This window comes from Mustela putorius, unplaced genomic scaffold, assembly GCF_011764305.1.
Source record: "Mustela putorius furo isolate JIRA1106 unplaced genomic scaffold, ASM1176430v1.1 tig00003987_pilon_pilon_pilon, whole genome shotgun sequence".
NCBI classification, from domain to species: domain Eukaryota; kingdom Metazoa; phylum Chordata; class Mammalia; order Carnivora; family Mustelidae; genus Mustela; species Mustela putorius.
In genome coordinates this window covers 1,306,430-1,378,518 of record NW_025422126.1, presented here as the reverse complement: position 1 = coordinate 1,378,518, position 72,089 = coordinate 1,306,430, and the positions used below count along the sequence as shown (strand labels likewise).

The window sequence follows — 72,089 nt, the reverse complement described above, 5'->3', positions numbered from 1 at the left end:
GATGAACTGATCTGGCTCTATGGGAGGCCTGGAGTGGCCTTATCAGACAAGGGAGAGGGATCTCAGAAGCTGTCCACTTGTAACTGCTCATGAAGATGAAGTGTGTGGCACCCAGGACCTACAAGGACCTGGTGATGGCCTGCCTGTGCAGTATTGAGACAGCCTCCTCATATCATGAGCCAGGTCTGGCTGACTCTGGCCTTGGGCTGACAATAGGCCCTTTGGGTGGGACCATGCCCAGGCACTTCTCACAGGTTTGGTCTTAGGGCTAGGTCAGCAGCACTTGCTAGTGTTTTGGTCTCTCTGAGGTTCTGGCCAATTGGAGTCCATGCTTTAGAAGTTACAGCAACCTAGTTACCTTGCTCACACAAAGAGAAAGGCCTCTGTTCTGACTTGGGAAAGGAGGGGCAAGGCATCTGGAATTCATTCCCACTCCTCTTCTGCTCTGCAAATGATCAGACACTCAGGGAAGAACATAGGGTACCATGTGCAGTCCTGCCTGTCTTCTAGAGGAGCCAGGACACTGTGTAACATGACTGAGGACAAGGTCACAGCTGACTAATGGGAAGCAAAAAGATCAGCTGTCTGAGGGTCTTTCTTTTCTGTTAAAGCACACCACTGAAGGCAGGGCCTGGGTACCAGCAGTGAAAGGGTGAGTGTGGCACACAGGCTCTGAGGTGCCTGCTGGAATCCTCCTTCTCTTTGTCACCTTGGGGCAGAGGCTTTGGAGTTGATGCAGAGCAGTAGCTCATGGTGGTCCTCAAAGACCCTCCCCTTCCTCTTTCATACTCATCTGCTATGTCATCTGTAATTTACTTTTCTCAGGCCCACCCGTTTCTAATCATCTCCACCCCCAATTTTTCTCCTCCAAAGTAGTTTCTTAAAAGGTCAAGTGCTTCCTTCTTCCTCAAAGAACACCTTATCTCTTCTGAGATAAATCATTTCTCAGGTATTAGCCATAGGAGACCCTCTATGGGATGTTGCTGACAGGTTCCAACCATGGCCACAACCCCACTGCAGCCCAGGTTTTTGGGAGGTAGGGTCTGGGATAATTTATGGCCCCTCCCCCAAGGCTGTCCTGAGGCCATTTTGGTTTCCTGAGGAGGCTACTCCCTGGATAGTAAGTTGATCCTGGAGGCACAGGGCTGTGTACATACAGATAACTGTGGCTCCTGGGTAACTCAGTCAATTGAGCATCAGACTCTTGGCTTTGGCTCATTGGGTGAGATCTGGGTTGTGACATCAAGCCCCAGGTCAAACTTGTGATGGATTCTGCACTCAGCAAAGAGTATGCTTGAGATTCTCTCTCTCTATCTCTCTGATCACACTCTCTCTTTTTCTCTCAAAATTAAATAAATCTTAAAAAAATGAAAGAAAATAGTCTGGAGGCTGCAATAAATTAAAAATAGAGCTACCATTTGAATGACAGGGGTTGTGTTATTGTACTAGAAGGAGTAGACGATTGATGAGACTTGATTCCGTGGAAACTGAGCTAGACTAACTAAATAGATAAAACGACCCATAGACAGATTGCTATGGAAACTGAGAGGAAAAAGGAAAAGAATGAAGATGACAACTGACTCTGTCTGAAAGTGTTTTCTTCTCAAATAGATTTTTGCACAAATACTTGGGCTGGATGAATGATTCTGAAGCTGGACAATTGCTCACAGCTTAACAACACTGAAAGTAACAGAGGAAAAAATATCTACGTGGGAATCATGCTCACATTTTGGTCATTATGATTTACAGTTCTGTTATCTGGGACTCCGCTAGAGGAAAGCAGTTTGCCAGCCTCGTATTACAACCAGTGAATTACTGGCTTTCTATGGTAAATGAGTGAACTACTGAAAATCTTGAAGTTAGAAGGACAGACTACATTTAAAATATCTCCAGACTGGGGGTGCCTGGGGTGGCTCAGTTGGTTAAGCATCTGCCTTCGACTCAGGTTGTGGTTCTGGGGTACTGGGATTGGGCTCTGTCGAAGACTCTTTGCTTGGTGCTGAGCCTGCTTCTCCCTCTTCCCCTGCTCCTCCCCATGCTTGTACTCTCTCTTTCTCTCCTTCTCTCTTGAGCAAATGAAATCTTAGCATGTGTGAGTGTGTGTGTGTATGTATATGTGTGTGCATAATATAAATTATAATTTTATATTTAATTATAAATATTTTATATTTAATTATAAATATTTATAAATTATATATAATTTTATATAAAATAAATATTTCATATATATGTGTGTGTGTGTGTGTGTGTGTGTGTATTCCCAGACTGCTGGAAGGAAAAACATATTATGGCTAATATTCTATGCAATTTATTATCTGGAAATTTTGAGTAGCTCTCTAATGCCAGTGGATAAGCATTGTCATTGTAATTAATCTCAACTGCTATCAAGAGATAGAGGTGATAATAGTAACTTATCTAATATGTCAGTTAATGGAGGAAACTTGAAAAATTTTGTTCCTGAAAAAATGTATTCAATTTTCATTCAAATCTGAAAGTTACTATAAAATTTTTGGGAACAGGTGACTGACATTCATTAAAGTAGTAGTAGTAACAGTGTTGGCATAACGGTATTTGTAAGCACAATGTAATTGTATTATAGAATTCCTCATGAACTTAGAGCCAATTTGATCTAAATGTGATCCAAGACCAGATATTATCCAGTTCTCATTCTTGGGAGACTCCTTTCTCTAGAAACCAGAGCACCTCCTGGCTAACCAGGATGGCCAACTGGGATGAGAATAATCATACTCTAGGGAGATCAGAAGGATAATGATGCTCCGTGATCAACCCAGGCATTCAAGAATATCCCACTACTCTTCCATTCATATGTACCGGAAATTTTGATGGAAACAGACTGATGCAACCATCCCATTTACATGCCAGCCAACCTTTGGCTCATTCCAGGTAAGTTTTTGTCCCTACAAATTGGGAACTGGTAGCTGATAAGGGGTTGTAATGGCAGTTTCTTTTAGTAAACATTGACAGTATAGGGGTTTTAAATCTTGTTTTTTTTTTTTCCCCCTCTGTCGACATTGTCTCTGTGTTTAAAATATTTTATTAGAAAAAGATGAGGGGCTGCATTAATGTAATTTAGAGTTGAAAGATTTTCATAGGTAATCAAGTCACAGTTTGTATTTCTGAATCCCAAGAAACCAAAGGTCATTCCCAAGCTTTCTGGGTTCTGATTAACTAGCTCCTTATTAATTCTCATGTTTCCTGGTTTATTGAAAATGAAAAAGGATTATTTTGAAGTAACCTGCAATGTAGTAGGTATTTGAAAAATGTAGAAAGTAGAGGAAAGATAGGAGAAACATATGCATTAAAAATATTTAGTATCTGATTCCAGCAACTGTTTTCCCTAAGGCAAAGGATAAAGGACACCACAATCTCCTTTTTACCTTCTTTCTTCCTGGAGATCAAATATTATCACCTTTTCTTCTTCTTCCTCTAAGTAGGTAGGAATGTGACAGCTCCTTATATGATGTAAGTTACAGTACTTTCTAACAGCTACGAGTGATCAAGCTTATGCCCTTTTGTCTTTCATAGAAATTGGATTTAATGAAATCTAGATGTATTCATTTTTCCTGCTTTTGTTCTATGTACTCAAACAAATCATATGAGTTTTTTTAATTGCAGAAAAAGTCTGTAAACTAGTTAGGATATCATTTTATTTTTTCACTTGTGACCATTTGATGACTACTTGAAGGAATAGCCAATATTATATAACAGATGATGGAGGAAAGTTCTTAGGCTCTAGAAATTCCTCTTTCAATGGAGTTTTCATTTCTTTCCTTTTTTTTTTTTAAGATTTTATTTATTTATTTGTCAGACAGAGAGAGAGTGAGCACACACATGGGTAATAGCAGGCAGAGGGAGAAGCAGGCTACCTGGCTTAGCAGGGAGCCCAATGCAGCACTCTATTCTAGGACCCTGGGATCATGACCTGAGCTGAAGACGGATGATTAACTGACTGAGCCACCCAGGCATCCCTTAGTTTTCATTTTTATCATGAAAAAATTTTCACTTCTCTGTGTTTTGTTTTATTTCTCTTTAATATCCTATAGCCTGTTTCTGTCTTGACAAAAACACCAGGCTTTTTATAACCTACCATATTTTGTGTATTTGAATGTTCCAGACACTCATCTCTTCTGTATATTAACTCATTTAACGTTGAGCCAAATGAGGACAGTATCCTTAATTTCTAGATGAGTAAACTGTGAGTAGTAGGTATGGCTCTTTCAGCAAGAGTCCATAAATGATGAGGGATCCAAAATTAGTATACAGGTCATCTTTCTGATTTCCAGCCCTTGGTTTTAACTAGTTGCTGAATACTGGGTGAAAGGAAAAATAACACATTATTTTTCTCTACATTAACTCCAGCACTTCTCACACTAGATGTACCTGTATGTGGTGGTCATGATAAGGGGCTCCACATAAGCAATTCTCCAATTTTTCTGCAGACACCAACTGTGTGTCCTATATATTTAATTCAATTATGACACTATCTACTTGAAATTAGGGGGCGCCTGGGTGGCTCAATGGGTTAAAGCCTCTGCCTTTGGCTCGGGTCATGATCCCAGGGTCCTGGGATCAAGCCCCACATGGGGCTCTCTGCTCAGCGGTGAGCCTGCTTCCCTCTCTCTCTCTGCCTGCCTCTCTGCCTACTTGTGATATCTGCCTGTCAAATAAGTAAATAAAAAAAAAAAAGAAAAAAATTAGCTTTGGATTTCTCAGGTAAAGGGCTCAGTCCTGTAAGACCATCCCTGTCTGACAGGCTAACCTTAGTTTATCCAAAAGTAGTGGATTCCTTAACTACCCAGAACTTATGTCGAGTTTGGCTACAAAATCAGGGGTTCCCACAACCTCCTTCCAGAGTTCAATAATTTGTTAGAATAAATGGCTACAGAACTCAGGAAAACAGTTTACTTACTTCAGCCAGATGTAAGAGTTGCATAGTGTACAATATGGGAAGGGGTATGGAGCTTGCCTAACTTCTGCAGGTGTACCATGCTCTCATCAACTCTACCTGTTCAGTAAACCAGAAGGTCCCAGACCCTGTATTTTATTGACTTTCCTGGAAGCTTCAAAACATAAGTGAGGTTGATTAAACCATTGGTCATAGGTGATTAAGTCAACCTCCAGCCCTTCTCTTTCTGCAGAAGTTGGGGATAGGATTGAAAGTCCCAACACAGGAGTCACAAGTTTCATTCCCTTGACAACCAGCCCCATTCTGTAGTTAATCTAGGGGCTTTCCAAAAATCTCATGAACATAAACTCCGCTGTGGTTAAAAGGTATTGGGAATAACAAAAGATACTCCTTTTACCTTTATTGCTCTGGAGCTATTTCAGGAACTGAGGACAAAGGACAAACTATTACAAGAAAAGATGTTCCCATTGCTCTTATCACTTAGAAAATGCCAAGAGTTTTAGTAGCCCAGTGCCAGGAAAGGGGTTGAAGACCAACTGTGTATTTCTAATTATAAATCACTACATCACACTAGGCAAGTAATATGATAATATGATAAATAATAAGTAATATGATAAAGTCATTATCATCAAGTAGGTGGAGTTAAGTAGAATATTTATATTTGCCTTTTATCAACTACTGAATGATTTTTTTAAAGTTTTCTTTAAACTTTAACAGCTAACATACAGGGTAATGCTAGTTTCAGGTCTACAATATAGTCATTCAACATTTCCATATATCATCTCGTGCTCATCATAAGTGCACTCCTTAATCCCCATCACCTATTTAACCCATTTCCCCACTCATCTCCCCTCTGGTAACCATCAGTTTGTTCTCTGTAGTTAAGAGAACTTGGTTTGTCTCTCTCTTTTTTCCCCTATGATCATTCATTTTATTTCTTAAGTGAGTGAAATCATGATATTTTTTTCCAATTTATTTTGCTCCACTTAACACCCTCTAGTTCCATCCACATCATTGCAAATGGCAAAATTTCATTCCTTTGAATGGCTGATATTCCATTGTATATTATACCACCTGTTCTTTATCTATTCTGAATGATTTTTTTAATTTTTTATTTTTTATAAACATATATTTTTATCCCCAGGGGTATTCTGAATGATTTTTAAGAAAATATTGATACATCTAATTTATAAGATCTCTTTCTCTCTCTGTTTCTGTCATTTCTGGCAACTTTTACACATAAGTATTAGCAATAGTGTTCACACATTTCACTATTTCTACCACCACACACCCCTAGATACCACATAGAAATATCAAAGCAATTATTTTCACAATAGTGTTTATGACTTTAATCCATATTTATGACTACTGTGACTATAGTCCACTCATTAGTATTGTTGCAGAATCACTGGCAAAGAAATAGAAATGTCCTTCTACCATTTTTTTTCTTTCAAATGAGAAGTATTGCACCAAAAAACTCCTTTTTAAACCCCCACACGAGTATTCCATGTGACCATGAAACAGCTACTTATCCAATATTTTTTCAAGAAAATGGCATTCAGAGGAAAACAGAAGTAGAGACTTCTACTACCTCATAAAGGATTTTTTTCCAGCATGTACAAAGATTCAGACCTGAGAAGATCTCTTTGTGGGAGCAACTAGGATCAGTGTTTAGGCATAGAAAGATTGGAACAAAATGTGAAATCATTAAAATATTAGAGAGTGATTAATGAAACTGAGACCAAAGGGAGAAAAAAAGATTTTGTCAAATTGATTTGAATTCCCCAAGAAGAATTCCCCCCAAAAAACTGTAGAACTAGGGAGGTATTAAGAGCTGGGCATTTTACTCAAAGGAGCTTTGGGACAGTTAATCACTCACAGTATAGTGTAAAGTTATTAAAAAGCAAAAGTAGGGAGTTTACCATGCAAAACAGGATATGCAAGCTTATCCAGAGCTCAAGGAGTTAGTGATCTGCTGATCTTTAAACACTGGGAGAAAAAACATAATTCTGGTAACCTAGCTTCAGAGTAGGACCAAACTAGCCAGATTATGCTTTTTGTTATACACTATCCTACATTCTTCTTGAATTTGGTAACTCGACATTCTTTGTTTCTCCTTCTTTCTCTTTTTCTTCTTTGTCTTAAGCCCCCCTAAAAATAGTCTATTTCATATTCCTTATTACAAAAATTATCCTAAATAAGTGAGCATGAATTATTTAGAGAATTAATTTCAGCTGGCTATATTATGAAAGATGACCACCATCTTCAAATTTCCTCATAGGGCCACACCTAGTGCACTGAAAAACAGTAGATTGTTCAATATTTTGATCAGGAATGAGTTAATATAAGGAAGTCAAACCATTCTAACAAATCTCTTTGAGAACAAATGCCAGCACCTCTGAGATAAATAACTCCCTCCCCGGCACCAGGAGTAATGTGGTTAATATTGAAAACTCCCAAAGTGTTATAAACTAATGCACACACAGAAACAAGATTTCTTCTAGGAAATTAGGACCAGGAAAATTTCAAACTGCAATGAAGTTGGGTTGTCATCTAGGTAAAGAAGAAACATCTAATGGTGGTTTTTCAAGCAACCTAGGCTAGAACTCAAGAAAAATGACAAAAATCAGTGTTCTCAGTTCCATGGTTTCCATTTCCACAAAGGCTAAGGCAGGGATCTCAAAATCTTCTCATTTTTTACCCCTGGTTAAGATCTACAGGATTGTTTACTTCTGCCATTACAACATGTATTACAGAATTTCACCAGAATACTCTGGCCAAACTGCCATCCAAAGAACTGAACTCACTTGTTCAATGTTCAATATGGTTGTATGATAATAGCTGAATCATAGTGAGGGATAAAGCCTTTTCACTTCCCATCCAAATTTTCTTCTGCAGGTGTCAGAATCCACAGCAAGAAGACAGAATACCAGTCTCTATGGCATCCATCAATACTTCATATATGAACCCCAGAACTGTAATCTTGATTGGAATTCCTGGACTTGAACATGTGCAGTTTTGGATTGGGTTTCCTTTCTTTGCCTCATGCCTCTTTTGGGAAATATCACTTTACTAATCATCATTCCTACAGAACGCAGCCTGCATCAGCCTGGCAGTGCTGGCAGCCACCGATATAGGACTCTGTGCAGCCATTGCTCCCAAGATGTTGGCCATCTTCTGGTTCAGATCTTGCTCCATGGCCTTTGACACCTGCCTAACTCAGCTGTTCTTCATTCATGCCGTGCAGTGCACGGAGTCTGGCATTCTGTTGGCTATGGCTTTTAACCGCTACATTGCTATCTATGATCCACTAAGACACACATCCATCCTTACCCCTTCCATCTTGGTTCACATGATAGTAATAGTGGCAATCTGAGATACAGTACTGGTTGGTCTGTAACCCATCCTAATCAAAAGATTGCATGTTTTTCATTCCACTGTAATTGCCACTCTTACTGTGAGCACATGGCTGTGGTCAAGTTAGCTGCAGGAGACATCCGAGTCAATAAAACATGTGGCCTTTTTGTGGGTTTTACCATACTGGGCTTTGACATGATTTTTACCCTCATTTCCTATATCCTTATTTTCCAGGCTGTTTTTCATTTACAACAAAAGGAGGCACGGCTCAAAGCATTTAATACATGTACAGCTCATATTTTTGTTTTTCTTGAATTTTATATTCTTGCCTTCTTCTCCTTCTTCAGCCATCATTTTAGACATGTTGCTCCCCCTACCCACATTCTTCTGTCTACCACCTATGTCCTTGTGCCACCTGCACTCAACCCTGTTGTCTATGATGTAAAAAACAAGGTAATCTGTAAGCATGTGGCACAGATTTTTCTTCTGAATCATATATCCCACCAGTGATCTATCAAATGCTTTGGTCATGTAGAGAACACTTTCATTTCTTAGAGATGAAGGGACTTTGGACTCTGTGTGTTCATTGTTGGGAACTCACTTGCTCTATCATAAAGCTTCTATTTTTATGGTCAGGTTGACATAAAAGGTATCGAGATTAACAATGATACTTGTTTTCTATCTGCAATGCATCTGACTTTGAATCTTTATCATTTCCTTCATTTTACTTTCTTTGTGTTTAACTTGCATTTCTTTTTACTTCTTCCTAGGGAAGCTTTGATTGTTTTTCAAACTTTCCCTTTTGGAATGTATGCATTTTCAAGTATGGATTTATTTTTAACTGTTGCTTTTTTGTATACCACACATTTTGGTATTTTATGTTTTCATTTATTCAATTAAAAACAAGACTAATAGTCATTGTGTTTCCGTATTACTTGTAAAATACTGAGATAAAATCATACATATATGGTTGATTTTTGAAGATGTCTAAGCAATGTAATAGGATTTAGAAATTCTCCCTGAAATGGAAAGCTGGAACAACTAAATAATTGTATGAGAAAATGGATTTTGACTTTGATGACTACCTCATATTCCATAGCAAAATTAATTTAAGGTGAATCATATACCTAAGCATTAAAGAAAAAAAATGATAAATCTCAAGTCTGTAAACCAGACCTCATTAGAGAAGGAACAGCCTTGGATCACTGAAAAGTGACCGTGACACTGCTCCAGTGGAACTTGCCAGAAATCCACCTTCAAGGATACCCAAAAGAGCTGTCAGTGGGTTTCTAAGAAACCACTGGCCACTGGGTGCTGCCTGCTTTATTTACTGTAGTATTTGGGCCTTGGAAAAGTTGCAAGAGCTGGAGGAGCCCACTGTAGACTAGAGATGGCCAACAAACTGCACTGAGCCTGTGGACTAACCAAATACGAACCAGGGAGCAAAACCTTCTCCTTTTGTAATGGCTTACCAGTGCCCTCCCACTGACAAAGTTCAGCATTGCTCCAGCTCAGAAAGAAAAAGTACTCAGAGGGCCAATGTACATTTTCACCAAGAAGGCAAAAAGTGAACTTGGAGCTGAGAGGCAATCAGTCTTTAACCAGCACAACCTGCATGGTAAACAATAAAGTTGGGACATGTACTAGGAACACAATATGGAAGCAGGGGCAGTCTGCCATTTCTCTTCAGTGAATGTTAGTGCTCGCAGCCTCCTTCACTTATAGAGCTGACAATTAAATATTCTCTTCGACATCTGCTAAAGAAAAGAATGGTACAAAAGGACAGGATGAACAAATGGAAATTCATCTTATTCTGATACTGTTGTCAGCAATAGGGTAAGAAAGCTCAGACCAAGTGTAAATACTCAGCTCTCTTGAAATCAAAGCTGAAGGTATTTTAAGAGCTGAGGTACAAGGGGCTATAGGCCAGCTATGTTTCCTAATCGGCTTTCCACTATGAAAATGAATCACGTGGGCTGATGTGAGTGATACTTCAATTTTGCTCATGACTGGATTTTTTTTTTTTTTAATGAAAATTGCATATAGAACTTTTAAAAAATTCTTTATCTGCATGTATCAGTATACATTTTTTTTCCTCGTTCAATATCTTAGTGTATGGGGTTCCTATTAAAATATCTTGCCACCTTGGGGTGCCTGGGTGGCTCAGTGGGTCAAGGCCTCTGCCTTCAGCTCAGGTCATGATCCTGGGGTCCTGGGATCGAGCCCCACATCGGGCTCTCTGCTCGCCAGGGAGCCTGTTTCCTCCTCTCTCTCTCTCTGCCTGCCTCTCTGCCTACTTATGATCTCTGTCTGTCAAATAAATAATTAAAAATTTGAAAAAAAATCTTGCCACCTTATTTATTAACTACCTGCTATAAACCATTCATTTGCAGTCACAATGTAGTAGATTGCATTATCAGTTCCTAATAATTACTAAACTCTCCTAATAATGTCATCCATACCAGTCTTCACCCTACGTGAGCATTATTGTTCCATATTAGCCACATCAGTATCAATCAAATGACTTCCATTTGTCAAGGAGATGTAAATGGAGAGAGTTAATCACTTGTGAACTAATGCTTTAAAACTCATCATTCACTTTCATAGTGTCTCTTTCTCCACTGACACAACAGAAGTGGTTCACAAAGGGGCTCCATCTTCAGACTAAGCCCCAGATCAAAGCTGCAAAATGGACATATCAGTGAGAACTATGCCTTTATTATTACGAGTTCTTGAGATTTAGGGAATTTATATTATCAGAACATTATTTAGTCTGTTTTGATTGATACAGATTATTAAATGGCTCCCTGTCTCAGCATTTTCCATTTAGGCAATTACTAAAGGAATAGCCAGGCATCTTACTTAACTACAGTTCAGGACCTTAGCACTCCTTTACCAGAAAACCAACCTAGATTTCCAGATTTCTCTCCCTTTCTCTCTCTGTTTCCTTACCCTTTTTTTTTTTTTTAGTTTTTTAGTGACAGCCTAGTCTTAAAATTACTACAGGACACATATTCTCTGCACCACTCTTATCTCTAAGAAATTATGTTTTGTAAGTGAATCCCTCTTTGCTTATTCCTTTCTAGTTACCCAAGCCCCCTTACAGCAGCTCAAACACGCATAACATGTTCTATTTCTATGTCTTTGCATTTTCTATATTTCTTGATTGCAACTCCACCCTCCCCCAATATCCATGAGGCTCATGTTTACCCTACACTGCAACAGACTATCGCAACCCACCTGCTCTCTAATCCCTGTGTACATTCTTATATATGCATGTGTATACACACAAGCACATTTAGAAAGAGAGTGACTGACAGGAATTGTTCTAGACTTCTAACCCTCCTCCCTAGGGGAAACTAACATACATTTTTAAAATAAATCCACAAACAAAGGAATGGTGAGAGAATTGAAAAGTGAAGCATTTGACAATGTTGGGATAAAATCAACACAGTAAATAATTTCAAAGTTAGGTATTGGTCATGTAAAAAATTATAAATAAGTTAATTCCACAGAAACAAGGAAGTACTTGCTTAGGTTGTTAATTGTAAACATGGGTGCCCTCAACAAAGTGAGGTATAATATTTAATAGAGAGAAAGGAAACAATATAATGGTGTGATGAAAACAAGAGCAACTGGGCAATGAAAGCTTTCCTTTGGGGAAAAAGACTGAGAGATAGTTCTCTGGAGTTCTTTCAGTTTTCAAAAGCTTATTATTTTTTTTTTAAATAAGACTTGAACATGCTTGCTTGTTTAAAGAAGGATCAAATAGAAAGGCAATACTGGAAAATATGGAAGAAAAGGCAGCTGATGGGGAACCTCTGACTTTGAAGTCATTCTCTAAAGAGAAAATGAAAAAAAAAATTAAAGAAAAAGATGTTGTGGGAACAAAATAAAGATCATATTTGCAGAAGAGATTTTAAAAGATGAGTAGAAAGGAAAACAAATGCAATACACTTTAAAGCCAAATTTGTAGAGAAACTCATTGACCACAGGTCTGGTAGGGGAAGAAAAAGAAAAACCAAGGAAGCAAAAGATAAGGAAATATTTCATCCATCCCTTTTACTTACAGTGAATATTGCACATGTAGAATTAATATCTTTTTTCTGATCGTAGAATCAACAACTGAGACAACCTGGTGGTTGGAGTTAGGAACTTGGCTCATTCCTAGTCGAACACCTAAAATAATTTCTTTTTTACACTTTTCCAGCTTTCTTGAGGTATAATTTGCAAATAAAGTTGTAAGTACAATATGATGAACAACATGATGATTTGATATATGTATATGTTGTGAAGGGATTTTGCCCATCAAATTAATGCACACCTATTAACTCATATTTTTACCTTGTTTTTGTTATTGAGAACATTGAAATTCTACTCTCAGCAAATTTCATTTACATGATACAGTGTTACATCAACTTATGTGTAATAAACACATTATTAAACATGCAGACACATGGAAGGAAGACAATTCTTATCTTGACAAGTAAAGATACTTCACATAGGAATTTTATTTACTGCTTTTAAGAAAAAGAGTGAAGATCTCTCCCTGACAGCAACAGCACACTCCATTGCAGCCAAAAAGAAACCATCACAACCTCGGACTCTTGTTCTCCTCCATGAACTTTTGTTCAAAACCACTGTCCCCAATTTTCTCCTAAAAATTAGTAATAGCTGACCTTTCCTTTGCCTCTTAGAACTTTTCAATGGTCTGCCATAGTTTGCTTGTCCTGACTTACAACTTCTCTGGTATTCCTGAATCAACTCATTTTGCTAGTAAAATAACTGGCTATTTTATGTCTAAGTTGACAGAGTAAAGAAGAGGAAACTAAGTTTTCAAACATGATTTTGCATGGTATGAGTTTCAGCTGTAGTAAAATTGTATTTATAAAGATAAGCATCTTCTGTTCCCTTAAGCCACAAGTCTAGCCACAGGCCAGAAAGTAAACTAAATTGCTCTCTTCCCTCTTCAGTTTCCAGATTTTAAATTCCTTAGATTTTTTAAAAAGATTTTATTTATTTGAGAGAGAGTATGCTTGGGGGCGGTGGGGAGGAATAGAGGGACAAGCAGACTTCCCACTAAGTGCAGAGCCACACATGGTGCTGGATCCTAGGACCTTAAGATCATGACCTCTGTTAAAGGCAGACACCCAACCAACTGAGCCAGCCAGGTGCACCCCATTTCTTAGATTTTTTTTTTACCCCTCACATTCCTAATGATCTCAGATTGACCATGATCTGAACAAGACCCATAACTTGAGATTTCCTGGTTATCGTTCCTTGAAAGTAACAGTGCTTTCTGGCTTTGTGTTCAGGCAAGAGATACCTTTCTGCTCCAAAACAGAGCTGAGTTTCAGACATGTCATGAACTCTTTAGGGACAGGTCTGAAAATTGCCCGGGGATCACCTCAGATCCAAAGGCCAAAAAAAGACAGATGATAAAAGACGCTTAGCAAATCCAAATCCTGGCAGACAAAAAACCTGTTCCATCCAACAATTTTATATTTTAGCCGGCTGTCTGTTTCTCTGGGTGAGTTACTCCACCATGAATCGGAACCTGGGTATAGCTCAGTTTTCTAACCATAGCAAATGTTAAAAGGTAATGGAAAGGACAGTGAATTAGATGATCTCAGTCTTGTGTCTCTCAGTAACATACTTTCCTTTGGCATGCCATGTTATTTTCTCTGACCCAAGTGTATTTATCAATAATATGAGGCATGGACTAGATTCATGTCATTTAGAGATGGAAGTAATGCAAAGGTGACCTAGTATCATGTTCTTAATCACATGTGATTTTTTTGAACTGACATCCCAGTTAATTAGTGGCAGGGCAAGAAAAATAAGGTTTTCAGGCTCCTCCTCTAATTTGACTACAAAGTAGTTTTAACATTGCTTGGTTTATCAAAAATAAGAAGGCAGTCTCTGTTTTGGAAAGGAGTGTCTGTCTGTCTGTATGTGTGTGTGTGTTTGCAGTTTGAGCAGGAGAGCTTGTAAGAAATGGAGAGGAGATCGAAGATGGGAGCATATTATTTACTGCCTGTATCTGTTTTGCTATCTGCGTTTGTTACCCTGTAACTTCAGCTCATATCTCATCCCCTGAAATATGGTCTTCTCTTTATCTGCAGTATCAAAATCTTGTATTTTTGTCTCTTCTTCCTTATACTTTATCTTGCCTCGTTTTAAAATGTCTTCCAATCCCTCTGTCCTTTTTTACTCAGGAACCAGGAATGAACATGCAAAATATTACATATATATATATAAAATATTATATATAAAGCATTATGTATAATGTGTATTATAGCATATAAATTTCATTTTTATTTATTTTAATTATATTTATGTTCTTTATATATTTTGTATCTATGTTCTACTTAAATATTCAATACATTTGGAGCACCTGGGTGGCTCAGTGGGTTGAGGCCTCTGCCTTCGGCTTGGGTCATGATCTCAGGGTCCTGGGATCGAGCCCCACATCGGGCTCTCTGCTCAGCGGGGAGCCTGCTTCCCCCTCTCTCTCCGCCTGCTTGTGATCTCTTTCTCTCTGTCAAATGAATAAATAAAATCTTTAAAAAATATATTCAATACATTTGAACATTATATGTTTATATAAAATGCATAGTATAGGGCGCCTGGGTGGCTCAGTGGGATAAGCCGCTGCCTTTGGCTCAGGTCATGATCCCGGGATCCTGGGATCCAGTCCTGCATCGGGCTTTCTGCTCAGCAGGGAGCCTGCTTCCCTCTCTCTCTCTCTCTCTCTGCCTGCCTCTCTGTCTATGTGTGATCTCTATCTGTCAAATAAACAAATAAAATCTTTAAAAAAATGCATAGTATATACAATTGTTTAATAAATATATTTGTAAATTACAAATTTATTAACATGAATATAAAACTTAATAAGATATTTTATTGATTTAATTTATTAATTATATAATTGTATATAAATTATATGTAATTATACATAAATTTTATAGAAATATAAAATTTATATTTTATATTTATAAAATTTAAAATATAAAAATATAAAAATATAAAAAATATAAAAATTTATATTTCTATAAAATTTATTAATACAAATCTGTTTTATATAATATACATTTATATTATCTATATATACATACAATTTTATATTAAATTTGCATTGTTTATATATGCATATAATTTATGTAATACATTTGTATTATTCACATGTACATACAATTTATATATTACATTTATATTTAATGTATTTGTATTATATATATGCATAGTATTGTATTATCTATATTAATATTTAGTATATATTTATATACAATATATTAGTATTTACATATTTGTATTTATAATGTATGTATTATATACTTATATATATCTTTGTATTATATTGTATATATAATATATAGTATAATTATATGTGTCTATACTATATTTACATATATATTTGTATCTATAATTACATCTTTATTTATTTATAAATATACATTATAAATATATAAACAATACAAATATATATTTGTGTTACAATACAATGTAACACAAATATATATTACATGTATATGTATTATAATAGAATATGAATACACATTACTATAAATATATAAATACTTACAAAACTAATATATATTAACATATAATATATATGCTATACTATATGGAATTTTATCCTTACATTATCAGGCATTTCTAAACATATCTAGGATGTATTGCCTTCTCTAGTTCCTTTAGATTTTGCCTTTGTCTACTCATGTCACCTTGACAAGGTATATTCATGTTTATCCCAATGAATTCTAGGGAATCCACAACTTGCTCACCTAAACTCATTTATTTGGGCATCATGGGGAATTGCTTTTCACAAAAATTCCAATTTTAATATATGTCTCTTTATTGCCTTGGTCATAGTCAATGGATATATATATAGCTACAGAAGGTCATACAACCATCTCCTACTCTCAATGAACTAGTAAAGTATTTTAGATTTTACTGCATTAGGGACTTCCTAGTTATACCTACACATATATCCTACTGACTGGGAACCACTATTTTTCCTATAATTTTACAACAGTAATCCTTCTAGTTTCTCTTCAAGGAAAAATACATAAAATCCCATTCAGTATTCCGTATTAAATAATTTGACTGTGACAAAATCATAAGGAAAACAGAATGAAACTTTGGGATGACTTTAAGTTTGTAGAATGATTAATGAAAAAGTAAAAATGAGTACATAAAGTTCTCTTAAGGTTTACTGAACAAATTTCTAAAGAAAGAGAACAGGCAAATTTTTAAAATTTCAGAAGTGTGGTGTGAGTGTGAAATGGCATCATTTGTGTGAATTGTAATCAAAAATAGCAAATTATTTTCTTGGTCAACTAACACCAGTAAAATGAATGAAAGTACCAGGTTTAGGTTGAGCTCCATTATGGACAATAGAGTAACTCAAAACTAATCCTGACTTTTTGCATCTGAAATATATTAATATCAAAATATTTAAGCTACACTCATTTTCTAATAGATCTGTTTTTATATGTTACCATCTTATCCTAATTTGTTGTCTTTATTCCATTAACTTCCTATTTATTTATCTTCCCAACTTTCTGTCTCCTCTAAGATCCAAGAGGACTTACATCATCATCTACCCTATTCTGCTTACACATCCACTCTGAAAGCTAACCGTCCAGAATTATCCCAACGAGTCAAATATGTTCTGCTTCTACTGATAAAACACAGCTCCTTCACATCACTTCCCAAAACTGGATAATGGGTCCGCACACAGTCAACTCAAATAAAATTTGCTGAAAGAACAAAATCTCCTCACTCCCTGATCTGAGAGTCAATTTCTAAGATTTGTAGGGAGATATTTTACTCCCTAAACCAGAGAAAATGAGAAGACTGGGAAAGGCTGCTGCTTTCCAGAGATTCTAAACTTTGAACACAATGGACAGGGCTGTGGGATTGAGAATCTATTCCACAACTTCAAGTGCTACAAAGGGATTTCACTTAATCTAAAGTGTGTCTGGAGTTTGGAGAGGGATATAGACAAAAAAGTTAATGTTGTCATCTGTAGCAGCTTCTGAGGACATTTCAGAACCTAACAACATCAATGCTATTAGAATCATAAATTTCATTTCTACAACTTCCTCATGCACAAATACCCACATTGGCTTTGGGAAAAGATATTGAATAATCCTATATGACACAGCCTTAACTTGATTCCCAAAGATTCAAAGTCATAAAGCCACATTTCTATCCATGTTTTTCGTGTTATAGAAGAAATTATAAGATTTCCCTTGTTCTGTTTCATTCTTGATTTTTCTCTGAATAAGTCTCAGAATCAATGGTTAGAAAAGGATTTATCGACCTGATGGGATCTACAAACATGTCATATCTGAACCCACAAACAGTGATCCTCATTGGGATCCCTGGACTAGAACATGTGCAGTTTTGGATCGGATTTCCCTTCCTTGGAGTGTGCCTGCTGGCTCTGCTGGGGAACATCTTCTTATTAATCATCATCCCTTCAGACCACCGCCTTCACCAACCCATGTACATCTTCCTAGCAGTTTTAGCAGCCACTGACCTAGGTCTCTGTGTAGCCATTGCTCCTAAGATGTTGGCCATATTCTGGTTTGGCTCCTATTCCATGGCTTTCAATGCTTGCCTCACTCAGCTCTTCTTCATCCATGCCTTGCAGGGCATGGAATCTGGTATCCTATTGGCCATGGCCTTTGACCGCTACATTGCCATCTGTAATCCTTTGAGGCACACATCCATCCTTACACCTCTCTTTCTATTTCGAACGGTATTGATGGTGGCCATCCGGGCAACGGTGCTTGTTGGAATTTTACCCATTCTACTTAAACGCTTGCAACTTTTCCAGTCTGTGGTTATTGTTCATTCCTATTGTGAACATATGGCGGTCGTCAAGCTGGCTGCAGAAGATGTTCATCTTAATAGATCATATGGGCTCTTTGTGGCCTTTGCAATTCTAGGTTTTGATATGATCTTTGTTTTTGTCTCCTACATTCTGATTTTTCAGGCTGTTTTTCGTCTTCCCCAGAAGGAGGCAAGACTCAAAGCATTCAATACATGTACTGCCCATATTGCTGTATTCCTGGAGTTTTATATCCTTGCCTTTTTTTCCTTCTTCAGCCACCGTTTTGGACATGTATCACCCTATGTTCATATCCTCTTGTCTACCATCTATCTGCTTGTGCCTCCTGCCCTTAACCCCATTATCTATGGTGTGAAGACCAAAGAGATCCACATGCGTGTTGCTCAGATTTGTATTCTGAAGCCTGGCACTGAACAGTGATCCAAAAATATTATGACACAGGAAAAAGATATATGCAAATATATGCAAAGTCTTTGTACTATGTTTATGTTAGTGAAAATTTATCTGATAAAGATCTTTTTTAAAGGATTTATATTCCTCAAACAAAATAATTCTGAATGTGAGATAAACTTGAGTGAAAAAATAATTATGTATTTATAAGTTCCTATCATCTTTCCACCTCTCTCTCCCTTTCTTCTTTTATCTTCTCTTATTGCCTTCCTTCCATCATTCTTCCTTGTTTTCTCATCTTTCCTTTTTCACACATCTATTGTATCTTTCTGCAATACCAAGAGGCAGTTTAACATTTGATGTGTAACAGTGACAAAGACATATTCCATGATTTCAAAAGCTCACAGCATAGTGATGATATAAAAAACTGAGCAAATATAATTTAATATTATTTAGGCCATGGTAAGAGAATAGAAGAGATTTATTTTCACATGTGAGAAGCAACTAATTTAGATTTTAGAAGAAATCAGAAAAGACCTTATACAAGAAGTCATGGCAAATGTGAAGTTTGAATAATGCATTTTACTTCAGATGGTGAAATGTTATTAACCAAGATTTCAAGTTTTTAAAAGCACTAACTATCATTATAATTTATGTAGATGTGAAGAAGTATATGCAGGTTTGCGTAACTCTAACCTGCTTGAGCGCATGATTTGGGAAAAAGCCAGACTCATCTATGCTTTCATCTGTGATCAAAACACATAAATAATTCTGAAGTAGGGAATAATGTATTAATATAACAGTATTTGATACACGGTTTTATTTAATTTCACAAATATAGTCCTTTTGTTGGGTAAATGAAAAAGTCAACTTTTCAGAATTACCACTAACTAGCTGGCACTGATTGTGATAGCCTTAGAAAGTGTTCATTTTCTGTATTGTGTGGCAACTCATTATGAACTTACTTTTTTTCCCCCCCTAAAATGCCATTGGAGAGATTCTGGGAAGTTTTGAGACACAATCCACCAATCTGAGCAAGCTTTTTGATTAGGAACATAACAGCTTCTTTTCTCCCATCTTTCTTATCCTTACTGCTCAGAAGGTCTTACAAGCTAGTGAAGAAAATCCAAAGACTTTAAGTTTAGCCATATCTCCTTTAGTTCCCTTTTCATATCAGACCTACTTGTCCAGTGTCTCTGTGGCTTGAGAGCACACGATCACCACATGGACACCAATAATTTTAACTCAGCTCGTTTCTCTGTTTACCACAGTGGTTTATCTCCCTCCTCTTGATGGTCAAGCTAATGACTTACATAGTTACTTACAGTAAGAAGAGAAGATTAAAGTTTATCTTCTGATGGTCTCAATCTATAAACAGGTGAATATGATATAGGAATGTCTATCAAGTGTTCCCCCAGAGGCATACTGAAGCAATAATTTTAGGGTATGTGGTATATTTGGGAATTGATTCCAGAATAAATTTTGTAAGGGACTGAGTAAGTAAGACAGTGAAGTGAAGAAAGTCAATAATGTGTGTATGAGTGAGCAGATTACTGCTATAAATTATCAGAGCTTTTTCCTGTTGGATGTGTTGGAAAAAGGTAAAGATCACACTTGATACTGTCCCACTGAAGGTCTCAAAACAGCATATTTATCTAGCAATCTCAATCTCTTATTAGATGGTAATTCTCCATCTCTTATTAGAAGGTGATCACCTTCCCAACACTTCTCGCATGTACCAGTCACAATCAGAGCATGCTCCCCAGGTCAGAGGAAGGGCTCAAACAAAGAGTCATAGGTATCCATTGGAATTAACAGACTATCTACAGGCAATTTATGGAGCAGGATGAGGGTATATGGGCAGTCTTGTTAAGTGTAGCTAAAAAAAAAAAAATGTTTTATTGGGTAAGCATGCAAAAAAAAAAAAAAACCCACAGAAGACATATTCTAAGTTCCTTCATGATTTCACAGAGGTAGACAGAATATGTGACACTGCTGGATGCTTCATAGACTGTACTCCAGACAGATGAGTTACCATGAAATAGACTTGTAGAAGAATTATCACATTGGTGTAAGGCACCAGGCAGTCTGACATTTATGGCAAGAGTTCTAAATTGGAGTATCAGCTATTTAGAAGAGCAACTGGAAACACCGGCTTTCCAGTACATGGAGAATTTCTCCACTATCTGATCTAATGGGATATTGAATTTGGTTAATACGGCCTTTTCTACCGGGAGGGACAGGGCGCCTTTAGTTTCCCAGAAAGACAACATGGTGCTCATTGGATTATTTATTTATTTATTTATTTAGGATAATCTTGCCTGTCCTCACGAGATATACTGAGGCATATTGGATTAAATTATTCTCCTAAAGTAATTTTTATAATATGATTCTACATATATTGTGGGACTATATGGAGCCTTTTAAAAGAAAGAAAAAAAGAAAAATCATTTTAAAAGGATTTTTTTTTAAAGTCTTTTAAAAGAAAGTCTTTTAAACGAAAGATAGGCCAAAAAAAGTGATATTTCCAAAAAAGATAAAGTAAATGTCTTCAGATAAAAGTATGGAATATAGTAATGAAGGAAACTTTAAATCCTCATGCCACTATTTGATCGAGATCCAAAACAGGTATGAGAGCTATTCATCTATTTATCCATTTATTAATTCATTCATTTTGTTTTAACTCAGTATATATATCTTGCACATAGTATGAAAGGCAGTCCCTGTTTTCAAGAAATTCTGTCAAAGAAAACAGTATTACACAAAGATTAAAAGCATAGATATTGTGAACAGATCTAGGCTTGACGTTTGATTCAACTGTCTATTAGTTATGCGTTATAAAAAAAAACAACTAAAATATTTAAATTGAGTGTGGTTTTCCTCATCTTTATAATTGGGATAATGTCAATTGCCTAAAAGAACTGTTGCATGAACATCACAATTTAAAATGTGTTTTGAGCATAGCATACAATGATAGGGTGCTTAAAAGATAGTCATTATCATTATTAAAATTGTTAACAATAATAATGAGGGCAGACATTAAAAATCCAGTATAAAATACAATGGAGTAATTGCTTGGATAGTTACCTGAAATAAGAGAAATAAGAGGGAGTAGGGAAACACTGGATGTGTATTTTTTGTTGCTTCTATTGCAAAATGTTAATATTTTAAAGAAAATCTTACTACATTAAGATTTATATTCTCTTTCTAGTCCTCTTGACATACAGCTTCTTGTTCTGAATTAAAATAAGAATGTCATTTTTTTAAGAATACCTATTTTTAAAAGAAATGCAAATTTATTTATTTATTTATCTATTTATTGTTTGTTTATTTTCTAAGGGAGCAATTAACAAAACTAAAAGGTAACCCATGAAGTGGGAGAAGATATTTGCAAACAACGTGTCTGATAAAGGGTAGTGTCCAAATGTCTATAAAGAACTCACCAAACTCAACATCCAAAAGATAAATATTCCAGTTAAGAAATGGGCAAAAGACTGAATAGATAGCTTTCCAAAGAAGACATTCAGGTGGCTAACAGACACGTGAAAAGATGTTTAACATCACTCATCATCAGCAAAATACAAATCAAAATCATGATGAGATGCAACTTACACAGATCAGAATGGCTAAAATTAGCAACACAAGAAACAGCACATGTTGGCGAGGGTGCAGAGAAAGGGGACCCTCTTGCACTGTTGGTGGGAATACAGACTGCACTAACCACTCTGGAGAATAGATTGGAGGTCCTGCAAAAAAGTAAAAAATAGAATCAATCTACAATCCAGCATTTTACTACTAGGTATTTACCCAAAGGATATAAAAATACAGAGTCAAAGGGGTACATGAACCCTAATGTTTATAGCAGCATTATCAACAATAGCCAAACCATAGAGAGAGCTCAGATGTCTATTGACTGATTAATGGATAAAGAACAGGTGGTACACACACACACACACACACACACACACACAATGGGACATTATTCAGCTATCAAAAAGAATGAAATCTTGCCATTTGCGATGACATGGATGGAGTTAGAATGTATTATGCTAAGTGAAATAAGTCATTCAGGAAAAAAAAAACAGCTTATGATCTCATATGTGGAATTTAAGAAAGAAAACAGATGAACATATGGGAAGGGGGAAAGAAAAAAGGAGAGAAGGAAACAAGCTATAAGTGACTCTTATTGATAAAGAATAAGTTGATAGATGGAGGTGGGGGGGATGGGCTAGAAGGGTGATGGGTATTATAGAGGGCACTTGTGGTGAGCAGTGGACATTGTATATAAATGATGAATTACTGAATTCTAATCCAGAAACCAACATTGCACTGTTTAGCAAAATTTTAAATAAAAGAAAATAGAATAAAAAAGAAATTAAACAATTAAAAATATAAAAAAAGGTAACAAATTTTAAAAATCATAAAATATTTGATACATGGACACTTTATTACTTCTTTTTTTTTTACATTTTATTTATTTGTTTGAGAGAAAGAGAATGAGAGAGCATAAGTCAGGGGCAGAAGGGGAGGGATAAGGGGACTACCCACAGGGAGCCCAATGCAGAGCTCAATCCCAGGACCCTGGGATCATAATCTGAGCTGAAGGCAAAGCTTAACTGACTGAGCCACCCAAGCTCCTTTATTACATATAATTGAAAATAATTTTAGGGAAAACCTGAAGTTAATTTGTATAAAAATTTCAACTGGTGTCCATGCCTTTATGTTCACATACCAATGCCCAAGTGAGATCAATTAGAGAGAAAATTCCTTTGTGTATTCTACTCAAGCACCTCCTTCAAAACCAGAGCAGAATTAATTTAATTCTACATTGTATTTGTTTATTTTCTAGTTTGTGGAGGTATAACTGACATATAACATTATTTAAGATGTACAATATATTGATTTGATACACTTATATATTTCAAAATAATACCACCCTGGTGTTAGCTAACAGAAACATCATGACATATAATTACCATTTCTTTTTTATTGTGAGAACATTTAAAATGTTCTCTTTTAATACCTTTCAAGTATGTAATACGGTATTGCTAACCATAACCACTATAATATGCATTAGACCCCCTGAACTTATTCATCTTATAACCAGAAGTTTATACTATTTGATCAACATCTACCCTTTTCCTCTATCCTCTGTCCTCTAGTCCCTGATAACCACCATTCTACTTCTGTTTCTAGGAGTTTGACTCTTTTAGATTTCACATATAAGTGATATGTATTTGTCTTTGTGTGATTTATATCACTTAACTTAATACCCCCAATGTGCCAGGCATGGCCAGCAACCCCTGTACCAATGGATAAGATGTTACTCTAAACTTTGCTGTGAAAGACGGGAAAACACAATGCAGTCAATACTCAGAAAATAAGACCCTTTGCTCTTCTTTGCTCTTGCTTTTATTGGTCCTTCAGGATAATCACAAATCCTTATCACTGTTTTTCCAGCATGTGACCTGTGATAAGGGGTCTTACTGAAACTAGGAGGACCTGTTGATGGGACAGAAACAAAAGCTAATCAGAGTGTTCTACCAGTGCTGAACACAGTGTGAGGGACAATGCATACAACTCTTAGATCACAGGGCGGCTATTTTGGCTAAGAAAACTTTGGGGACGGCAGCTCCCCTCAGCATTCCAATGGCAGAGTGGTCACACAGGCCTTGGCATTCCAAAAACCTACTCCCTTCTTGAAAATCCTCCATCACCTTCAACAGCCTCCTTGTTACATTTTAGCAAGCCAGGTATTATGACTGATTTCATGCTCTGCATTAACCCCAACACTAATGTCCATCCATGTTGTGGCAAACAACAGGATGTCTTTCTCATAGGTGGATAATCTTCCATTGTGCGTGTGTGTGTGTGTATCCACTCACCCACTAACAGACACTTAGACTATTTCTGTATCATGGCTATTGTGAATAAGCTGTAATAAACATGAGAATAGAGATATGTCTTTGAAATCCTATTGTCATTTCCTCTGACTATATACCCTGAAGTATGATTACTGATTCTATGGTAGTTCTATTTTTAATTTCTTGAGGAACTTCCATACTGTTTTCTATAGGGCTATACCAATTTACATTTCCGCCAACAGTCCATCTTTTCATTTTTATTTTTTAATTTTTTACATTTATTTATTTATTTTAGGTGGGGGGATGGCAGAAGGGCAAGGGCAGAGGGAGAGGGAGAGAGAGAATCTCAAGCAGACTCCCTGCTGAGTGTGAAGCCCAACTCAGGTCTCAATCCCAGGACCCTGACATGACCGAAGTTGAAATCAAGAGTCAGATACTTCACTGACTGAGCCACCCAAGCGTTCTTGCCCCATAATAACAAAAAATGACATCAAATTATACATCAAATTATTTTGGAGAAAAAATGCTTTTTGCCTCTAGTTTTATTTTACATGCTGGCTGTACTTGGTATGAGGGAAACCACAGCTAAATGATAATGCATGTAAGAAAGTCAGCTGGTATAGCCCACAGATCAAAAGTACTGCATATCTGAGATGCATTCAGAGCTCCTTTTATTTTCTTTTAAAGATTTTATTTATTTATTTGACAGAGAGGCAGAGAGATACAAGTAGGCAGAGAGGCAGGCAGAGGGGCGGGGAAGCAGGCTCCCTGCTGAACAGAGAGACCAATATGGGGGCTCAGGCTCAGGACCCTGAGATCATGACCTGAGCTGAAGGCAGAGGCTTAACCCACTGAGCCACCCAGGTACCCCAGCATTCAGAGCTTATTAGATGTAACCTCGAACATGTTGTTTTAAACTTTATGCTTTAATTTCCTCATCTGATGAAAAAATAATAATACAAATCTTGTGATTGTGATAGGACAGTTATATGGAATCATTTAGTTTTGTATCTAAATGATACTAAGAAGTACAAATGTTATTTCTTCTCTATAAGGTGGAAAACTTTGTCAGTCATCTGTAAACTAAACAAACTATACAAACCAGAATTAAAAGCAACCTATGTTATTAAACAACTTAGAATTCTTATCATTCTTTTTTTAAAAATATTTTATATATTTGACAGAGAGAGAGAGATCACAAGTAGGCAGAGAGGCAGACAGAGAGAGAGGGGGATGCAGGCTCCCTGCCGAGCAGAGAGTCTGATGTGAGGCTCAATCCAAGGACCTTGAGATCATGACCTGACCCAAAGGCAGAGGCTTAACCCACTGAGCCACCTAGGTGCCCCAGAATTCTTACCATTCTGAAAGCATAATTTCAAGGCTCTGGCAACTGTCTTTAATTATAAGGAGAATATGTTAGACAAAAATCTATTTCTTCTGTGGCCAACAGAGTTTATATATTTCAAGAGTGGGTGATAAAAAGAAGGTAAATTTTAGTTCATTATTGCTATAAACTCTATGGAAACACATTGCCATAGTGTGAATTATGTAAATTATGCCACATAGTGCCATTGTATGTGTGGGGGGGGCTTCTATTAATGGAGATTTTCCAATAGCAAGTGAATAATCCTCTATAAGGATGGGCATTCTTCATGTGGCAGATGGAATTAGAAGAAAATCACAGCAGCTCTTAGTACCACTGGTTGGGTTGAGTCCAAGCTATGAGGAATTATAATTATTTTCACTTAGTAGAAGTACGAACTGATGGATGGATTGTTGGCATATTTAATTAATGAGGACATCTGAGCGCTTCTTTCTTCTATATGACCTTACATCCCATATCTGTACCCAATCCAACTTTTTCCTCCCCTGGAATTGAGCCTAAGGTTGAGAGTCTTTTTACAGTGGGGCAGGGACCAGAAGAGAAGCTAACCTCTTGAGTTACAGGAGGAAGACTGCTGTGGTGCAGAATAGGGCATGCTGTCTCAACTAGAAACAGATGTATGCTGTTGTGTCTGGGCTTTCATGAATCCCAATACATTTCTGTATACATAACCCAAGCTGTTTTGGCTACCTTGGAATCTCTAGATTCACAAAATTGAGAGTAGACTAATTAGATGTGCATGAGCTAATGAGGGAAGCACTGGCAAATAATCATGAGTGAGAATGATATAAATGTTTGGAGACATAATATAGAACTTTGGAGAGGAGGTAGAAACTAAAGAATCATTTATGATGAAAATGAAAGAAAGCTGAGTGTAGCAAATTCTATTTTTCAAGAATGGCTAATAACCATGTCTTCTGTAACAGACACATTTCTGTTATATGATCTTGCTTCTCCTCATTTAAGAACGGACTCTTGCCTATATCTTTGAATATGCTTGAGACCCTTCAACTGCCATGAATACAACAGAAGTCAATCTGTGCCAGGTCTTGGCAGAGTCCTTAACTGTTATCACAGCTTTTCCTATTTGCATGCCATGTAAGAACCCGTGGGTTCTAATCTGATGGAACAGGAGTCAGTGCAGAGGTAGACTGAGCTGTCTAACCTATGAGTAAAGGAGAAGGCTTCAGTGTCCAGTCATGGATTCCTATCTGCAGCTGCTTGAAGGACTCCAAGTAAGAACTACACAACTGAGTCCAAACCATCAATAGAACCTTGAGAAAAAAAATCATAATATATCATTTAAGTGTTGGGGTGTTTTATTACACAACATTAATTAAAATTTAAGAAAAAAAATAAATTTAAGTGTTGGATTCTAACCTAAAACATTTCTAAACCTAAAACATGCAGCACTGGCGTTGAGTGCATGGACAGAAGCTTGAAGGGTAGTGGTAAGACTGTTAATAGAGACTTTAACTAGAATAACAAAATTGTTGCTGTGTGTTAGAGAAGAAAGCAATCTGTGCTTTGTGATGGTGGAAACAAACCTGTCACCTTCATTAAGGTAGAAAGCAAACAATATACCTAATGAACCGATGTATTTGATGAAGGAAACTTCTGGGTAATGTTGAAAGTGCCACTTATAATACAATATGTACAGATAAAATAATTTAAAGAAATAAGTGTTTAACATTCAAATAGTACTCATAAAAACCATAAAACTTCAGGTATTTCTGAGTTGGAATACATAATTGTTTTTCATTCACTTTTTATCTAGACATTATATACTCAAAGTAAAAAGTGTGCATTTTAAAAATATTTTATTGGTCATAGGAACTGTTTGGTTAGACTGAAAAGGATAAAGATAGCTCATAATGGGTTTCATAATGACAACTACATTCTGATGGAGAGGACATGCCCCAGTTACATTCCCACATGGAATCCTTCTCTTGTTTTGGTTATTCCTGTTCCCATGAACCCTCAAATAGAACCCTCTAGCCTAAGAAGATTTCCAGCTCCATATCATAGGTATCCTATCCACCTCAGATATCAGCCTCAATTTCTATGACAGTGGAAGATCCACAGCACCCGCTCCCGCATTTGCTTAGTCCGAGCCCCATAAATCAGGGGGTTGACCATGGGAGGCACAAGAAAGTAGAGATTGTCAATAATAATCTGTAGATAGGGAGCCATATGGTAGCCTAAAATCTGGGCCAGGACAGAGAAGACAACAGGAGAATAAAAGAGAGCTATAATACAAAGATGGGAGCCACAAGTACTGAGAGCTTTGCCCCGTGCCTCCCAAGAGGGGATCTGAAAGACAGCATGAAGGATCAGCCCATATGACAGAATGATAAAAAACAGATCAAATCCCACAGATGCTACAATAACCATGAGGCCATAGACAATGTGGTTGGACACGTCTCCACAGGCTATCTGCACCACAGCCATGTAGGCACAGTAGGAGTAAGCTATGATGTGAGTTTGGAAGCCTTCCAGTCTTTTCGCCAGGATGGGTGCTGGAGTCAGCACTGCCACTGCCCTTGCCAGGACAGCCAGTGCCATCTTCCCAAGCATGCTGTTAGCAAGGATGGTTGTATATCTCAGAGGGAACCAGATAGCCACAAATCTGTCAAAAGCCATGGCTAAGAGGATCCCAGACTCCATGACGTAAAAAGAAGGGATAAAAAACATCTGTGTGAGGCAGGCCTTGAAGCTGATCTCTTTGGCATTCACCCAGAAGATACTCAGCATGCGAGGCACAGTGACACTGACAAGGGACAGATCAACAATAGATAGCATGGCCAGTAGGAGAAACATGGGCTCGTGAAGACTCTTCTCCACTCGGATGATGCATAAGATGGTGGCATTCCCAATAACTGTAATGACAAATACCAAGAAAAAAGGCACAGAGAACCAGCCATGGGAAGATTCTAGGCCAGGTATTCCAGCCAGGACAAATATCAGGGGTTGAGGAATGGAGCTGTTGCAAGAGGTCATCCCTAACCTGAGCTCCTCAAAGTCTGATTCCTAGGGAGAAAGAAACAAAGGACACTTTGAAACCACTGCATCATTTGACCTAAAATGCTGTGTATTCTAGTTTACAGTGATAATCATAATTATATTATATAAACTAATGATCAAATGAATGCTTTAGCTACTTAAAGTATGGAGGGAGATAATTCTAGACTACTGTCTCTGCAGAAGCAGTCTCAGGGATAAATGCTCAATAAAGAGATATAAACTCCATACTTTAGATTTTCATGTGGCTCTGATCCTACTTAATAACCAATGTGTGCAATCCTATAGGACTTTTTCCCAGATATACAGTCTGATGGGAGACCGCACATTTCCGACATTATAGGCAGGAGGTAGGGTAAGGACAAGCTATGAAGCTTGGTTTTAATATAAAATTGAGGCAGTTGAATTCGTCATCCCAGAGTCTTCAGTTCTTAAGTCTGACTTTGGTACTTTGAAATTCTTCTCTGGACCCTTTGTTTTGATTTTGACAGAGAATCTAAGAATTCTGCCAATTTTATACCTGAAAAGCATGATGTTATTTTGGAGCAATAACTAATATTTTGGATGACAAATGTGGTGCCGAAAAGGCCTCAATTCATAATAATTTAGTATTAAAGTCCCAGATTATTCAATAAGGCATGGTTAGGGAGTGGGCCAAAGTAAAGGCAAATTAATAATCTTTTATGTATATGTGTATTTATGTGGGGAATATGGTTAAGATTAGTGGTAATACATATTTCTATAGAAATTAAGAATATTATATTTGTTAAATATTTTAACCTACAACTATTTTGAATCAAAATGCATATTTACAAATTTATAAGTTATTTCATTAAATTCAAAAAGAGTGTATTTAATGAATACATTAGAAGTAGAAATCAAACAAAAATAACAAAGGAGTAAGACTTTTTTCTTATACTATGAATGAAATTAAATTCCACTATTAAGGTTTAGACTCCATATTTTATTAGAAACACTCTAACTACATATTTATAAAAGATAATCACAGAAGAAAAATTTCTATATAAGCTGAAAATAAAGAGATAGAAAATAAAACACAAAGTTGCTCTAAAAGTAAAAGTATAGTAATCATACTGTGACCTTTTTGTTTCGATTGTCAATGAACTCAGGTTATTTGTATGTTTTTTTTTTTTGCTAATTTATTTATTCTAAATATTTAAAATCCCCAAATAGAGTGGCATATCTGTATCATCTATGCATCATAAAATGAGTTATTCAGATCTAAGAATTTCATATACCAACTGCATTTGGCAAAAAGCGTACCACAGCCAAATGATAGATAGGAAGACTGCCTGGAAAGTAACTTGGAACAGTGAAAATAGCCAAGTTTTTGAGATAATATATGTCTGGAATACAATCTCAGTCCTGTCACTTAAGTGATTTGTCCAAGTTGTTTAAGTCTTTAAGTCTCATTTCCTCATCTCAAAAGTGGGATGAGGTTTACCTTTCGAAGCTTGCAGTGAGGATGAAATCCATCATTAAAGTCCAACATTGTATAAAATATGCATCATGCTTTGGTGTTCTATAAATGCAAATTTTCTTCCTTTTCTATGAAGTAAAAATTTTGAGATATTCAAAAAAAATCCTTTTGGTTTGATTCTTGGAAAGAACTCTAACTAGAATAATAAAGTTGAATTGAGATCCCAAAAAAGAATATTTAATGGTCCTAACATTTTTATCCTCAAATATTTTTAGATTCATTATTTGTTAGAGAACAAAAAATAATATGTAGTGTCACCAGAAATAGCTACCTGGCCAAAAAAAGGATGTTAAAAAATTTTAATAGGTACATTTTAGTTCAATAAGGGAAATGAACCTATCACAAAAACACACAGAAAAGACAACCCTGTGAAACCAGAAGCGCACTACCAGTGGGAGTTTCCATGTAGAAACTGAATGATGATCTATCTATAAGTAATAATGTAGATGAAAATTTCTCCATGTGACGGGGACATCAGGACATTAGTGTGTTAAGCAACATGGTAAAGTTTTGTCTGAGTGATCAGGAACAGTTGCCAGCCAGGAACAAACATATCAACACTAATTATAAGTAGAGACACCATCAATCTGGACATAAAATTTAGAAATGAGCCTATTATTTTTTAGAGAATGTAACTGGGAATTCTAAAGACTGTGGACCCCAATCTTGGCCTTACAAGAATTGGTGATAGTAGTATGTGGTTTAAAAAAAATAAAAAAAATTTGAGAATCTCTTTTTCCTTACACGACTTTGCATCCCAGGATTTTCTACTCTTTCCTCATCCCTTTCTCCCTTTTCCTAGAGTAATACCTGTAGATAGTTGTGAGTCAGGTCACACTGGGACTGGGACCAGCAAAGCATCCATCTGCTTCAAGTATGAAGAAAACCTGTTGATGGCCAGAATAAGATGGAGTGTCTAAGCTGGAGGCAGATTTATGCTGGTTTGTTCTGGTTCTTCTGGGTCCTCAGTGGCCTCTCTGTTGGGCAAAATGCCATACCTAGCTTGGATATGCATCTTAGAGCCAATTACTAAGGATACCACGGGAGGATAAGAGCAGATAATTAAGGAGCACTGTAAATATAACTGTTGGTCTATGTTAGGAACTTGAGGGAGAAAGAGTAAGGATTATGGGAGAATCACTTAGGATGGAAATTAAAGAAATCCTACAGTAACAGAGGGCAGAGCTGCTTACTGCTATAATCACATACAAATCGCTTTAGTTTGCTTCAAAACCAGTAGTTTAAACCATTTTCATTTCCAGTGACTTTGGGGACCCCATAACTAAAACTTAAACTAAAATTAAGAATCTTGATTTCCTAGAAGCAAGTAAAATCCACAAGAAGCTGAAAAAAGGGAGAGATTAAGGGCATACTTACCTTGATGACTGCTGAGAAAGGTGTCATTACTGAATCATTATATTGCACACCTGAAAGTAATATAACACTGTACATTATACTTCAAAAAATGTATGCATTAAGAAATTTTAATTGACTAAATTGAGGCCATAGTTTGGTAAATAAGATATATAAAAAGGAACATAAGGGTAAGATTAAAGTAGAAACAAGAGAGGAACTCTAGAAAAAAAATATTACAAAATGTTAGGTTTTTTTTTTAATATACTTTTTTATTTTTTATAAACATATATTTTTATCCCCAGTGGTACAGGTCTGTGAATCACCATGTTTATACACTTCACAGCTGCTAGGTTTAAGAGACACTGAGTTTCAGAAAGACTTGGCAAAAGTCACAAACTCAATTTGAGAGTAAATAGCAAAGAGGGGAGAAACCGTTAACTATTTTGCAGGTAACCAAGGTAAACATCCTAATAACACTGCCTGGGCCTTGTTTATTTACTATTATTTCCCAGTGCCTGGCAAGTGGTAGGTCTTCAAATATTTTCATATGAATAAATGCATACACTCTGTCCCTACCTCCACAGGTCTTCATCAAGCATCTGCTCTAGACTCTATCTAGGCCAGTAATAACACTGCAAGTGAAAGCAGCAGTCGCACAACCTGTGAGCTGGTCAAAGTCTTCATTAAGCCATGTTCCTCAACCTAAAGTACATTCGGAGTACTCAATTCAATTTAATTCTTCCTATCATGATTGCTACCAACTTGGATCAAATGACTATCACACTGACCTAGAAAACTTTTATAAACCACTAAAAGGTCTTTTTTGCATTCATTTATTACATTCTTTGTCTCAGCCCATTTTCCTCACTGTAGCCACAATGCTCTCTTTACTTAAAAAAAAAAAAAAAGTATTTATTTATTTATTTATTTGAGAGAAAGGGAGAATGTGAGTGGAGGAGGCAGAGGGAGAGAGAGAAGCACACTCCCCCCTGAGCCGGGAGCCCCCTGCAGGACTTGATCCCACCACCCCAGAATCATGACCTGAGCCGAAGACAACTGTTTAACTGACTGAGGCACCAGGGCACTCCCCAATGATCTTTTTAAAACACAAACCTGATACATCACTCCTATGCATAAAACATTCATAGTCTTCTCGCTTTTAGACTAAAATTGAGAATCTTCAGTATGGCTTATCACCCTTGCTGGCTACTGTCTCAGCCTCACACATCTGCTCTTCACCTCACTCTCCATCCTCCGACCTGTGAAATGGACTTTCTCTGGTTCTTCAAGTGTATGACATCACTTCCTATCTTAAGGTCTACACATGTTCATGCATCCTGTTCTCTCTCCCTGTAACATCACCAGTCCCATTTCATGACCTCTTTTCCTTTTCGCAGCTACTTGATGCCCATTCAGCATTCCAGAAGTGTCATTTCAACCTTCCTTGATTGCTCTAGACTATATCAAAACCTCATGTTATACGTGCTTATATAAATCTTTGTTTCTACTTGACAGGACTTAATATCCAGTGGAATTATGCATGTGAGCATCACTTGATCATTTCACCTCCACCAGATTGGAAAGTCCCTGACACATGAACTTTGTTTTGCCTACCTCTCCTCAGAATCCAGCTCAATGTATCCCATTTTAGCCACTCCATCAATAGATTTTTGCTGCATGAATACATGAATAAGTTGCATATCTTCTTTCTCTTGATTAGAATTTAATGTAGAATCTTTGAAGATTTAGTTTTGTGTTTGTTATTGTTGGACATTTCCTATTTGTCATCCTGTACATTTTGTATGTAACTAACTCCTTAGTTCTTATTTCCAGTCATAACATGTAAACAGCTCTGATGCTGGTTAAGGAATACATTATAATTAAATTCCATGATTTATGATGCTCCAAATTAAAAAAAAAATACAGCAATAAGGTTCAGACTTACCAATTTGTCTTCAGGAAACATTCAATGTAATGGCAACAGTCTCAAAGTTTACATTTCCCTAGGCATTCTCTTCTCTTTAGATCTGTCCCTACTGTCATTCTCATTTTTCTGCATTATCTTAGAAAGAGAAAGACATAGAGAGAGCGGGTTACGGGAGAGGGAGGGAGAGAAAGAAGCAGACTCTCTGCTGAACGCAGAGCCCAATGCAGGACTTGATCTCGCACCCTGAGATCGTGACCTGAGCTGAAATCAAGAGCTAGACCCTTAACTGTCTGAACCACCCAAGTGCCCCAGAGATCTATTATTTGAATGAAGGTGAAGTCTTCATGAACAGGACAATGAGTTCAAAGGATATTTAATAATGAGAAGAGAAACAGCAGAAAAGGATTTTGTTAAGCTTTGCTTTGCTATCCTGGTGCTTATAGGGTCCTGACATACAAATTTTGTGTATTCTTTAACTTTTAGGAGGATGACTGATCTCAATGTAGAGATGTGCTAGGCATAGTAATTAAAAACTAATGCCTTGAAAATATCAGTGGCAACTGTTGAAATAGCCCAACTGGGAAATGATAAAACCCTCAACAATGATATTTTAGTAGAGTCTATGGAAGAGAAACAGAGAGAAGCAGCCCTGATATTTACCTCTAAAAAGCTCCTATATTAAATAGAAGGAAATTAAAGAGAAAAAAAAGTATAAATAATACTTCATAAGTAATAAATCACAAATAGAGAGCATCAATTCAATGAAATTTGGCATGTATTTATTACATAACTCTGGGATAATTTCCATTTTGTACAAGCCAAGAAGTGAAGAGTGATATTTTTTGAAGAGAAAATACTCAGATTTTTTTCAGTAAAATATTTACATCTTTTTTTAATGATTTTGTCTTTAGTTATCACCAGTAGCATAATCACAATTTTTTTTAATTCGGTTATTTTACCAATGGACTTCCTCCTTTAGCAAGCACATGTAATATATGAAGACTGGCAAAGCTGAATCTAGCTCAGTGGCTTGTGCCTAAGCTCTGGGTAAATTCCCAAGTATGAAGCATCAAGCATAAAGTTGTTTCTGTTTTCAGGACACTCTGTGATGAAGGCAGAGATTATTTTTAAAGAGACCCAAAATTAGTTCAAGTAACAAAACAATAGCAGGCACAAGTCATTCTTGGTGGAGACACAGTATTCTATGAGCAATACAATGTCTAAACTTCTGTGGGCTTCATTATTACAATATTGAATTTTTCCACATTTCTGTTTGACAACTGTCCTGTGTGTCCATTCTTGGGAATAAAACACAATTATTTATTATATTAAAAGGACATCAATCCTATTACACTGCCTCTTCTGTAGAATATTGACAGCACTCATTAATGTTCCAATTGCAGATGCTTCCTGTGGAATTTTCTGAGGTTCCCGTGGGTTTCTTCACATTTTCAATCACTCCCTATTTTAAAATAAACTACTAGTCTCAGTTACAACACAGAAGATCAGTAGCAGCAAGAAGCTGCTACTTTCCAAAGCAACAAGTTTTGAATAAGCTCCCTAATATCCAGGTGTGCACAAAATATCTCATGTCATCTAGTTTCATTACAGTGAGAGAATTTCAATTATGTGTGGTCAGTCTTTCCCACTAAAATGTTTCAGAGAGGTAATTTTTCATGCCTGTTAAAAAAATGGAATCGATTATTTCCATAATCGATTATTTCCATCATTATTATGATAATATCTTTGCAAACAAGTTCAGGATAGTCAAGTAACTTTTACCTTTAGAGAACTAAGAACATGGTCTCGAATTTTTTTGGTCCTAATACCATAAACAATGGGGTTAAGGAAAGGTGGTACCAGAAGGTACATATTGGCAATAAATATATGAATTTGGGGAGCCACATTGTGGCCAAAGCGGTGAGTGAGGAAGGTAAAGACAGCTGTGGAGTAGAAAACAAGGATGACACAGACATGGGAGCCACAGGTACCTAGAGCTTTAAAACTTGCTTCCCGTGATGGAAGGCGAAAGACCGCACGGAGGATTAGGACATAAGAGACAGCAATGAAAAAGCCGTCACAGGAACCAATGACAGAGGCCACACTGAGGCTGTAACGTTTGGTAACTCCTGTGTCCACACACGCCAGCTTCACCACAGCCATGAACTCACAGTAGGTGTGGGCAATGATTCGAGTCCTGCAGTACGGCAGCTGCCTGAGCAGGATGGGATGTGGAGAAAAGAAGACCACTCCCCGGAGTACCACAGAAGCTCCCATTTTGGCAATGCGAGAATGGGTGAGAATCGTGGTATGGCGCAGTGGGTCACAAATGGCCACGTAACGGTCAAAGGCCATGGCCAGGAAAAAGCCTGATTCCATAGCAGTAAAACTGTGAATGAAGAACATTTGGGTCAGGCAGGCATCAAAGGCAATGTCATGGGCTTCCAGCCAGAAGAGACAGAGCATTCGAGGCAGGGTGGATGTGGAGAGGACCAGGTCGGTGATGGAGAGCATGCAGAGAAAGAGGAACATAGGCTCATGGAGGCTTCGCTCTGCCCTCACCACGGCCAGGATGGTCACATTCCCCACCACAGCCACCACATACATGGAGCAGAAGGGAATCCCAATCCAGACATGCAGGTGCTCTAGTCCTGGGATGCCCATCAGCAGGAAGGTGTCTGGAGATGTTTGAGATTTATTGGCTGGTCCCATAGTGCTGCTGCTCTCTGTCTTTTCTGGAAGGAAGCCTCCTTTTTAGGGCAAAAGTTTTCTGGCAAGATCATCACAAGCAAATCTGGCAACAAATGAGAAAACAAATCTAAAATACCCTAAAACAGCACATTAGAAAACATCAAGGTTGTAATTTAGAGTGAAAACACTTAGTGACACTAGGCAAAGCTACACAACCAGACACAAAGCACTTATTCTCATGAATTTTACAAATTTGTTCCAACTAGAAAAGAAAAAAAAAAAAAAACAGAAAAAAACCAACTTGGTAACATCCGTGTACAAGAAAATTCAATACCACTTTCTAAATTCACCATCTGACCCACTCTTATTTTTCTTCTTTTTAAAATTTAATTTTATTTCAGGGTTCCAAGATTCATTGTTTATGCTCCATGCCCAGTGCTCCATGCAATACATGCCCTCCTTAATAACCACCATCAGGCTCACCTAAACCCCATTCCCTCCCCTCCAAAACCCTCGTTTGTTTCTCAGAGTCCACAGTCTCTTATGGTTTCTCTGCCCCTCCAATTTCCCTACTTAATACCCATCACTGGGATAACCCATCCCTCCACCCCCCTTCCCTCTACAACCCTCAATTTGTTTCCCAGATTCCATAGTCTCTCAGGTTCATGTCCTCCTCTGATCTTCCCCCTCATTTTCCCCTTCCTTCTCCTAATGTCCTCCATACTATTCCTTATGCTCCACAAATAAATGAAACCATATGATAATTGAATTTCTCTACTTGACTTATTTCACTTAGCATAATTTCCTCCAGTTCTGTCCATGTTGATGCAAAAGTTGGGTATTCATCCTTTGTGATGGCTGTGTAATATTCCATTATATGTATGGACCACATCTTCTTTATCCATTCATCTGCTGAAGGACATCTTGGCTCTTTCCACAGTTTGGCTATTAGGACATTGCTGCTGTGAACATTGGGGAACATGTGCCCCTTATTTTCACTACATCTGTATCTTTGGGATAAATACCCAGTAATGCAATTGCTGGGTCATATTATAGCTCTATTTTTAACTTTTTGAGGAACTTCCACACTGTTTTCCAAAGTGGCTGTACCACCTCAAATCACCACCGACAGTGTAAAAGAGGGTTCCTCTTTCTCCCAACACTGTTTAAACTAACAAATTCATTGAGAGAAGACCTACCTACCAGCATTCACATATGCCTAAAAAAGGCAAACAAGCATATTTTTTACATGTGACATTTTCTCTTGTGTTGTCATAAATTATGGTATCCTATATGCAGAGATGCAAGTACAAAGGGACCCTTCAAATTTTTAAATACAACATTAAGCTTCATTCGAGCACACTGCATTAATGCACACATAAGTGTATTCAAATATGCATGGATATATTTAAATAAGCTTATATTTTAAAGCACAAACGAAACACTGTTATACCTATTAAAATACACTCTCCATTTTTTTCTTAGAATTATTAGGCTGGAAACCAAAATCTGAATGAGAGATGGTACACAGAGATGTCAACTCTCTTATTTATATTTTTAAAGGATTTTATTTGTTTGAGAGAGAGAGATAATAGCAAGGGAGCAGCGGAGGGAGAGGGAGAAGCAGACTCCCTGCTGAGCAGGAATCCTGACATGGGGCTTGATCCCAGGACCCTGGGACCACGACCTGAGCTGAAGGCAGATGCTTAACTGACTGAGCCATTAAGGCATCCCTCAACTCTCTTCTTTTAGAAAACCCATTAGGAGGAATGTTTACACCCCACAAAGTTCTACTATGGAAGTCTTTCTGTACTTTGTACTCTCTTATCTGTGCAGATTAATTAGTATGAAGATTAACTACATCAAATATTACAACAGTTAAAGTTACTAAGGAGTGTAGAGGTTGGAAGTATTTTGAAAATAAAGGATGTATAGAGTAAAGACTGGCTATAGCTTGTTTTTTTATCCCTTTTAATAAACAGACACTTTTTTTTTTTTAACCTCACTCCAAAATATTCTTCCTCCCACAAGAATTGTCCTAACTAATGCTGAATGGGAGGAAACTGGCTGTTCTTTGCTCACAGCTGTCTCTGACCTCAAAGCCTGTTCTGGTCAAGCAGCTTTAATGCTATTTTAATCCTAATTTGGAGTATCTATGACCTTATGCTCCCTCTACTTCAGAACTAATCAAGAGTAACTATATATCTGTTGTGAAATAAAAGGTTGATTCCAGTATATTACATGTCTGTGATCTTTATTCTTAACTTTACTAAGTGTATTTGAAGAGGCAAACATTACTTTTTTGAGGATCTGATAATTCTATAAATGCAAATGTATGAATGTAGCCCTTTCCTCTCTTTCTCTGTCCTGTGTCTCTATCTTAACTCACCCAGATTAAAAGCTGAGAGTCATCCAAAGTCAGCTTCTATAGGGAGGAGATGCTAAGATGTGTGCTCAGTGAACGGGAGCTGGAATTACATCAAACTGTAAATCCCACTGGATTTATGGGTGTCAGTTACAGAGAAACCAGTGGTCCTCTGAGATACTGGGCCTCTTCCCAAACTACAAGACCTAAATTACTCTTAGGTTTAGCAATTATTATTTACTATCCCTTAAGATAATAAATAAGGACATTATTATTTCCCAAAGGTCTCTTGAGTGCTAGTTAGCCCACTTCCAGTTTCCATATGTTGACAACCTCCAGTCAGAACATACTTTAAGCCTTCCCTTTTATTCCCTATAAAACTTTCCCACTGTCTGGTGGTCTTTGAATCTCAGAAAAAGGGAAACCATGATAGTCAATACTATTGCTAAAGCAAGTTCCAAATAAAATATATCTGCTTGTTCCCACTTATTTCCACAACTGTATGAATGTTTTAATATTTTTGAAGTAATTATTAGTTGCATGTAAGTTTTAAAAATTTTGGTTGCTTGAAATTTCTTTCATTATTGAACGGCCATTGTTATCTCAACCCAACACTATTTTGTTTATTACTAATGAAAATATGCAACCATTGATTTTTGGATATAGAAAGATTCATACAGTAATTTCATGTCTTGTGTACAGTGAAACACTACATTATATGGTTCTGGAATAACTGTGAAGTGTACCTATCAGGTTGTTAGTGAGCTATGTTGACTGGTATCAATTGGTGTAGCAAATAGTAATGAGAATGCCAACTCTAAGGCAAACAATACTTCACTCAGAAAATATGACTGCAATTTAAAAAGTTCCAACATTTTACTTCTGAAAGATTGGTGTGAATAAGAATTAAAAGCTCCTGTTTAGCACAAGAATGCTATAATATTAATAATTTTTTACTAATTTTCACTGAAAATATGGAAATGCCTATAGTGAGTATCAAGGATGTTTTTCATGAGAACAAAATGTAGGTTCCAAAAAGACAAATACTGAATATCTAACTTATATGTGGATCTAAAAAAAAAAAAAAAAAAGTTTCATAGAAACAAAACAGAATAAATAGAACGCCAGGTTGCAGAAATAACAGGCAAGGGGAAACAGGTTCAGATTTTCAGGTAATAAAAATAGGTTCTGGGAATCTAATGTACAGCTTGGTGAGTATAGTTAATAATACAGTTAATAATATGGTTAATGATATGGTACTGTGAACTGAAAGTTACTGAAAGTAGATCTTAAGACCCACTCAAGAATACTTACACACACACATGCTAATTACGTGAGGTGCTGGATGTGTTAGTTATCTTGATTTTGCTGATCATTGCACATTTTATGTGTATGTAAACCAAAGCATAGTTACAAACTTTAAATATATACAATTTTACTTGTCAATGGCTTCTCAGTAAAGTTAAAAAAATAAAATGGAAGCAGATAATGGTGGTTATCAAGACTGAGGGAAAAGAAACATGGAGAGATGTTGGATAAGGGTACAAAATTTCAGTTATGCAAAATGTATACATCCTGACATCTAATATATAGCATGATGACTATGGATAACAATACTGTCCTGTACACTTGAAATCTGCTGAAAGGATAGATACTAAGTATTTTTACTACATACAAAAGAAAGGTAAATATGTAAAGTAATGAGTATGTTCATTAGCTTGATTGTAGCAATTATTTCACAATATACATGTACATCAAATCACCAAGATGTACATTTTGAAGATATAAAATAAAAAGTGTGTATCATTTAAAACATGGCCATGAATAATAAAAATATATATTATGAAACATTAAAAGTGAAAATTTTTAAATGTCAGATTTCACATATGGGGCCTATTGACATTTGTGACCAAAGACATGTTTTGGAACTTATGCTTCCAAAATAATTTTGGATAAATCTGAGCAAATGCCAATCAAGATCTGTACTGTTATGATCTGAAAAATAACATATTCTTGTTTTTAAAAATTTTGTATAGAATTAGTTTTCCCCATGCATATACTTCAACATCTCTGTATATTCTTTGTACTACTTTTGTACAGAATATGATTATTTTTAACCTGATTTATAGCCATAGTCCTTTATATTGAAAGTAATTGTTTGGATGCTTGGACTTGTTTTTGCTATTTTTATGTTATATTTTAAATTGACAGTGAAATTTTCTGTTCTTTTTTTGCATTTTCTAGATTTATTATTTTCATTATTCCATGTTACCCTCTATTAATTTAGTCACTATATTTTCTAATATTTATTAGTAGTCTCCATGGAAATTAAAGCATACAGATGGCCAGTCTTAAATTTCAGTTAACTTCAGAAGCAGGTAGCAGTGCCTGGATGGCTCAGTGCCTTATGCTTCTGACTCTTGATTTCGGCTCAGGTAATCATCTCAGGGTTGTGAGATAGAGCCCCACATAAGGCTCTGTGCTGGGGGTGAAGCCTGCCTGAGATTCTTTCTCTGCCCCTTCTCCCTAAAAAAAGACTTTAGAAGTAATTAACAAAAATCAAATTTATTTCTCCTAGTCTCATATTATTAAAGTTGGAATATCCTTGAGGGCTTCAGACTAGTTTGCATACTACAGTTGGGACAAAGATTCTTCAAATAAGACAAAGGTAATTTAGAGTCTTTTCTCGGAGGTTAGATTGACTCTGAGATTCAAAGATTTTTATTTATTTATTTGTTGGAGGAGACACAGAGAGTGCTAAAGCAGGGGGAGCAGCCAGCAGAGAGGGAAGCAGGCTCCTCAATGAGCAAGGAGCCAGATCAGGACCAGAGCAGAAGGCAGATGTCTAACCAATTGAGCCACCCAGGTGTCGCAAGAGAAATATCTTCCAAGTATTCAAATAAAGACTCAGAAAATAACCATTGTGGGTTTTGTTTTTGTTTTTGACCAGAATAGTATTTTGACTTTCTTTCTTTTTTTTAATTGCTTAATTTTTGATATAAAATATTTCATTTACTTGTGGAGCATAAGGAATAACACCGAGGACATTGCGTGAAAGAGAGAAGTAGTTGGGGGAAATCAGAGGGGGAGACATGTATGAGAGTCTGTGGACTCTGAGAAACAAACAGGGTTTTGGAAGGGAGGGGGCAGGGGGTTGGGAGGGCCTGGTGGTGGGTATTAAGGAAGGCATGTATTGCATGCAGCATTGGGTGTGGTGTATAAACAATGAATCTTGGAACACTGAAAAAAAAATAAATAAATAAAAATAAAATAAAATAAAATATTTTAATCGTATAAGCAAAAATATAGTCATTATCATTGTGAAAATATTAAAATGATCTATATCATGTAAAGCCAATATAATACCATATGAACCATTTCCCTTTAAATTTAAGACTCGGGGTGCCTGGGTGGCTCAGTGGGTTAAGAATCTGTTTTAGGCTTAAGTCACAATACCAGGGCCCTGGAATTAAGCCCCATATCAGGCTCTCTGCTTAGAATGGAGTCTGTTTCTCCCTCTCCCTCTGCCTGCTGCTCCCCCTGCTTGTGTACTCTCTATCAAATAAAGGAATAAAATATTTTAAAATAAATAAATAAAGTTAATACTCTACTTTTAAATGGTTACTTTGAAAAGAGTATTCCAATAGAATAGAGAATCTGTCAGTAGATTTTCAGCAGATCACCAAAATTTTCTTTCTCTGTTTCTTTCCCTTCATTTTTATAATTTTTCTCCAAACTAAGACTATTCAAAGTTACATTATTCCTGAGGCAAAATATTTCCTAATGTATGTGGCACAAACTGACATACCAAAGTGGTATGTGGAGCACTGGGTGTCATATGCTAACAATGAATCCCGGAACACAGCATCAAAAACTAGCGATGTACTATGTGGTTACTAACATAACAGAATAATAAAGGGGGGGGAGCTATATGTTAATTACACAAAAAGTTCCCAAAAATTAATAAAACTGAAGGCTGTGCCATAAGTAAACCCTCAATCGTGAACCCGGTTTCTTTATCATGGAAAGGTACCACAGAATATTCTTTCTCCTTCCTCTATGTAGTCACGGCATTCTGTTCACAAATTCCCCTTTTCCTGTGATCCTTCCTTCTGTTGATTACAGTTCCTTGTTAATTTTGATCCAAAACCACATTAATTATTAGAAATGTTTCCTAAATAAGAACCTTAACCACCGTGTGATCTGGAAAGCAATTGATGGACACATATTATAAATGTAAAACTTAGGACTCTAAGATTAAAAGTACCTTCTAAGTTTACTTGGAATGTGATTATGTGATCTGTGAAATTATGATCATATTTAAGGGAAGTGGATGTAGGACTTTTGGTATAGAGGGTCCAATCAACTTGTTGCCATTTTATGAAGCCCAGTCTAAGCATCTCCTTTAAGTTATGTTGTTGACACATTTTTTTAGGGCAGCCTCAAGGGCATTTCCTGAGACTACATCCTTACAGGATCTTCCACCTGCTAAAATAATCTTTCCAACCTTTCTACTGGAAGCACTGAATTACCACTACACCCAAGTAAAGCAAATGTGTCTGGGACTTGTACTCCTGCCCATGCACCTGGTTGTTTCCTCTTCCTGGAAAACACTCAGGTCTCAGAGAGCTAAAAAAAAAAAAAAGAAAGAAAGAAAGAAAGAAAGAAAGAAAGAAAGAAAGAAAGATAGATATAGCTAGCTAGCTGCCGGGGTGCCTGGGTGGCTCAGTGGGTTAAAGCCTCTGCCTTCGGCTCAGGTCCTGGGATGGAGCCCCGCATCGGGCTTTCTGCTCAGCAGGGATCCTGCTTCCTCCTCTCTCTCTCTCTGCCTGCCTCTCTGCCTACTTGTAATCTCTGTCAAATAAAATAAATAAAATCTTTTAAAAAAAATAGCTAGCTGTCTGCCCACTTGTTTTCCTGTGGACACAAGGGCTAAAAGGTGGCAGCAAAATAGATAATATCTCATGAGAATACATGGCAACTAACACAGAACTTCTGGTGCCAGTTCCCCTCCAGGGGTTTCTGATCCTCTTAGTTTGGTGTCCAGGTCACTGAATATATCTGACACAATGAAGATCTGGGTTTGGGAATCATGTGGGAAGAATCTGAGCATCAGATTCATGCAAATAATAGTTTCAGGTATGTGCATAAACAAGGACATACAGAAGTTATGGGTATGATCATGGACAATAATCATTGGATAAATCTATTCAGAATCCCTACTGGAAGACTTTCTAACCCATGTACCTACTAAATGCAATAGTCTAAAACCGTTAAAATTGTAACCCAAATCATTGCTGTCCTACTGACAGAAGTAAGACAAATACTCCTATTGTATAAAAAGTATCTCAATGTGGTTTTGATTTGAATCTCCCTGATGGCTAAATCAAAACCACATTGAGATAACACCTTACACCAGTTAGAATGGCCAAAACTAAAAAGACAGTAAACAACACATGTTGGAGAGGATGTCGAGAAAGGGGAACCCTCTTACACTGTCAGTGGGAATGCAAGTTGGTGCAGCCACTTTGGGAAACAACGGGGAGATTTCTTCAGAAATTAAAAAATAGAGCTACCCGATGACCATGCAATTGCACTACTGGGTATTTACCCCAAAGATACAGATGTATTGAAAAGAGGAGCCCTCTGTATCCCAATGTTCATAGCAACATTGGCCACATTCACCAAATTGTGGAAAGAACCAAGATGCCCTTCAATGGACAAATGGGTAAAGAAGATATGGTCCATGAATACAATGGAATATTATTCCTCCATCAGAAAGGATGAATACCCAACTTTTTGTATCAGCATGGATGGGACTGGAGAGATTATGCTGAGTGAAATAAATCAAGCAGAGAGAGTAAATTATCATATGGTTTCACTTACTTGTGGAGCATAGGGGACATTAGGAGAAGGAAAGGAAAAGTGAATTGGGGTAAATCAGAGGGGCAGAAAAACCATTAGAGACTGTGGACTCTGAGAAACAAACTGAAGGTTTTGGATGGGAGAGGGGTGGGGTTTAGGTGAGCCTGATGGTGAGTGTTAAGGAGGGCACATATCACATGGAGCACTGGGTGTGGTGCATAAACAATCTCAGAACACTGAAAAAATAAAATTAAACTAAAAAAAAAGTATACATTTCCCCAATAGTACACTTTCAAAGTAGAAAAGTGGGAGCATTTCTTGGGGGTGGTGGAAATGTCTTATACTATGATTGTGAAGTAGGTTACCTTGGTCATATGTTTGTTCAAGCTTACCTAACTGTCCATTTAAGATCTGTAATTTCACTGTATTTTATTGCACCTCAAAAATACATTCATACATTACACATACAATAGTATAAAACGTGTTAAAAATTTAACAATCATTGGTGACTTGATGACAAAGAGAACACACAATATCTGAGAAAAAAAGAAACGATTGTAAAAGGGCACACTTGGTAATTAACCTGGGACAACAGCTGCAAATGAAGAATACTTCAGACAAATGTAGGTGATGGGCATGGAACAAAAATTTCAGCATTTTTCAGATTGTCTGTTTTCTTCATTAGGCAACTGCTGCTTGAGTGAATTTACTCTTAATAGACTAGATGATCATCACCACTTACATGATCAAAATACGTGAATATTTACCTTAACCAAGACCTTCTCCCTGAGGTTAAATACAATTTAATATTCTACATGACTCTTAAGTCATATCCAAACTAAATTTATTAGTGTAACCCTCAAATTGCTTCAGATCTTAACCCTTTATTTCAAGGGAATCACACCAAATGTATATAGTTTTCCAAAACAGAAAAATTTGTGTTCTACTTATAGTTACATTATGTACTGAGTATTGGTGAATGCAGAGATTATCAGTCTTTGGGTTTAGCTGTGGATTTAAGTTTCTTGGATAAATAAGGAAGGAATGAGGAAAAGTTTCACAGCAATCACACATCCTTTTTCAGATGGCTTCCAGGAAAAGAAATGTCCCATAGTTCTTAGATAATATTTATAAAAGATGAGAAACACATAGCAGGGAAACTAGTGAAAGCTGAGGAAAATGAAAAAAAAAAAGAAGCTAGTCGTAGGTATTGAGGCAATAAAAGGGGGAAATATTTTACTTTGTTAATAAGAGATTTCATATTTTTTGTTTTAAGATTAGGTTTGAGGTCAACTAGTCAATGAGGAAGATTCAATGCACATGGTAGCCTGGTAGTCTGCTAATTTTAACTACTAACTATTAAATTTGAAGGACATGAACTATACTTTAGGAGTCAGTAGAATTGAGGCTGTTGCTTTATTTTATGGAGTACCCCTTGTTTCAATCAAAATTGCTCTAGAAACCATACAAGCTCTAATACCAATGTTGGCACCTTCACACAAACCTGTGTTAAAAGATTTAATTTTAATTTTTATATTTTTGTTTTCCTTGACTGGGTGATCATTTCTTCTTAATTACATTTAAAATCTTCCTGTATTTTTAGTCTACTCATGTACCTTGAGATTTCCATTGATACTACTAGACTAGAGATGCAACATTTCTTACCTTTTTTTAAAAATCACAACCATATATATATATACATATATATATGTGTCAATATTCTTTCAAAGTAACTACTCTATAAAATTCAGCATATAGATCTCAGAGAACACTTCCTTCCCTTCCCTGTTTCTCCATAGGTTTTTTTTTTTTCCTCCTTCAACATACTGTTTATTCCCTATTATAACTCTTCCTGAAAGATACATATTCAAAATGAGATGAACAAATTCATCACCAATATTTACTAAATGAAAAAGTTAAAATAATTTGTCGAGTTAGTATTCTCAGAAATTCTAGACATCTGGTAAAGAACAGCCTTTAGGTGGTAAATCTAATTCAGCTTGTAGGAGTAAGAACAGATAATTATTTTCTCTACATCATATCTTGTATTTCTGTATAGCTTGAGACATTTCTTTTATTGATCTAACTAAAATCAGGTGACTTTGATCCTTAGTGCTCTAAGAACATGCTCCCGTATTTTCTTGGTTCTTACTCCATACACAATGGGGTTGAGGAAAGGGGGCACCAAAAGGTACATATTTGCAATAAAAATATGGATATGTGCAGGCACATTCTTCCCAAAACGGTGAGTGAAAATGGAAAAACCAGCTGTGGAATAGAACACAAGAATAACACAGACATGTGATCCACATGTGCCCAAAGCCTTAAAGCCAGCTTCTCGGGATGGCAGGCGGAATACAGAGTGGAGGATGAAGGCATAGGATACAACAGTGAGAATGGCATCACACGAGCCAATGATAGAAGCCACACTGAGGCTATAGCGTGTGGTGGCTCCTGTGTCCACACACGCCAGCTTCACCACAGCCATGAACTCACAGTAGGTATGGGCAATGATTCGTGTTCTGCAGTAGGGCAGCTGTTTGAGCAGGATGGGATGTGGAGAAAAGAAAGCTATTCCCCGAATCACCACAATCATACCCATTATGGTGATGCGAGCATGAGTGAGAATCGTGGTATGACGCAGTGGGTCACAAATGGCCACGTAACGGTCAAAGGCCATGGCCAGGAAAAAGCCTGATTCCATGGTAGTAAAGCTATGGATGAAGAACATTTGGGTCAGGCAGGCATCAAAGGCAATGTTATGGGCTCCAAGCCAGAAGAGACAGAGCATTCGGGGCAGGGTGGATGTGGAGAGGACCAGGTCGGTGATGGAGAGCATGCAGAGAAAGAGGAACATAGGCTCATGGAGGCTTCGCTCTGCCCTCACCACAGCCAGGATGGTCACATTCCCCACCACAGCCACCACATACATGGAGCAGAAGGGAATTCCAATCCAGACATGCAGGTGCTCTAGTCCCGGAATGCCCATCAACAGGAAGGTGACAGGAGAGGGACGAGAAGTGTTGAGAGGAGGCATGTTGCTTTTCCCTTTGCTTTTTGTCACTACTTCTGAAGAGGAAGCAGCACAACCAGATGCTGAAAATACGGAGATTCAGTTCTAGAAGTCCCTTATGTTAAAAACAATTCAAATAATAAAGTCTATTTAAATTCACTAGGACCAGAGTAATCAAATTTGTAACATTATATAAAATACTGCATTTGAAAATACAAAAAGATAACTCATGTATCATTTCATATTATCACAGGGGCATAGAAGTCCCCTTAACCATTCATTTCCATAAAAAGATTCCCTGTCTATTCAATTGTACTTAATTCAACAACAGTTCAGTAGTTATGAATTAACTAACTGAGTATAGGAATTAACTGAGTATGGGAAGTATTGGACATTAAGTTTAATGTCATTTACATCTTACTGTGTGACGAAACCATGCCCCAGGCACTGGTAGCAAAGAAATGCACAGATCAGATCCTTTTGTGGAGGTTACACTCCATGGGGAAAACATCAGAATACGATAACTGAAGAATGGTATATATGTGGGTAAGAGAATGCCATATTGAGGTTGATGTCTGAATGGTTGGGCTCAAGCCTTCAGATCCTGAGTATCATTACACACTCTGGGAATGAAGACAGCAAGAAAAACTGCTGTGAAACAGGAACAAACAGAAACAGACAAAAATGCCCATGTTTGGGAAACTAAGTCAAAGGAGAAAGTGGTGGGGGGGGCACAAATTCTCTCCAGGAGTAGCTTCCTCATGTCTTCCCTTTTCCTCTGCCTGTTTAAAAAACAAAACAAAACACAACAAAACACAAACATTAAGTGCATAAACAAGTGTCTTGAGAACATTCTAAAATTCCCTGCCTCATTTTCTTCTTTCAGAGCTTTCTGCAAAAGATCTAAGTTCGCCTCAATTATATGCTTTGGATAACCTGACTTGGTATATTTTCATCTATCACTCACTATCATTCTCTTTATCATTTATTACATAGTATTGTGTTTATTTTTCCTTTCTCCTCCTTTCTACTGTTAATACCTGTCTGAAAATTGTATCTCTCACATTTTCATTATTTTATGTGTCAAATCCAGTGTCAAATATGTCAGGGCAGTTAATATTTAACTACTGATAAGTTGAAGAGTCCAAGAAAGAGTATTCTTCAGCTTCTCCAAGGTGAATAATGTAGTATATTACTCCTCAGAATGCAGAAGTACTTTCCAAAGCCATTTTGGGTTTTAACTTCTATGGGTTCCTTCGGAGGATTCCAGAATTTGAAATTTTACTCTTTAATTTCTCAGTCAGTATTTCTCTCTGGTGAATATAAATGGCAAGTGGAAACCTTGTGAAACTTAAAGTTATTGAAGGGATTCTTGTTTTATGCAGAAGATTGCACAACCCACACTCTATATGATGTAGAGAGTAGAAATAAATGATCTCTTATCTCCTGATTTAAGAGAAAGACAGTTATAATTGAGGCAATCAAGCTTTCAGAGTTAGTTATTAAATTTAGACAACAAAAAAATTGTAGGATTGCATGTGATAGGAGTGCAACATCACTTGGAATATTTCTAGATGGTAACATGATGTGTACATTGTTGGGCTTGCTTCTTAAATGAGAATAATGTATTCCATGTCTTCCAGATCTCATCTGCCACACTCCATACGTGACTAACATGGAATGTAGTATATGATGATGTCACTTTTTCATATTTTTTTTCTATCATGTACCCTTTAAATAGAGACATCATCTGTTCTCCTGAGAAATATATCAATAAGGATCACACACACACACACACACACAAACAACGTATTTCTTAAACTTAATGTCACTTACTACCTTCCCATACTCAGTGCTTCAGACTTTATCTGTTCACTGTGGAGATGGACCCTTCTTGTGTTCCCTCATTTATTTATCCAGAAAACTGCATTCTGATACATGCAGAGAAGTCATTTACTGGATTGGTAAATTGGTCTAATGATGTCCAAAATATCAATTAAGCATAATAAAGCATAGTCCTTTATACTTCTCACAGAAATGAGCCTCTTAAGACAGAGAAGCCATGGGGATATCCCCAGATAAAGGGATGAGTGTGGAGGCAGGCGTTGGGAGAGTTAGAGAGGAGAACGGCTCTTAGATTGCTACAAATTATTTGTTTGTAAAGAAACACTCCTTTACTAGTTTTTTGTCCTCCCCCATCCCCCACTGAGTCACAGACACTGAGTAGTACTGCTGTCAGCTCTTGAAGAATCATCTGTTTCTAATATGCCTCAAACAAGTCCTCATAAGTACAATATGCACTCATAAAAAAACATGCATGGTTATCCCTTCATATGCTTACCAGAACCATGAAAACACATTCACATTCTCCAGATATCACTAACTGAAGGATTGTTTTCTGGGTTTGTACATTTACTAATCCTGGGCTTTCCTCTAGCGAAAAACTCTTGAACAGTGGTGATACGGATTTTTTTTTTAAGATATGGATTTTTGATGATTTATGTGATAAATAGACAATGAGGAAGTGATTTATTAGGCAGTGGATTATCATGAGTATGTATGAATTCTATAGAAATGATAACAATAGATTAAGTTTTGTCACTCAGGGTAAGATTCATTTAGAGTGGAATCTAAACAACATATAACATCTGGTCTTGGAAATGTATACATATATATGAGGTAGATAAATAGAGATGAATATATGTAGATATGTATATATCCAAGGAAAAAAGCACAAAGTTCCATTAAGAATGGCAATCATGACATATTGAATTTAAATCTTCTATACTCTGGGCTCAAAGAGTTATAAAATAGCTAAGATTCTATGGATTAAAAAATATATACATACATATGTATACACATTGTATAACTTACAGGGAATTTTATAACCCCGGGTTTAGACCACTGGCTTTGACCTATTAGGTGTTCAATAATACATGTAGGATACCTGAAAACAGTATATAATATTGGAAAAGAAAAAAACTGCACAGAAGGATACATACATTGGTTTCAAAAAATACTTTTTTTTTCCCCCAGAAGCACACATGATATGATCACTATGATAACATCCTCTTGAAAATACCAACCTGTACATGAGTCCAGATACCACAAGGTAGCCTTATTTTTGCTACCCATATTGTATTCCTTCAAGTTCATGGAATATAAAAAGAATTTCAAAAGGAAAGATAATCCTCACTTCTATGATATCCTTAAAAAATATCTTTGCCTCCTAAAATCTGGCCCTTTCATCATTTCTTCCATTGAGAATAAAAAAGAAATGTTTATTTCCTCTGCTTAAAGATTTTTTACTCCTCCATTGAATCTATGATTCAGAAAATAAAAGGGTGGTATTTGGAAGAGATCTCATGTCCTAAAACATTTTACAGAAATCACCTGGGCTAGCCCCTTTTCTCCACCCTTCTCTACTTTGATAACGATACTGATTAGCTCATACAGGATACTGAATCAGAGCCAATAAGCAACCCAAAGAGGTAGCTTCTATATGTAGCAGCTTCACCATGATATTCTCAGAGGATAAGCAAGAATAGCATTTGTCACAAATGGGTCCCTATAGAATCATTGCCAGAAGGGAGAATGGTTTGTATCCTTGGTAGTGATTGATAGTCTACATGATCGGTCCTAGTAATTCGCCTGTGCATATCCTCAGCTTTTAGCTCCAAATGTAGCCATCCCTCAGCAACATGATATCATTTAGTTTGCCAACCACTTAACAGGACCTGAAATCCTGAAGGGGACTGAAAAGGCTAACAAAATATTCTTTATTCCTTTGATTAACTCAATTTAATTCCAATCGGAAACAAGTGACAGTCGTCATTTAGTTTCCTTTGGATGTATGACAAAGGTGGGACTGCTGGATCATATTGTTGTTTGGTTTTGTGTTTTTCATTTTTGAGGGCTCCATACTGGTTTCCATCATGGTTATACTAACTCACCCTCCCACCAACAGCATATAAGAAGTTTCTCTATTCTCCACAGCCTCCCCAACACTTACTTGTCTTTTTTTTTTTTTTTAAAGATTTTACTTATTTATTTGACAGAGAGAGATCACAGTAGGAGAGAGGAAGGGAAGAGATCACAGAGAGAGGAAGGGAAGCAGGCCCCCTGCTGAGCAGAGAGCCTGATGTGGGACTCGATCCCAGGACCCTGAGACCATGACCTGAGCCGAAGGCAGCGGCCTAACCCACTGAGCCACCCAGGTGCCCCTTACTTGTCTTTTTTGATACCAGTCATTCTAAGGGTGTGCAGTGATATTTCACTGAGTGTGTGTGTGTGTGTGTGTGTGTGTTTTAAGATTTTATTTATTTACTTGAGAGAGAGAAAGAGAGAGAGAGAACAAGTGGAGCAGGAAGGGGCCTGAGGCAGAGGGAGAAGCAGGCTCCCCGCAGAGCAGAGAGCCCAATGCAGGCCTCAATCCCAGGGCCCTGAGATCTTTATCTGAGTTTAAGGGACTGAGCCACCCAGACGCCTCCTCACTGTGGTTTTGATTTACATTTTCCTGAGGATGTGTGGAGTTGAGCACCTTTCATATACATGTCAAACCTCTGCCTGCCTCCTTTTGAGAAATGTCTCTTCAGGTCCTTTGTCCATCTTGTGACGGGGATATTTGGGTTTTTTGTTTTGTTCTGTTTTGTTTTTGCTTTTGGTATTGACTAGTATGAATTCCTCAGATATTTTGGATGTTAACCTCTAATGAACTATCTGGCTTGAAAAAACTTTCTCTCCTTTTCCACGGATTGCTTTTTCACTTTCCTGAGTGTTTCTATTTTTGTTTTGTTTTGTTTTGTTTGTCATGCAGAAGCTTTTTAGTTTGATACAAAACTGGGTGTTTTGTTTTTATTTGTTTGTTTGTTTGTTTTTGTCATACAGAAGCTTTTTAGTTTGATGCAAAATGCAGTCTACTTTTTTTTGGTCACCTTTGCTATGTATGATGTCATACCTAAAAAAATCATTGTGGAGGCCAATGGCAAGAAGCTTTTTCCCTATGTTTAACTAAAGAACTTTCAAGTTTTCAGATCTTGCTTTTGAGTCTTTAATCCATTTATCTTCATCTTTGTGAAAGGTGTGACATAAGGATTAAATTTAATTTTTCTGTATGTGAATACCCAGCTTTCCCAACACCTTTTATTGGAGAGACTATTGTTTTCCCTTTGTTTTGCACCCTTGTAGAAGACTAGTTGATTAGAGATGTATGGATTTATTTCTGGGTTGTGGATTCATGGATCTATTTTTCTGCTTCCATGCTAGTACCATACTGTTTTGATTATTACAGCTTTGAAATATATTTTAAAAACAGAAAGTGTCATGCCTTCTGCTTTGTTCTTTTTTTTTTTAATTTTTTTTTATTTTTTATAAACATATATTTTTATCCCCAGGGGTACAGGTCTGTGAATCACCAGGTTTACACACTTCACAGCACTCACCAAATCACATACCCTCCCCAATGTCCATAATCCCACCCCCTTCTCCCAAACCCCCTCCCCCCAGCAATCCTCAGTTTGTTTTGTGAGATTAAGAGTCACTTATGGTTTGTCTCCCTCCCAATCCCATCTTGTTTCATTGATTCTTCTTCTACCCACTTATGCCCCCATGTTGCATCACCACTTTCTCATATCAGGGAGATCATATGATAGTTGTCTTTCTCTGCTTGACTTATCGCTAAGCATGATACGCTCTAGTTCCATCCATGTTGTGGCAAATGGCAAGATTTCATTTCTTTTGATGGCTGCATAGTATTCCATTGTGTATATATACCACATCTTCTTGATCCATTCATCTGTTGATGGACATCTAGGTTCTTTCCATAGATTGTCTATTGTGGACATTGCTGCTATAAACATTCGGGTGCATGTGCCCCTTTGGATCACTACATTTGTATCTTTAGGGTAAATACCCAATAGTGCAATTGCTGGGTCATAGGGCTTTGTTCTTGATCAAGACTGCTTTCACTTTTAGGAAACTTTTATGATTCCATATGAGTTTAAGTGTTTTTTTTTTTTTTTCTGTTTCTGTAATAATGCCACTGAGATTTTGATAAGGATCACATTCAATCTGTAAATCACTTTGGATAGTACAGAAGTTTTAACAATATTAATTCCTCCACTCACTGAATATGACTTTCTTCCAATTTTCTGTGTCATTTTTAATTTCCTTTATCAATGTTTTATAATTTTCAGTGTATAAGTCTTTTGTCTCTTTGGTCAAGTTTATTCCTGAATATTTTATTCTTTCTGTTGTTATTTTGAATGGGATTGTTTCCTTAGTTTCTTTTTCAGATAAATCATTATTTGTATACCAAAACACAAATACCTTGTGTATATTGATTTTGTGTGGTGCAACTATACTAAATTTATTTATTAGTTCTAACAGTTACCATTAATAAATTGGAAAACTTAAAAATATTCACTAGTAACAAGAGTAGTGATGGGTTCTGGGGTTTATTCTTGTCATGTTCATCTTCCGTTGACTCTCTATGAGAGGTCACTAAACTCATTTGTTTGCATTATACTAGAAAGCTCCAACCCACACTGCCCCATATTATTGTTGCTAATTTCCCTTAATGCTAACTTTTTTACATCCTCTAAAAACAGAGATGAATGATTAATATTACACTATATACTGAAGTTGAAGTATTCAGATATATATGTACATACATATGTTTATGTATACTTGTGAATAACACATATAAACTTGCCTCTTTATTTTTTAGTATATACTAAGTAGTATATACTACTTCTTTTTAGTATATACTAAGTAGTAGAACTGTTGGATTATGAAGGGAGATATATATTTCTTTGCAAGAAAAATTCAAATAGAAAGAAAAGAAGATGGGGCACGTGGGTGGCTCAGTCATTAAGCATCTGCCTTAGGCTTGGTCATGATCCCAGGGTCCTGGGATCGAGCCCCACATCCACTCCCTGCTCAGCGGGAAGCTTGCTTCTCCCTCTCCCATTCCCCCTGCTTGTGTTCCTTCTCTCCATGTCTCTCTCTGTGTCAAATAAATAAATAAAATCTTTAAAAATGAAAGAAAGAAAGAAAGATTAAACCATATTAATATAGGACCTGACCAGAAAAAAAAAAATGGACATTAACTATGTTTCAATAATTAAGCTATAAAATATAATGAGAAAAATCTCTAAAATATTTCTTGGCTAAAAATGATTGTATTCTTTTAATGAAAACTTCACATTAATGTAAATGTATTAAAGAAAGGAGGGAGAGGGAAAATACTCCAAAGAGAACAGACAACTGACAGAGATATTTTGAGAAAACTGTGTGAAGTAAGCATAAAAAGAGAGGGAGAGAAAAAAAGAAAAAGAGAAAGAAAAAAAAAAGGAACAAGAATTGAAAGATGAGAGATATGACAGAGAATAAAATATGGGAAATAAAGTGTAGAGAAAAGAAGGTAAGATAAGGTGGTGAGCAGAAAAGAAAGATGTCAGTCCTTAGCATAAATTCCTGAGGAAGCTGAGAATAAGAAAGAAAATGAAAAATCAAAGAAGATGACCCCCCCAAAAATGGCACATATAAGCATTTTCTTCTCTTCACAGACCAAACTGATTTTGTAGGTGAACTGAAGCTAGACTAATAATTCTGAGATGGGACGAATACTGACAACTTAAAGCCAAAAATTAAGTACACAAGGGAATAAAGAAGATGGTATCACATGAAGATACAGAGTATCAGACTATTGAACCTCAGTTAGAAAAAAAAAAAAAATCTAAGTGGAAATCCCTGCTTTTTTGGCTGTTATCTTCCAAAAGCCAGTAACCTACAGGCTTGCTAGAGAAAGACAGTTTGCCACCATCATATTGCCGTCAGTTAACTAATGATTTTCTATGTCAAATGACTAAACGAAAACTCTGGGTCAGAAAGCAGCCAACCTGTAAAATATGTTCCACATTCTGAGAGGAATAACCTATTACTAACAATGACCTACAAAACTTGCCATCTGGGGTTTTAGATACATCACAGTGACACAGTAAAAATGTTGTTACTGGAGTTATGGCCGTTACCTTTCCAAAAAGAGAAGAGAGAATTTTTAAATATCTCAATGACCGTGGGAAGCTTGAAGAATGTGTTCCTTGAGAAAAAAAAAATACTTAAAGTTCATTTGAAGTTGAAAATTACTGTAAAATACTAGGCAAGCGTAACATTCTTTGCAGGAGGATCAGGAAGAAAAGGAGGAGGTGAAGGAGAAATAGGAGTAATGTGTAGTAGTAGTGGGAAAAGGAGAAGCAGGTGGAGCCAGATTACTATAGTATTTATGAGTGCAATAAAAATTACTATACTACTTCACCTCCATTAACAGAGGATGAACAACCTAATTATACTTTACTTCTATGTCTTGAGAAATCTCCATTTCTCACATTCTGGTGTCCTCACTACTCATGAGCTTTTGCTCAAATTTCTCTAAACCTAACCCAAGATCAGAGAGCTCTCATTCCAGGCAGACCCTTTCCTTCTAGAATCGAGGGAACTTTCTAGCCTGATGGTACAAGGCCAGGCCAACTTACTCCTGGGAAGGAAACGTGGGGGTCAGAAGGATAATGACACACTGGGGAATCAGAAAGGTAATGACGCTCTGGGATCCGCCCAGGCACTCAGGAAGGCCGAGAAAGCTTTCCTTTAATATCAACCTCTGCTGGAAATCTTGGTGGAAACAAAGATACTACTAGACGGTTCACATGCCAAATCAGCCCTCAGCTCTATCCAGGTAAAGTTCTGCCCCTACAGTTTTAGAACTAGGAGTTAGTAAGGAGCTGTAATGGGTGCTTATTTTAGGAGAGAATGGAGAGACTAACGTTTTCCAATCCTGTTTTATTCATTAATTTTATTATCCAGTGCCATGTTATTTCCATTCTGTGTGTTTAGAATTTTTCATCCACCAAAGGATAAAGAGGGGGTTAGATCAGTGTAAATCTAATATAATTTAGACTTGAAAGAATTTTGCAGATAATTTGGTCCCATCTTCTATGTATGGCCTTCTAACAATTTATGATACATGCAAAATGTTTTTCATGATTCTGGATTCTAGTCACCTGGATGCCTATTAATTCTAATGTTCACTGAAAATTAAAAAAAAAAAAGATGAGATAACTCACCACTTATATCTGTAGAGATGTGGAGTGTTTGAGTGATACAGAAAGGAAGAAAAATAGAGGAAAATTGTAGGTCATGAAAAGCTTCAGTATCTCATCCGTTTACATGCCATCTTGGTCCTTTTTTGTGATGGAACAAAAGATACCTCAACCTCCTTTCTGATCTCTTGCCTCTGTTGGAGATCATGTATTAAAACCTTTCTTTCTCTTCTGCACAGTAACTAAAAACGAGCCAGTTTCTTTTATGATAGCATTTAGGCCACTTTGAAAGCTAAATCATCAAATTCATGGCCTTGTTGTTTCTCATAGTAATTATATTTAAGTAACTCAGATGAAGGGGGCTCATCTCATTTTATTCCTAATAACTTGCAAAGTCTGCCAAGGAGTAATTGTTACAAAGATTTTGTAAAATTCAAGTGGCATTTTTTAACTGCATGGAAATCTACAAACTAGTTGGGACATCACCTTATTTTGACATCACCTGTTTCTGTCTTAATAAAATACCTTTTCAAAAACTGCTACAGATAAAATGTGAGTTGTACCAACCACTGATGTGTTCTATATATGATCTCATTTAGCACTGGGGTAAGTAAGGATTTGTTGTTAATTTACAGATGGGTAAACTGGGGTGGTGTGTAAGGTAATTTGGCAGGATCCCACAAAATATAAATATGTGTGCGTGGTGGGGGACTCATCTATCAGTTTCATGTCCTTGATTTTAACCACTTGTTGATTCCTAGATAACTGTTCTCTGAAAAAGGCAATATCATCAAGTTAATGCAGCTAAGTACAATATTTCTGCCTTTACAATATCAGCCAGTTATTGAACGATTATTTAGGAGATACCGATTTATTAAGATTTTGAGATTTCTTTCTCTCTTAGCTTCTATCAACTGGAAACTCACATTCATAACTATTAGCAACATTCTCCACATATTCCATCATTTCTACCACCACATACATCCAAATGTAACATGGAGACATCCAAAGGAAACCATTTTACACAATATGGCTTTAATCCATATCTTATGACTACTTTGCCTATTGTCTGCTCATTAGTATTCTTGCAGGAAGACAAGCAAAGAGAACTCAATGTCCCTCCTCCAATTACTTTTCATTCATGTAATAATTATTGTACCAAAAATTCCTTTGATATGTCCACACATGTACTTTATGTGACTATGACACAGCTATTTATATGACTATTTCCAAGAGATTGCCCAAGAAAGAAATAGACTTCCATTACTATACCTAAAAGTTTCCATTTTTCAGGTTCTATGGATATCATCAGATTAGAGGAAAACTTGTTGTGGGAGTTATTTCAGTCAATGTGTTGACATGGAAAGACTGGTATAAAGTGTGAACCAGTTTAGCTATCAGATAATGATTAATGCAACAGACACTTGGGAAATAAAAAATGGATTTCTTAAAAGTGAAATTTGAATTCCCTTAAAGAGAAATCAGATCAGGGCACCTGGGTGGCTCAGTGGGTTAAAGCCTCTGCCTTCCACTCAGGTCATGATCCTAGGATCCTGGGATCCAGCCCCGCATCAAGCTCTCTGTTCGGCAGGGAGCCTGCTTCCTCCTCTCTCTCTGCCTGCCTCTCTGCCTACTTGTGATCTCTGTCTGTCAAATAAATAAATAAAATCTTTTAAAAAAAGAGAGAGAAGTCAGATCAATTCTGTAAAAAGTATAAAAACAGGGAGTTGTAAGATTAGCTCATGATATTCAGAGGTGCCTCAGGATTCAAATCATAGCAATTATCATAGTGTAATTATAGAATCTTAATACAGAGTCATAGTATAGTGTAAAGTTATTAATAAGAATGTAAGACTCCCACTGTGAAACCAGAGGGTTTCCACACAGATTACTGAGTGATCCATTGACATTTAGCTTGTGGAGAGAAAACATCATATTCATCCAGGAGTATGGTATCTCTAAACCGATTCTGCTTCTGCCTGCATCCTGTCTTATTTTTAGCTGTTACTCATCTTAAAATGTTTCTCTATTCTTTTTCTAATTTCCTAAGCCCCTCTGTAAAAAACATCCTCCATATTCTACCCTTCCTATTCTACTCAACAAATACACTTTGAAATTAAGTGAACTTAATTCATTCAGACAACTAAACATCCCTGGCTGCCTGTGACAACAGACCACCCTCTTCAAATCTCCTTAAAGGGCCACACTTAATGTCCCGTCAGTGATTTATTCAATGTCTTTATGATGAAAACTGAGTAAATATACAGCTAGACTCTCTCCCACCAGTTCTCATTTGAGAGCCAATGTCACAGATTCAGGGTCTATAACCTGCTCCCCGGGACCAGGAATAATATTGGTTGAGGATAAGGCTCTCATTAGCTATGTACTCACCCACATAGAAGAGAAATGGGATTCTTTTAGGTCCACAAGATGCCCAGAGGGGATCTGCATTTGCCACAAAATTGGACTGACATCTACAAGGAAATAAAGAAGGAAAGCCTACAGAAGGTGTTTCAAATACCTGAGTGTAGAGGTCATGGGAAATGCAAAAGATCAATGATCTCAGACTTGTGATTTCCATTTCCACAAAAAATGTCAGAAATCCTAACACTCTCCCTTGTTCACATATGAGTCTAGTAGAGGTTTTGTTTTATTTTGTTTTGTTTTATATTTTTATTTATTTATTTGACAGAGAGAGTGAGAGGACACAAGCAGGGCGGACAGTGGGGAGAGAGAGGGAGAAGTGGACTCCCTGATGAGCAGGGAGCCCAGTGCGGGGCTCAATCCCAGGACCCTGGGATCATGATCTGAGCTGAAAGGAAGACAGCTAACCATCTGAGCCACCCAGGTGCCCCTCTAGTGGAGGTTTGTAGGATTGCTTGCTATTGCTATGTTGGCATGTAGCATTAAACCTCCGAATAATCTGGCCAAACTGTCATCCAAAGTACTGAACTTATTTCTTAAAGCTCTATATGTCTGAGTAATAGTAGGGTCTGTGTATTTTCACTTCCCACTCCCATTCTCTTTCTACAGGAATGAGAATTAATGGTGAAAAGAGAGATCACTAACTTCCATGGCATCCATTAACATGTCATATATTGACCCCACAACAGTAATGCTAATTGGGATCCCTGGACTAGAGCACGTGCAATTTTGGATTGGGTTTTCTTTCTTTGTAATATGCGTGGTGGCTCTTCTGGGAAATATCATTTTACTGATCATCATCCCAGCAGAACGTAGTCTGCATCAACCCATGTACATCTTCCTGGCAGTGTTGGCAGCCACTGATATAGGACTCTGTGTAGCTATTGCTCCCAAGATGTTGGCTATCTTCTGGTTTGGGTCTTGCTCCATGACTTTTGATGCTTGCTTAGCCCAGCTTTTCTTCATCCATGCCTTGCAGGGAATAGAATCTGGCATCCTGTTGGCGATGGCCTTTGACCGCTATGTTGCCATCTGTGATCCACTGAGACACACATCCGTCCTCACACCTTTCATTCTGGTTACTATGGTGCTGGTTGTGGCAATTCGGGCAATGGTGCTTGTTGGCATTTTACCAGTTTTAATCAAAAGACTACATCTTTTCCATTCCATTGTAATTGCCCACTCTTACTGTGAGCACATGGCTGTGGTCAAGTTAGCTGCAGAAGATGTCAGAGTCAATAAGACGTGTGGTCTCCTTGTAGGTTTTACCATATTAGGATTTGACATGATTTTTATCCTCATTTCCTATATCCTTATTTTCCAGGCTGTTTTTCGTCTACACCAAAAGGAGGCACGGCTCAAAGCATTTAATACATGTACAGCTCACATTTTTGTTTTCCTTGAGTTTTATATTCTTGCCTTCTTCTCCTTCTTTAGCCACCGTTTTGGACATGTTGCTCCTCCTACCCACATTCTTCTGTCTACCATCTATCTCCTTGTACCACCCGCACTCAATCCTATTGTTTACGGTATAAAAAACAAGGTAATCCGTAAACGTGTGGCACAGATTTTTTTTCTGAATCATCAATCCCAGCAGTAAACTATTAAATGGTTATGTTCTTGGAGAGAATATTTTCACTTCCTAGGGGTAGAGACAAGTTGAACTCTGTCTCTACCCCCAGGTAGAGAACTGTGCCCGCATCGTGTTTCCCAGTTAAGCAGCTGTGTTCATGATTAGGGGCTTTACTTCAAGATGCCCAAACTTAAAGACATTTATTAAAAGGCATTTATTTCATGAACTATAGCTAGGATAAAATAAAATCTGTTCAGGTTAAGACTGCTATTAACTCTATTCATGCATTTAAATTATAATTTTATCTTTATCAATGTCTTCCTTTTTGTTTAATTTACTATTCTTTTAATTTTTTATAAGAAAGTTCACTGATTTTCAAACTTTTGTCCTTTGGAATATTTACATTATAAGCTTGGGATTTCTTTTCAACCACTGCTTTTGTTGCATCCCACCGTTATTGACATTTTATCTTAACACACAGTCAATTCCAATAAAAGTAAGAAACTGTCATGCATAGTTTCCTAACTTAAACTTTAAATAAACCAACTCAAGACCTCTCATTTTGAGGAGCCCCGTATGTCTGCATTCCCAATGTGATATGGGATATCACCTGCTATATGATAGCAGAGAATATTGTCTAAGCTCTAGGATAGAATATTCTAGTATAACAGTCACAACTAAAAGGTTTTTGTCCAGCTCTACAATGGTGACGCTGATATAAACACTGTTGCCCATAGAACATCACCAGGTCAAACTGGCACCGCCACTTCTGCATCTGCCCTTGAAGTCTGGCAGTTCTACAAAAACTCCATCCCTCAGGGAGAGATGCAGAAGTTTCTAGGTATTTCTCCATGAGTTGGAGTTCTAGTGGAGTAAAAGCCAACCCACAGATCTGCTGTTGAGGCATTTGGGGTCACTGCAGCACTGATGCACAGTTTCATATCCTATAGCTCTAACATTGTGGTCTGGTATGTAGCTTTAGCATTTGTCCTATCTCATGGCAGGGACCCTCATACATATCCCTTATTGATAAATGCCAAAGCCTGCTGCCTTTTGGTATATGGGCTTGCAGGTATACCTTCCTAATGCTAGCCAAGAGGAATGAGTTAGTTTAACCAGTAACCATCATCCATACCAATGGCATTATCATTCACATTATCTCAGATATGTCTAGGACCATTTTATAGTCCATAAGTGGAGAAGGTAAGTCTTTCTCCCAGCACAAATTTACCTTCACTCCAACTTTCATAATCTTTTCTCTGGATTTGGGTCCTTAGATATGAGTAGTAATTCAGTCATGGTGAAGGAAACTTTGTCTGAGTCATCTTTTTCAGTTAAGCCGCTGAGTCAGTTGTTTGCTTGCATGTCTAACATTATTTTATAGCATGGTGCACAATATCGTTCTGTGCCAGTAAGGCACAATTCCTGAGTTACAAACAGTAAAGCTGTCATTCCTGCTACAACCAGAGGTCTGTTACTTCACTCACATAATCAAGTTATCTCTTTTCCTTGTATGGTCACAATAAAACCTAGAACATGAGACGAATGCTTTATCCTTCTAGACATCTATCTTTTGTTCCCTCAGACCACCTCATCCATTTTTATACCACATTTTCAAAATGTGAAAATCTTTACTGAATTTATGCATTAAATAATTTATTTTATGCAATTTCTAAAATGCCCTCTCTCCATTAGGTGGACCTTATATGAAGCAAAGAGCCCATATGCTTCATATCATCCTTGTTTGTTACTGCATCTTCAGCACTTACTGGGCCATAGTAGAATTCTAACATACATTCATTGTGTGAATCTTTTTTAATTATGCAGCTGGCTGACCTATTATGTGTTTAGTGGCCTAGCGTCCTGACTACCAGAATGTGTTGTAATTGATCTAGAAATAATTGAAGATACTTCTTCAATATTAACTAGTATTCACACACACAGATCCAGAAAACAAAACAACAACAACAAAACACACACACACACAAAAAAAAACATTACCTATGATAGTGGGATCGTGAGCCAAAGTCATCACTTTTATCTGTGTACATTCAGTATAAATCTGAATATGAAAATGATTCTGAGAATATTATTCTGGCTTTTTAAAAGAAAACTTTATTTATTTGACAAAGAGAACGCACGTGAGAGAGAGTACAAACAGGAGAAGCAGTAGAGGGAGAGGAAGAAGCAGTAGAAGGAGAGGGAGAAGCAGGATCCCCGCAGAGCAGGGGAGTCCCAATGTTGAACTTGATCCCAGGATGCTGGGTTCATGACCTGAGCTGAAGGCAGCTGCTTAACCAACTGAGCCATCAAGGTGCCCCACTCTGGATTTCTAAATGGACTCTTTTCTTCTTTCTTGAATCTTCTTCTTTTCTATGTCCACTGGCAAATTTTCATCATTTTTCAGCAGAACTAATAAAAATATAACCCTAAACAGTGAAGTTATTTCCTATTTCCCTGATTCCAATTTAAACACAGTTGCTGAACCATTTTTACTTCCAGGCTCTGACTTTTCAAGATCCTGATAAATTAATTCCAGTGGAGCCTAATTACATGTAGGAAAAATCTTTAAAGTGTCAAGATTATTTCCTGAAATAACTCCTGTCAGTGTCTCCATATCATCATTGAAGAAACTGAGGCAGAAAGCTACCATATCTTCATAAGTTACAACATAGTTTGTAAGTGGTTGTTTGGAGATTCAAACCTGAGCAGTTGTCTCAAACATGACCTTTTATTGCCTCTCTTAGAATTGTATATATGCAAATATATATATATCTTATCTAAGGCAATGTGTAATAGAGGATAATAAAAGAAATTTAGACTACGAGAAATATGAACACACAGTTAGCACTTTATTTTGAAGGGAGAAAGTGTGAAATCATATGGCAGTCAGCAAAAAAGTGGTCATGTTATACCTGGCACCTGATAACCCACTTGTCCAGAAAGAAGAAATAAAAATTTCAAGGTAAAAACTGACATGATCCAATTCTAGCTGCAGCAGAAATTGTTAACATATACTAATATGGACTAATGAAAAAACTGTTTTAACAATAGATCTTAAAGAAGCCTAAATCTTTGTATTACATACAATACTGACTATCCTACACAACATTCCATATAAATATGAGTCATTAAACTTCAAAACAGGAAAAAAAAGGCATATCGCAGTCAAGAGTAAATTATAAAGAAATTATAAAGAAAGATTATTAAGAAAGAAAAATTATGAAGAAAGATAAATTATAAGAAAATACCAGAACAAAATATTCTCCTGTTTGTAATATAGATTGGGGGTAGATGGTATTAGAATATTCAAGACCTTCAAAGAATAGACAGACAACTACAGATATTTTCAAAGAATCAACGGAGTCAACCTGAACCACAATGAGGAAACAGATAAAAGAAAAATGGTAGGACAATTTCTGATATCATCAGGTCTTCTAGAAGAGTGTTTGTGGGAAGCAATTTCATTTAAAAACTTTAAAAGAATTATAGGTATACAGAATAAAATAAGACTACATGAAAAAGAAAGTCCAAGAAGAACTCTCTACACAGCATATCCTGACAATTTCTTCATCCATCCATTTAGAAATTTTGCCAAAACCAGGCAAAATTCCAATTTTACAGATTTAAACTGCCTTCAGTCTTATCATTCAGGACATATAAACATTCCTGTTAGTGAAGACCTACAAATGTACAACAACACAGGAAAAGTCAGAGATATGAGTCAGTAAAATATCTCTCATAAAGCTGATAAGACTGAACAATAGGATAGTCCTGTGGAGCAAACATGGCAGATAAAAACACATAGTAGTGTAGATATTGGATCATCAGGTAAATATGTTAAGAATAAATAACCTAAATCTGCCATTTCCCAAGAAATTCTCTGAAGAACAAAATCCAGTCAATGATAATTAATACTTTAAATATCAAAAGTAGAAGATATAGGGATTGGGCTTTTAGAAGGAGAGTTAATTTTTTTTCCTCTTTAAGTCAACAACTTAGTGAAAGAATATTTGAAAAGTTTCTTGTTTCAGAATTTGTGAAATGTAAAAGCTTGAATCGATCTCTAATCCTCTTGGTTCTAATGCCATAGATCATTGGGTTCACCGTGGGTGGAACAAGGAGGTAGATGTTAGCCACAAAGATGTGAATATGAGGAGCCACATGTTGACCAAACCTGTGAGTAAGGAAAGTGAAAAAAAACAGGAGTGTAGGCCGTTAAAATCACACACACATGGGATCCACAAGTGCCCAAGGTCTTGAGTCAAGCAGCCTTGGATGGAAGATGGAAAACCGTGTAAAGGATAATAACATAGGAACATAGGATCAGTAGGAAATCTAAACCTCCAGTGAGGAAGGCAGCAGTCAGACTGTAGATTTTGCAGATCCTGGTTTCCGCACAAGCAAGATTGATAAGAGCCATAAATTCACAGGAAATATGAGGGATGATATTAGTTCTATAGTAAGGAAGCCACCGAAGCATGAAGGGTTGAGGGCTGAAGAGCAAAACCCCACAGAAGACAATAGCCAGCCCCAAGTTCTTGATCACTCTATGTGTCAGGATAGTAGAATGTCTCAGAGGATCGCAGATTGCCACATACCTGTCAAAGGCCATGGCCAAGATAAAACCTGATGCCATGCTGCATAGTGAATGAATGAGAAACACTTATACAAGGCAGGCCAGGCTTCAAAATATATCTCCCTGCTGTGGAACCAAAAATGCTGAGGATTTGGGGCACAACAGTAGTGGAGATGACCAAGTCAGCCACAGAGAGCATACAGAGGAAGAATAACATGGGCTTGTGCAGGCTGGAATCTGCTCTGATAATAAATAGAATAACAAAATTACCCATGAGAGCTCCCAAGTAGACAAGGCAGAAGGGCACTGACAGCCAAGTGTGGATGGCCTCCATCTCTGGAGTGCCAAGGAGAAGAAAAGTACTGGGATGGAAATTCATATCATTTGACATGATGGAAACTCCTGGCTGAATTCAGTTGTAGGGTGGTGTAGACTCTTTCATGTTCATTTGTCCATTCATTTACTGATGTTTTCATTTGTTTATTTATATAAAATATTTGGCAATGTTTTATACCCTAAGGAGACAATGATAAATAGGATGCAATCTATTCTAACTTTAGAATTTAACATTCTAATAGTGGAAAAACTGATGCAAACCAATGATTACATTCCCTAATGATTACTGCAATAAAAGTTATGTGAATAAACCAGGAAATTTATTTCACTTGTATGAGTCAGAGGATTCATGGTTATGAGGCTTAATCTTGGTTCTGAAGCATTCTGGACCTTTGAAATAAGGATAAAATTATACCTCAAATCAAGTTCACAATCAGAAGACATCAGTGCTTCTACTGAGAGATCAAAGAATGTCTTTGGTTTGTATGTGGGTGAAGATGAAGTAGTTGTTTGAGACATAAGCTTTTATCTCTGCCTCCTTGTGCTATCAACTTCACTGGTGAAACCACCATGATACACTGTTAATTGGCAAAAGAAAATTTCTATGTATTATACATAATATGGTTGCCTAAATAATATTCTTTGTATATACCACAGCAGAGAGAAAAGTCCAAAATATTACAAATCAAACTGTTAGCAGAATTTGGGAATTATACACCCAAGGAGACAGCAGCAAAGTATTGTTTTTTATAACAATACTTATTTAAAGAAAAAAAAAGTTGTATAACAGACAAGCATTATTTTTCCTTTTTGAAGAAAAAAAGGTAATGCATTAGTGATTTCTCACTAGTTCTAACAAGTTTCATTTTCATTTTTGTTTGCTTCAAATAACTTTCTAATGTTTCTTTTGATTTCCTTAATCTATTTAGAAGTATGGCATTGTTTTCCATATATCCTGGGAGGGGCTCTCTAGGGAAATTGCTATTACATGGGGATTATCATAGTAGAACTCTAACTGTAATTGCCTCACTTCATTTAGAATTCACTTGTCCAGAACTGTTCCTTAAACAGATTTATATGGCAATGAAACTGTAGAATGAAAAGAACAGGAGATTCTTTCCTAAATTTTACTAGATTATCCACTATGCTACATCTAATTAGCATGTATTAATAAATAATATTAATTTCATATAATCTAGGTTCTTCTTCTAAGGAATGAGGTAAAAGAGTGGTAAAAGAGTGACGGCAAAACGTTCTAAGCCAGGGCACATCTGCATGTTTCTCTTCAAATTAAACAAAAATTAGGAGCCACCCTCTTATGACAGGAACACTTTTTAAAGCAGGCAATAATCCTCATGCCTCAGTTAATGTCTCAATCCTCCTTCAAGCACCTCCTCTTTCCTCCAACCTCCCATTCAACAGGGTCAGAATTCAGAGTTTTGCAGGCTGTGGGGTCTAGCAGAGAGCTGAGGTGTGCATGCTCACAGGTCCTGCTGTTAACTCTGAGGACAGTTTACAGACCAGATACACAAGGACAATGATTGTGGCACATGGTAACCTTAGAGAGACAGAAATCACAGCAACTGAAACCTGCTGAAGATACAGGAAAGAGAGAGCTTATAAAAGTGAGAACTGCAGGTTCGATTACTGTTCCAAAGATGACCCAAAGGGTGATTGAGCAGAAAACTCCAACTCTGTTGAGAAATATATAGAAGATGCAGAACTTCTCAGAGCCATGGTCTCAACACCCACTTCAGGTGTAGTCAGAGAAAAAGGATTAAAAAGAATTAAAAGGATTACTACTTCTGCAGCCTGGAGGATGGTGTGGGAGAAGAGATAAACATCATTCAATTTTGGAGTTGGGAAGCAGTGAGCATAGGCTGATCTTTCTCATTTTAAATGAATAAGAAAAAAAGACAAAAAAGGAAATCCATAAACAATGAATTTTGGAACACTGAAAAAAAATTTAATTAAAAAAAAAGGAAATCCCAAATTACTTGTTAATGGAATTGGGAATTGGCCTAATAAATAGTTTATTTCAATGTGTTTTTGCATAGTCACTTTATTTCAGCAAATAAAACAGTTTAGAAATGAGATAGTAGTATGTAAAGGACAAGTAAAGCACACCCATCATTGTGCAATTAAATTTGCTTTTCAGATTGGCTTTTAAATGAAAGAGAAAATCAAGTTCAAAACAACACGTCCTTGTAAAATTGTAAAGTATGAGAACATTGTCATCTGCATGGCATAATGCTAATTGTGCGTTTGCAGTAAATTCATAGAGTTCGTTGGCTTTATTATATGAATGTTAAAAGAAAAATAAATAAACATTGAATTAAAAATTTTAAAATAACACCAACAATAACCTCTAGAAAAATAGGAGCAAGGCAATAATGAAAATAAAAAGAAAGGGTGATCTGGCAGAACAGTAAAATATTACAAGTATATGATTTAAAAGAGAGGAAAATCTGATAAGAGTCTTCCAAATTTAAGAAAAGCTACAGAGAAAAATTAAGCAAATTTAGAAACACTGAACAGCAATTGAAATATTGAGTGTGAAATTCCACATACATTTCACTCTAGGGAATTATGTGGCCCATGCAGAAGACCCATTACCAAAAGAATATTCTTCTGTACAAATTTTCTTTCCATAGGCATCAACCATTGTAATCACCGTTTTTTGATGTTTACTTTCTTCTGGAGATTTAGTGACTGGGTCCTGAATGAACAATTCAGAGCCCTTTGAGTATTCTGCCGTAAGAAGTAAGAACATGAAGGAGGGGGGCAGCCTGGATCCTGTTTGGGACATTGTCATATTGTCTATTTCTCCGGAAGCCAAGTGGCACAATATCTGCTTGGAATTATTTTCTCTGGGTCCCCTTGAAGCTACAGGAACTGGTTTTTCTTCGGTAAGTCTCAAAGCTCCTGCTTCTCTCTTCAGCAAACAGGACAAATGCAGTTAGCCTTCCTGGACATGCAGAATTGGAAAAAGAGGATAAACTTGCAACCCCTCTCTTTCCAAGTGCTTCCTTCTGTATCACAGCCTAGAACTCTTCACTCTCAGATCCTTGATTAGAAAACCTGGGTTGTCCTTGCATCTGGTGTACACCCGCTTCTTCTTAGGATTTGACTAAATAGGAGGTCAAAGAGCTGCTACTTTTCGGTCCCTTGTTCTCACTGCCATTAGTTATCCTTGGAAAACCTCAGCTGGGTTGACTGCCATTCCTGGAGAAAAGATCAGATGGGAATAGTGTAAAGCTACTGGAGAGAAGGAAAATTGTGGTACAAGAAACATCATAGTCAAATCAAAATTGATAGGACTGATAGAATGAAAGAGAAAAGCATAATAAAAATGATTTTATGGCCTCTTGTTAATTTGATAAGGAAGTTCCTTCATAGAAGATACTAATCATCGTCCCATGATTTCCTCACTCTTACTGCCTGAGGGCTCATTTGTATCTTCCAATGCTATTCGGCTTTCATACCCCTTTCACCTTTATGAAGTCCTCTGGGCCTCATTCTCCATGGTATTAATGATGGAGATTTGAGGTTTTGTGTTATTTTGATATTACCTGTCCTGAATCATCCAAAGTTCCTGGCCTGTCTTTTTATAGTCTTCAGCCTTTTCAGCTCACCTCAACTATATAATACATCTGGAACCACCACCTCATAGGAGCCAGGAAAGTGGCCCAGGGGTGCATGCATTCTCTGTGGATCCCAACTTATGCTGGAACAGAATCTTGAACAGAGATAGCATCAAGTCTTCAGAGGTAATTTCTCAACATTTTTATTAAAGATTTCAGAAAAGGGAATAAAAAGAATAATTTCTTTAATGGAATTTGTCTCCCTCTGAAACTATCTTCAGTAAAGGCATACTGGTTGGTCAGATATAGTTTACAGATGTGCTTCTTGCACTAAATTTTTCAAATTTATAATCACATTGGCTTTACATAATGATTTTTGCCTTGATTACACATACATAATTCCTAATAGCCTATGAGAAAAAAATATGCAGTAAAGACATTACTTTTAATGTTATGGTATTCATAATTATAATTTTAATGGTCACAAAATACATATTTAATTTCATGTTCCATTATTCACTTAACCATTTTCTAGTTCCTGGATAAGTGTCTTGTTTTTATTGTTATACGGATTAGGGGAAAAAAATGTGAAGATCAGTTCCTTACTGAGGTGTGATAGGAATATAAAAGAAATAAAAAAGAAAGCTAAAATTACACACAACTACTGCTCTGAACACTACCCTGCAAAGAGGGTTTAAGTCCTATTGTTGAATATCTCTCTATATATATATTTTTAAATTAAGCTCCACACCCAGCATAAACACCAATACAGTACTCAAAATCACAACTCTGAGATCAACCTGAATCGAGATCAAGAATCTGATGCTCCACCAACTGAGCCACCCAGGTGCCCCACGACAGTACTATTTTTGATAGATAAACCACACATGACACTTATTGAAAAAAATCATGAAATATATACAAGAATTCTGGAAGATGTAGTTCAAGGAAGATAATATATATAATTGTTTTGTTATCAATGTTGTGTTCATGTTTTTGGAGGAGGTCATTACGAGGATTTGGCCAGTGATCAACTCATCAGTTAGGTCCAGGCAATTGGGCTCCTCACTCACTCCACTGTTTTGGAATATACATTCCACTCACCATCCCTGCACTAGGACTTGTTCCAAGGATTCAGTCTTGAGAGAGCAGTGTGTTTCTGAGACCACCTGGATACTGTATATGACCAAAACCCATGAAGGCCTCTACATAAACTTGTAAGATTCCTTTGGACAGGTGAAGAGAGCTACTCATCTTGCGACCACTCAATAAAAGCCTCATGAGTACGCTCCCTTGCTTATTAAACCAGTCACCTATTTGTCTAGTGTAGCCTATCTCTTTCTATAGTTATACATTGCCATTTATGGTTAGTCCGGTTTGTGAACTAACAATTGATGAGCCAGCCAGGAGATAGAGGAAATGCGTTCTGGAGAAGAGGTGTTGGCAGGAGAATATGGAGTTGGCCATAAAACTTTGTGTGGAGAGGCATGGCCCATATACCACATACTTGTGTACAACACAGTAATATGGGACCCCAGAAACAACAGCTTGTCTAATACCTTTGTTTGAGAAACTACATGTATTGCACTGTGGCAAAAAAGGGAAGCACATGGTGGCCACTGCGGGGAGGCATCCCCTGTGGGCAAACTGGCAGCCACTAATGCCCAGTGAGAGGCTAAAACTTGAGCTAGAAAGTTGGAGAAATATCTTAGTTTAGAGAAGGACATACAGGTGTACACTACTCTGCAAGTTTTGGGTCTACAGACAAAGGTGGGAGAACAGAGTAATAAGTTGAAGAACTTAGCATGTCATTTGGCAAAGAGAAGAAGGTTCAGGCTGCCATGGATTAAAGTTTGAGGTCTTGTATCACAATCCAATTTGGACAAATAAATGTGGCATCGGGGGAAAGTGAACAGAATAAAGGGAAGGATGTCATGAGAGTGAAAAAGACAATGTGCCCCACTCCATCCAACCCCTAATACAAGAAAATTTCTAATAGTAATTACCCTAGACTTCCAACAAATCAGTTGGACTTAAAAAGACTAACCCCACAGCTTGAAGAATGGGAAGCAAGAAGATGGATGATCACGAATAAGCCCTTGTGTGGTTGGGATATAAGGAAAGACATTTGGGTTCACCTGCAAGAATCTGCAGCAGTCCTTCCTGTGTTCCATTTCCCAGCTCATAAGGTGCTGACATTCCCTGGCCATCAGGAAACTGCTACACTAGCTTGGGTACACACTCTAGCAGCTGACCCTGCAGTAGATTCAGCATATGATTGCAAAGAATTAATCTCACTCTGGGAGTGAGATTAATAAACTCTTCAAGCTGAAAAAAAAAAAAAAAAACAAAAATAAACTAGGCACTGTAGTGTCAGGTGGGAAGGCATTTTGCCAAGGATGACAGATTGCCCTGGGAATAGTGACTTGATTAATGCAGGAACAGTATAGTCTCTGTTTTCTGAGCAACACCCAAGGCAGCTGCCAAAGGAGTCTGGCCATCCACCAGAGCTCCCACCTGGTGAGGAATTAAGAAATTGATGATATTGGCCCCATTCCTCTGAGTTGATGTTCTAAATATGCCTTGGTTTCTGTAAACACATTGTCTGGTCTACCCCAAGCTTTCCCTGTCATGCTATAAACAGGGCTATCACCCTCAGGGAGTTTAAAAGCTGAGTGTTATTTCTAGACACCCTCACCAAATACACAATAATCAAGGGTCACATTTCAAAGGTCTTCATATGCAAGTCCAAGTGAAAGAACATGACATTGAATGGAGGTTCCATCCTCCCCTATAATCAACAAGCAACAGGACTGATAGGAAGAATGCAATATTAAAGCAGCTTATTGAATGATTAACAAGTAAAACCACCTTTGCTGGGTGGGCTAAAGTACTGTCCCAGGTTTTCATACATTTGAATAATCAAATAATCAACCAGTAGGGCCTATTGCCCCCTATGTGAGACTGGG

The 72,089-nt window shown here is 37.0% G+C and overlaps 5 protein-coding genes and 2 pseudogenes across 5 annotated transcripts; 3 read left to right on the top strand and 4 right to left on the bottom strand.

Annotated features, from left to right (window-relative positions):
* Positions 1 to 7,865: 7,865 nt before the first annotated feature.
* Positions 7,866 to 8,794, top strand: LOC101682741 (annotated as a pseudogene).
* Positions 8,795 to 17,618: 8,824 nt separating this feature from the next.
* On the top strand, positions 17,619 to 18,569 carry LOC101674102 (olfactory receptor 52A1-like). Its single transcript, XM_004768252.1, has one exon. It carries the CDS (start codon positions 17,619 to 17,621, stop codon positions 18,567 to 18,569), a length of 951 nt encoding a protein of 316 aa, XP_004768309.1.
* A 9,273-nt stretch (positions 18,570 to 27,842) lies between these two features.
* LOC101674379 (olfactory receptor 52K1-like) lies at positions 27,843 to 28,787 on the bottom strand. The gene has a single exon (XM_004768253.1). It carries the CDS (start codon positions 28,785 to 28,787, stop codon positions 27,843 to 27,845), a length of 945 nt encoding a protein of 314 aa, XP_004768310.1.
* Positions 28,788 to 35,359: 6,572 nt separating this feature from the next.
* LOC101674661 (olfactory receptor 52D1-like) lies at positions 35,360 to 36,304 on the bottom strand. Its single transcript, XM_004768254.2, has one exon. The coding sequence runs from the start codon at positions 36,302 to 36,304 to the stop codon at positions 35,360 to 35,362; it is 945 nt and encodes a 314-aa protein (XP_004768311.2).
* A 10,301-nt stretch (positions 36,305 to 46,605) lies between these two features.
* Positions 46,606 to 47,550, bottom strand: LOC101674970 (olfactory receptor 52D1-like). Its single transcript, XM_004768255.2, has one exon. It carries the CDS (start codon positions 47,548 to 47,550, stop codon positions 46,606 to 46,608), a length of 945 nt encoding a protein of 314 aa, XP_004768312.2.
* A 12,147-nt stretch (positions 47,551 to 59,697) lies between these two features.
* Positions 59,698 to 60,648, top strand: LOC101675272 (olfactory receptor 52A1-like). Its single transcript, XM_004768256.1, has one exon. The coding sequence runs from the start codon at positions 59,698 to 59,700 to the stop codon at positions 60,646 to 60,648; it is 951 nt and encodes a 316-aa protein (XP_004768313.1).
* A 3,963-nt stretch (positions 60,649 to 64,611) lies between these two features.
* Positions 64,612 to 65,591, bottom strand: LOC101675564 (annotated as a pseudogene).
* Between the last annotated feature and the right edge of the window lie 6,498 nt (positions 65,592 to 72,089).

Bases quoted from the DNA above. Each gene is read 5' to 3' on its own strand.
- LOC101674661 (XM_004768254.2), bottom strand. From the start codon at position 36,304: ATGGGACCAGCCAATAAATCTCAAACATCTCCAGACACCTTCCTGCTG.
- LOC101674379 (XM_004768253.1), bottom strand. From the start codon at position 28,787: ATGACCTCTTGCAACAGCTCCATTCCTCAACCCCTGATATTTGTCCTG.
- LOC101674102 (XM_004768252.1), top strand. From the start codon at position 17,619: ATGGGATCTACAAACATGTCATATCTGAACCCACAAACAGTGATCCTC.
- LOC101675272 (XM_004768256.1), top strand. From the start codon at position 59,698: ATGGCATCCATTAACATGTCATATATTGACCCCACAACAGTAATGCTA.
- LOC101674970 (XM_004768255.2), bottom strand. From the start codon at position 47,550: ATGCCTCCTCTCAACACTTCTCGTCCCTCTCCTGTCACCTTCCTGTTG.